The sequence below is a fragment of the Muscardinus avellanarius genome, assembly GCF_963383645.1.
Source record: "Muscardinus avellanarius genome assembly, chromosome: 4".
In the NCBI taxonomy this organism is placed as follows: Eukaryota; Metazoa; Chordata; class Mammalia; order Rodentia; family Gliridae; genus Muscardinus; species Muscardinus avellanarius.
In genome coordinates, this window is record NC_137789.1 from 161418125 (window position 1) to 161488539 (window position 70415).

Below are 70415 nucleotides of genomic sequence, written 5' to 3' on the forward strand. Positions count from 1 at the left end.
GGCTGTCCGCGAACTGCGATCCTCCAGGTCTCAGCCTCCCGAATGCTGGGATTACAAGCGTGCGCCACCACGCCCGGCTCCAGCCCTGTTTTTTATTCTTTACTTTGAAACAGGATCCCACTAAGTTGCAAAGGGCCTCACCAGCTGCCTGCAAACCACAATCCTCCTGTCTCGGCCTCCCAAATGCTGGGATTACAAGTGTGTGCTACCACGCCCGGCTTTTGTTTTGTATTTTGAAATAGGGAGGGTCTCCATAAATTGCAGACCTGCTGGCTGCAGACCTGCAATCCTCCCATCTCAGCCTCCCAAGTGCTAGGGGTACAAGCGTGTGCCGCTCCCGGCTGATTATCATTTAACCATCCGTAGGTGCGTAGCAGTGGTATTAGATGCACTCACAGCATTGTGTAGCCATCACCTCTACCTCTACGGACTTGCTTTCATCCTCACAGAAGCCTCGGGCCCACGGACAAGGACGTCCCTTCTGCTCCCCCTAGCCCTGGCAACTACCGCTCTGCTTTCTGTTCCTAGGAATTGCATTCCTAGGAGTCTCTTATAAATGGGCTCACATAATGGAATCATATAGTATTTGTGCCTCTTTGTTTCCCGTTTTACTGCAATGTTTCTAAGGTTCGTCCGTGTTAGAGTATTTCAAAATTTTATTCCAAAGCCGGGCATGGTGGCGCACATTTGTAATCCCAGCATTCGGGAGGCTGAGACCAGAGGATCGCAGTTTGCGGACAGCCTCAGCTACTTAGTGAGGCCCTCCGCAACCTAGTGAGACCCTGTTTCAAATTAAAAAGAATTAAAAAGTAGGGCAGGGGGTATATCTCGGAGGTTAAAACCCCCTGGGTTCCATCCCCAGACCCACAAAAAAAAAGTAGTTTGCTACATTTTGAGGGTTGGTTGGTTGGTTGGTTTTTTGGGTTTTTTGTTTGTTTTTGCGCTACTGGAGATGGAACCCAGGGGCATCTACCTCCAGACTACACTCCCATCCCTATTTCTTATTCTTTACTTTGAAACAGGATCATGCTGAGTTTCAAAGGGCCTCACTAAGTAGCTGAGGCTGGCTTAGAACCCGTGCGATCCTCTTGTCTCAGCCTCTCAAGCGCGGGTATTGGAAGTATGCACCACCTCACCTGGCTTGTTACAGCTTTTTTTTTTTTCTTTTTTTGGTGGTACTGGGGTTCCTGGAAACCCTTCTACCTCCGGGCTACACTCCCAGACCCATTTTTATATTTTTTTATTTGGAAACAGTGTGGCTGGCTTCTAACCTGCACGATCCTCCTGTTTCCGCCTCCCAAGCCCGGGGATTACAAGCATGCGCCACCACGCCCAGCTTGTTACAGCTTTTTAAAGTAAATAATAATAAACTGAAATTGTTTCTTAAAATTAATTGTTTTAATTAATTATTGCTTAAAATTTGATAAAACTTACTTGTTTTATCATTTGCCTGATAAATGTATCATTCACTTGATAAACTTAACAACTGTAGAGTTTTGGTATTTTGAAGATAACTTTAGGTTCCTCTTTTTTTATTTTTTTATTTTTGGGGATTGAACCCAGAGTCCCTCTACCACTAAGTTATATCTCTGTCTCTTTGTATTTTGAGATAAGGTCCCTCTAAATTGTCCAGGCTGCCTTCAATTTGTGATCCTCCTACCTCTGCCTCTGTGTGTGTGTGTGTGTGTGTGTGTGTGTGTGTGTGTGTGTGTGTTACTGGGGGTGGAACCCAGAGGCTTTCTACCTACCTCCGGGCTATACTCCCAGACCTTTTTTATATTTTATTTGGAAACAGTCTCACTAAGTTGCTGAAAGCCTCACTAAGTAGCTGAGGCTGGCTTAGAACCCGTGCGATCCTCTTGTCTCAGCCTCCCAAGCGCGGGATTACAAGCGTGCGTCACCATGCCCGGCTTCTTTTTTATTTTTTTATCTTATTTATTTGTAGTACTGGGGATTGAACCCAGGGGCATTCTGCCTCTGAGCTACACTCCCAGCCCTATTTCTTATTCTTTATTTTGAAACAATAAAGAATAGGTCTCACTAAGTTGCAGAGTGCCTCACTAAGTATCCAAGGCTGGCTGTGAACCAGAGATCCTCTTGTCTCAGCCTCCCAAGTACTGAGATTACAAGCGTGCACCACCACACCTGGCTCTACCTCAGCCTTCTTGGTTGCTGGAATTATAGGTGTACACCACCACATATTACAACTTTAAGTTCTTGTGCATGCATTTAAAAATATTTAAGTAATTAGTATAAGAAGGATCTCAGGGTTATGTGTGTACCTAGTAGTAAGTGCTAATAAAAGGTAAAGTTTAAGGAACAAGTTGTTGGAAGAGAAATGTTAGCCTTGCTTTGCTTAAAGGATGGGCTAAGTTTAAAGGTTACTCCTGAAGTTTTAAGAGTTATTCTTCCCTTTCTGGTGCCAGTTCTCAAAGCAATGGGGTTTTTTTTTTTTTTTTATGTAGAAAGAAAGACCTTGATGCTGTCTTGGCGCAAGCCTGCCTGGGTCTGAGAACGGGGAGCGTGGTTGAACGTACTGAGTGTCTCCTGTGTAGCTGGGACCACAGGTGTGCGCCAGCACCTGCTTGAGAGCCTCCTCGGTGTGTACCGTCTCAGTGTTAACACTTGGAGCTCTCAGAATGCACGGATGAGACAGGAGGATTGCAGGTCCAAGACCAGCCTGGCTCTCAACAGCCTAGCAAGACCCTGTTTCAAGATAAAAAGGGCTGGATTGTAGCTCAGAGGTAGTATGCCCCTGGGTTTTAGAAAGACATGAGTGTCCCTGGCTCCTCAGTAGCCTCTGTCCTGGACAGCAGCTGGCACGCCTGTTTGTGTGTGGAGTGAGTCTTACAGGTTTTTGTGTGTGAGGAGGAGTGCCAGTCGCTGGTGGAGTCCTGCAGGATACTCCGTGGACTCTGGTGCCTGCTGTGCAGCTCAAGTCACCTGGCCTTGCCCTCGCCTCCTAGGGCTGTGGGGCGGGCAGGAAGAGAGAAGGTGGGCTTGGTAATGGGTGCCAGGCTTGGGGGTGAACAGGTGCGCTGGCCGAATGGCGGGAGCAGCGCTGACTGCAGTGGGTCCTTAAGGCTGGAGGACTGGCTGGCTGTCATTTACAACGGGTGATCACAGTGCTTCTGTCCAGCCACAGGGATGATCTGTGAGGGGCAGAAGGGGAGGTGCCACGGAGGAGGCCTCTGGACCAGAGTGCTCGGGGTGCAGGATTGACCCCCGGTGCCCATCAGGTCAGAGGTGCTCCAGGGCTGCGTCTAATGGTGGAGGACAGCGCTGCTCTCTGCTGTGTACCTCTTTCTTCCCCCGCCCCCAGTGAAATAAGCAGAATCATGAAGAGGAAATGAGGTGGGCGGCTGGGTGTGGGGACAGTGGTCCAGCAGCACCCAGGGCGTGTGGAGGGCTGGGGAGCTCCCAGGGCTCACTGGGTTTGAGAGCAGAGTGCAGGTTGTGCTAGAGGAGGGAGGCTGACACGAGGCTGGAGGGCGTGAGCTGGCACCCAGCTGGGGGCAGGACGAAGGCAGGGCCGCTAACACCCGGGCAAGCGCAGGCGTGTGGTCGTGTCTTCACAAAGTGAAAGCTCTAGGTAGTGCCCCCACTTGGGAGGGAAGTGGCACCCCAGGACCTCAGGACTCCTCTCCTCCAGAGTCACTGTCGCCCAGCTCTGGCTCAGTGGTTCTGTTTTCCTGGTTTTGAACTTGATAAAAATGGAGAGCTGGGCAGGGCGTGGTGGTGCACGCTTGTATTCCAGCATTCGGAGGCTGAGACAGGAGAATCATGGTTCGTGGACAGCCTCAGCTACTTAGTGAGACCCTTCGCAACTCAGCGAGACCCTGTTTCAAAAATAAAAAATAAAAATAGGGCTGGAGTGTACCTCAGAGGTGGAATGCCCCTGGGTTCCATCCCCAGTACGACCAAAAAAAAAAAAGAGAGAGCCATATGTGGTGGCACACACTTGTAATCACAGTATTTGAGAGGCTGAGACAAGAGGATCAGGGTTCACAGCTAGCCTCAGCTACCTAGTAAGGCCTTTCGCAACTCAGTGAGAGGGCGTGGTAGCCCACGCTTGTAATCCCAGCATTCGGGAGGCTGAGACTGGAGGATCGCGATTTGCAGACAGCCTCAGCTACTTAGTGAGGCCCTTTGCAACTTAGTGAGACCCTGTTTCAAAAATAAAGAATACAGACCGGGCGTGGTGGTGCATGCTTGTAATCCCCGCGCTTGGGAGGTGGAGACAGGAGGATTGCGCTGTTTCAGAGCCAGCCTCGCTGGCTTAAGAGACCCTGTTTCTAAATTAAAAAAAAAAAAAATTAGCCAGGCATGGTGGCGCACACTTGTAATCCCCGTTCTTGGGAGGCGAAACAGGTGGATCACACAGGTTCGAAGCCAGCTGCACTGACTTAAGAGACCCTGTTTCCAAAAATAAAGTATAAAATAGGTCTGGGAGTGTAGCCTGGAAGTAGAAGGGTTTCCAGGAACCCCAGTACCATGAAAAAAATTTAAAAAATAAAATAAAGAATACAAAATAGGGCAGGGGGTGTAGCTCGAAGGTCAAATGCCTCTGGGTTCCATTTCCAGACCCGCAAAAAAATAAAAGAATAAAAAATAGTGGTGGGGGGGTAACTTGGAGGTAGAATGCCCTTGGGTTTCATCTCCAGCACCGCCAAAAAGGGGGGAAAAAATGGAGTTTTGTTCAGTATTTGCCTTCCTGCTTAGAAGCAGTGGTGCTTGGTTCGCTTTCTTTGCTGTGTGGGGACCCGCCATGTGACTGCCACAGTCCCTGCATCTTTCTGATGGGCACTTGAGTTGTTGCTGCATTGACATTCTTGCCTGGGCCACGTGATGCACAGGCAGTTTTGGGGCGGTGGGTCTGGAGTGGAAGTCCTGGGTCCTGCCATGTGTGTGTTTAACTCCCATGCCTGTTGCCAGAGAGCTTTCCAGTGACTGTGCTGGTGTTCACTGCCAGGAGCAGGGCAGGAGAGCTGCTGTGGATATGTGCTGTGATGGGTCTTTGGGTTCCAGCCACGCTGGTGGCTTCGTGATGGGCCCTGTGTGGCTTTTACTGGCTACGGTTGGTTTTGACAGTACCTCAGGGGGAAGTGAGTGTTTGGTCTTCATTGTGACCCTGTCCAGGCCTGGCTTCTAACTCTTCTAAGTAGTGAGTGGCTGGTGCTAGGAATGGGGCGGTGTTCTCTAGAGCATGGAGGGCGTGAAGCTCTCAACCCACACATCCTGCTCAGGCTGCTTCGCACTCGGTTATGTGTTGTCTCAGGAGCCTGCTTGGACACGTGCCAAGATGTGTTATAGCCACTCATGAGCCTTCTGGAGCCTTGCCTTCCTTGTGTCTGTCACAGATTTATTGTTTTGGCAGTGACTTTTAGGTGATCAGTCCTAAGTACTGTATCTTTTTTTGAGGGGGGGGTACTGGAGATGGAACCCAGGGACAGTCTACCTCCAAGCTACACCCCAGCCCTAGTTTTGATTCTTTATTTTGGGACAGGGTCTCACTGAGTTACAGTGGGCCTCACTAAGTAGCTGAGGCTGTCTGCAAACTGCGATCCTCCTGCCTCAGCCTCCCAAGTACTCGGATTACTAACGTGCGCCACCACACCTAGCTCTTAGACACCTATTTTTATTTTTATGTTTTTATTTGGAAACAGGATTTCTTAAATCAGTGAGGCTGGCTTTGAACCTGCGCGATCCTCCTGTCTCCGACTCCCAAGCGCGGGGATTACAAGTGTGCACCACCAAGCCCGGCTACTGTATCTTTCTTGACAGTAGATCATGGTGGTCGGGTACTAGTGGTCTGTAAGCAGAAGTGATGGGGTCGTCTTTTTGCCTCAACTAGTCCTCTACCCACTCTGGAGATTGGACTTGAGGGGCAAGAGAGGAGTGGGGGGCTCCTAGGAGGCTGCCACCGTAATCCAGCCAGATGGGAAGGTGCTGTGGACATGGGGGTGGTGGCAGCAAAGGCCGAGGGGAGCAGAGAAAACTAAATACTCACATTTGTATTTTGTTTTGGAAAACTTAATAGTTTGGAAAAGTACAAGACTAATACACCAATCACCTGTATACTCGCCCCAGAATTTACCACTAGTGCCACCTGTCTTCCTTCACCTCTGTGGCTTCAGGATCTGGTGAGTGACCCTCCCGCGGCCTCCTCGAGGCTGGAGCACCTGGACGGCCTCATCACGGCCCTGGGCTTTCCACCTCCGTGTTCCACTTTGGGCACGCCCTGCCCGGTGTCCTCAGTGCCTCCCGTCCCGCCATCGCCACACCTGAGTCCTGGGACCCAAAGCCCACGTGGGGCCTTGGTCAGGGCTCCCTGCCCATGTGTGGACAGGACCGCTGCCTGTACACAAGGACTCCAGGGCCCAGTCTCTCTCCGCTTCTCTGCCTTCCCTTCTGCCATGCAAGGACGCAGCCAAAGGCCTTGCCAGACACCAGAGCCGCCACGATCTTGGACGTCCTGGCCTCCAGAACTGTGAGCGGTGAACCCCTCTCCCGTAGTTACCTTACCAACCTGGGCTACTCTGTGAGCGGTGAACCCCTCTCCCGTAGTTACCTTACCAACCTGAGCTACTCTGTGAGCGGTGAACCCCTCTCCCGTAGTTAACCTTACCAACCTGGGCTACTCTGTGAGCGGTGAACCCCTCTCCCGTAGTTACCTTACCAACCTGGGCTACTCTGTGAGCGGTGAACCCCTCTCCCGTAGTTACCAACCTGGGCTACTCTGTGAGCAATGAACCCCTCTCCCGTAGTTAACCTTACCAACCTGGGCTACTATGTGAGCGATGAACCCCTCTCCTGTAGTTACCTTACCAACCTGGGCTGCTCTGTGAGCGGTGAACCCCTCTCCCGTAGTTAACCTTACCAACCTGGGCTACTATGTGAGCGATGAACCCCTCTCCCGTAGTTACCAACCTGGGCTGCTCTGTGAGCAATGAACCCCTCTCCTGTAGTTACCTTACCAACCTGGGCTGCTCTGTGAGCGGTGAACCCCTCTCCCGTAGTTACCAGCCTGAGATGTTTAGTGAATGATGAACCCCTCTCCCGTAGTTACCAACCTGGGCTACTCTGTGAGCGATGAACCCCTCTCCCGTAGTTAACCTTACCAACCTGGGCTGCTCTGTGAGCGGTAAACCCCTCTCCCGTAGTTACCAGCCTGAGATGTTTAGTGAATGATGAACCCCTCTCCCGTAGTTACCAACCTGGGCTACTCTGTGAGCGATGAACCCCTCTTCTGTAGTTACCTTACCAACCTGGGCTGCTCTGTGAGCGGTAAACCCCTCTCCCGTAGTTACCAGCCTGAGATGTTTAGTGAATGATGAACCCCTCTCCCGTAGTTAGCAACCTGGGCTCTGTGTTAGCAGTGCAGACAGATGGGGCCAGGCACTTACTCCTGCCCTACGTCCCCTGTCCTGCTCCTTGGCCTTCCCCGGGCCCTGCGCTTCTGAAGGGCTCTCCCCACTGTGCTTCCTTGCCTTCCTAAATCCCACAGAAGCAGGGACCTGCTTTACCAGCTCTTTCCCCAGAGCAGTGCTCACCTTTGGGCAGCCGCTGGAGTGTGTACCGAATCAGATGGAAGCCCGCGGCCCGGTCCTGGGTGGCGCTGAGCACGAGAGGATCTGCTTCTCTCAGAGCAGCTACTCTTCCCTCCTGTGGGACAGCTTCCTTCATATCTTCCCTGGGTCCCTCCCAGTACCACCTCCTTTTGCTCTGAGCAGACTGTCTTCTCTCCGGCACCCCGCCTCCACCTGGGAGGCAGCCTGCTGCCCTGGCCTGCCCCACCATGCATCTCCTTTCCTGTGCTTGCTCCCAGACTAGACAGGGTTTCGGCAAGTTGCCCAGGCTGGCATTGAACTTGCCATCCTCCGGCCTTAGCCGTTGCCTCCCCAGTAGAGTAGCTGAGGTTACAGACATGTGCCATAACACCTAGCTCCCATCCTTTTTTTTTTCCTAGGGATGGAACTCAGGGGTATTCTACCTCCAAGCTACACCCCAGCCCTGTTTTTTATTCTTTATTTTGAAACCGGGTCTCACTGAGTTGCAAAGGGCCTCACTAAGTAGCTGCGGCTGACCTTGAACTGTGATCCTCCTGTCTCAACCTCCCATATGCTGGGATTACAAGCATGCGCCACCATGGCAAGCCGGCTCCCATCTTTTAAAAATCCTTCCAAGCCAGGCATGGTGATACACACCTGTAATCCCAGTTGTTGGGTGGCTGCGACAGGAAGATGGCAGCCACAGCATCAGAAATGTAGCAAAACCCTCAGCAATCTGATGAGACTCTGTTTCCAAACAAAAATAAAAATGAAAATGGTGCTGGGGTTGTAGCTCAGAGGTCGAAGGCCCCTGGGTACAGCCTCCAGTACCACACACTCAGAATGCCCGGGCTTCATCCCTCACCGAGCCCACCCTCTCCCTGTCTGCTTTCTTACTCCTGCCTACTCACCACTCATGCCCTACCCTGAGCACCCCAGCAGCCCGTCACCAAGTAACCTACTGTGATTTCAAACAGTAAGCACTAGCTTCCTGTTCGGCCCATAGGTGCCCCAAGACGAGCTGAGAAATTCTGTCACTCTGCTTGGTGCTGGTACTGGACCGGTTTGCTTTTATTTTTTCCCCCTGGTACTGGGGATGGAAGCCAAAGCATTCTACCTTCAAGCTACACCCCAGTCCTATTTTTTATTCTTCATTTTGAAACTGAGTTGCAAAGGGCCTCACTACTGGCTGAGGCTAGTCACAAATCCCGTCTTCCTGTCTCCGCCTCTCAAATGCTGGGAGTACAAGCGTGGCCACCACGCCCGGCTCGCGTGTCTCCCTTTTCACGCAGGCTCGCTTCTCTGGAGCCAACGATCACCCAGTTTGCCCTAGGCCAGTCCTCTGTGTCTCTAGTGGCCTTCCTGTGACGAGCAGTCTGCCAGGCTGGCGGTGTCCCCCAGCCCGGCCGCCATTCCCTGCCCGAGCCGCACAGCTCCTGCCGGAGCTGAGGACGTTATTCACCACTTTGAACTCAGCCCATCTTCCTTACTCAACTCTGTTCTCACTTTGCCAAAGAGTAGCTGCCAACAGTGTCCCGTGAAAGAGCTTATCTGTCTGAAAACAGGTCTCCTCCTCCATCGACCTTGAGAATTCGAATGAGGATAGCATCCTACATGGAAAGTGTTTGTTCTTGGATTTTGAGAGGGACTGATGCTTCATTTGCCATCCTGCTGCAGCCTGCCGCCAGCGGGCCCTCCTCGGAGTGTGACGTGCGCTTGTCCTCTGGGCATCGTAGGCCTCTCCTGGGTCCTTAGTGCCAGTGTTCTGTGGTCTGCGTCCGGTGCTCAGCCCTTGAGCTGGGCCCAGGAGGCCCAGGTTTCAGCCTTTTGCACTTTTCCTTCCTTTTCTCTGTTGTCTGTCCACTGGATGAGGGTCCACCCAGGCTCATCCTCTGGCTGTCTCCTTCCAGCTGTCGCCACCCTGCCTCTCACGATTTCTGATACTGCTGCTCCTGCTGGCCTTCAGAGAGCGCTCCCTCCCTGTTCTTCCTGTAGCTGCCCTGCTGCAGGAGCCCATTGACTGCTGAGAGAGGCTGGGCCCCTGGTGCCTGCCTCACAGGCCTGCTCGGGCTCCCCAGAGGCACTCAGCAGGCCCTGGCGACACAGGCCAGGCAGCTCCCTTTGACCCTCTGCTGGAGCACTCTCTCCTCCGAACCCCTTCTTTGCATCAGTGGCTTCTCTCACAGGCCTGCGGCACAGAGCCGCTTCCCAGCACCCGAACGTTAGGCCTCAGTGTCTGCCCCTTGCGTTCGGAGAAGCATCCTGGGTGCTGGGAATGTTGGCTCCCGGCCAGCTCCTGAGCAGTGAGAAGTGGTCATAGCAATGTGTCCTCCCTCGCAGAGTGCACCCTGCAGGTGTGTAAGCAGGCTCCCTGCGTCCTCGCAGCAAGCCAATGGTGCCCACGCCCTTGTCGAAGGGTTCACGCCCCTGGCCTGCCGTCCTCACTGAAGCAGCCTCACTCAGATGCCCTTCAGTGGGAGGGCGGGAAGGTCGTGAGTGGCCACATAGCCACCTTGGGCTGCTGGAGTGCCCAGGTGGGATGTGGTGATTCTCCCGGAAGCTGGGTGCTCAGGAGGACCAGCCCCTTTCAGCACAGTGCCTCCACACTCAGTGCTCCCACAGTGCGGCACTCTCTGGCTGGCAGAGAGCCCGTGCCAGCACAGATGGCCAGGGGGGCCTGGCCGTGCGGGAGGTGAGCGGGCGGGCAGGTCCACAGGAAAATGGAGGCTGAGCTGGGTCACCTTCAAGGATGCAGTGGTTCTGAAGTAGCTGCCTCAGTCTGGTTTTGTACAACAAATCCTATTGAATTGATATTGATATTTTAAATTGTACTGGTTTTGTAATTTTGTTGGCATTTAGTTTGTATTTTTAATTTGGTTTTAGACTTAAGCTCTGCAGAGAGTATTTCCAACTCTAGGCCGATACATATTTACGTAGCTTAATGAAAATTATTTCTCAGCACCAGCAGTCTTGGGAGTTTCTCTTAAAAGATTCAGTCCATTTTAATTAAGTTTGAAATCACTGACAGCTAGAACATCATTAATTATATAATATTGTATATCCTCTGGGTATAAATGACATAGATTTAATCTTTTAATCCACTACAAGAAATTTTAGTTTCATTTAAGCAAATTAGGTTATTTTGAGTAAGTTGGGGGGCTGGGATGTGGCTGGTAAATGACTTGTCTAGCATGTGCAGGGCCCTGGGCTCAAACCCTAGCACTGAAACCCAAAACAGAGGGAGCGGACACTTCTAATCAGAAGTAGCCTAATGCTCCTCCCGACTCTCTGAAGATTTCCTTAAAGAAAGCAGTCCAGCGTGTGTTCAGACAAGGAGGCAGCTCGCAGTGCTAACGCGGCACGCAGTAGCGCTGGCTCTGGGTGTTGGCAGGAAACTGTATTGCAGCTGTTTGACCTAAGTGCTTTGCATTCTAGTCGGGGACAGTAGTGCACACATGTAATCCCAGCACTTGAGAAGCTGAAACAAGAGGATCACAGGTTCGAGGCCAGCTTCGCAACTTAGCAAGACCCTCTTTCAAAATAAAAAGTAAATCTGGGGGTATATCTTAGAGTTAAAAGCCCCTGGATTCAGTCAACAGTACCATAAATCAGTAAGTACTAAAAAAAACTTTAAACAGGGCTGGAGGTGTAGCTCAGAGGTTGACCATCCCCAGGCTCAGTTCCAGTAGTGTGCATACACACAAAAGAATTACATTCTTATATGGCCATTTTGAGGGGGGTTCTTAAAATGATCTCAGCTTTGGGGATCACATCTTATTAGCAGACAAATTGCTTATGACCACTGTGTAGTAGTTTTTGTCCTAAAATCTTGAATATTTTTGCCAGGCGTGGTGCCACATGCTTGTAATTCCGGTACTTGAGAAGGTAAGACAGGACTACAGGTTTGAAGCCAGACTTGGCAACTTAGTGAGGCTTTCAGAAACCTAGTAAAAACCTAATTCCAAATAAGAAATTTAAAAATTGGTTTAGCTCAAAGGTAGAATGCCTCTGGGTTCAATCCACGGTACCACACACACAAAAAAAAAACTTAAAATTTTATCAATGCCATGGGCCTTGGTGTGCACAGTGGCCACTGATGACGTGTGTGTTGGTGCACGTAGCGGGATGAGTGTGTGATGACCTAGCCATTCCTGAGCCTGGTGCTACCCCGAGGTCAGATCCAGCTGTGGCCGACAGGACATGCCAGGCTAGACTTCAGGAGGCTGCTCCCAGGCCTGGTCCCCCTTCAGGCAGCACAGGACCCAGGGCTGCAGGGAGACCTGCTTGCCCCACGGGCCGTCCTGGAGCCCTTGCTGTTCCCAAGGCACAGACCGGGACACTGCTCTCGACTTCTAGGCAGTCCTACCTGCGAAGAGGGCCCGTCGGGCACCAGAGCCTTGCCCTGCGCTTCCTTTGGTTCCTTGGGCCCGTGGTCTGCCTGTTGGTGAGTGCACAGCCAAGGTCTCTGTTGTGTGGTCAGGGTCACAGATGTCTTCGGTCTCACTTTGCAGTGCTAATGTTGCCAATGGGACATCGGCTTTATTCAGTCATGAGATGGACCTGGACTGTTTGGTATAGAAGCCAACAAAAAACATTTCTATTACTATTATGTAAGAATCAGATTTATATTAAAAGTAACATTAGGCATGCATCATAAAATTAGGCAACATTCTAGAACCAACCAGCTTTTTTCTCCATTTTGTTTTCCCTTTGAAAACTAAATTTCTAAATTTCTACCCTATCTCCTTAAATCAAGAGAGCCCAGACTAGATAAATCCTGGTGTGCCAGGAGACCAGGCATCGGATCAGTGGAGTCAGATTTACAAATCCATATGTTTGTGGTGGTGGCTCTCTGTCCCAGAGCCAAGAAGCAGCATTTGGTAATTATAAGTTTGCCATGAAATTTTTGCTTTATTCTGGGAGAATGTTTTATACATGTTCATCTTTCTTTTGATTTTTGATACTCCTTATGACTTTTCCTGAGAACACAGTCTGTAATTGCTCCTGTATTTTATTGACAGCTGACATCATTTCAACAGTTGAATTTAATTACTCTGGAGATCTTCTTGCAACGGGAGACAAGGGCGGCAGAGTTGTTATTTTTCAGCGGGAACAAGAGGTCAGTAATTTACAATCCAAAAAACTAATGAAATAATTCGACTCACTCCATGTCATGTACAGGAAAAGCAAAATTACTTCCTCAATGTCGAATTTCCTTTACATTCAGTTTCATATTGCTGTGGGGGTCTTTTTTCAGACTTCGCCTAAGGGGTGAGTCGGAGGTCCTTGTCGCACTGCCAAGCCCGAGTCCCAGTGCCTTTAGCTTGAGTTGGGGAGGATCTCTGAAGAGCCCCCCTGTTACCAAGGCCCAAAGAAGAAGGGGCAGACGGCAGTGGCATTTGGAATGTGTAGCTTCCGGGGTAACTCACTGAAGTGGCTTTCTGTGAAAGTCAGTTTGGTGCAGAGCAGTGGGGTGGATAGATTCTTTCCATAGGCAGCAGCAGTACACCTCCATCCCTGCCCCCAAAGCTTCCCTGTCCTTAGGGGAAGAGCCCACAGGGGAACTCACTTGTAAGTGCTGACTTTAGCTGGACGTGGTGGCACATGCCTATTATCTTAATGCTTGGGAAGCTGAGACAGGAGAATTACAGGTTGGAAGCCATTCTCAGCAATTTAGCATGACCCTGTGTTCAAATAAAATAAAAACCAGGGCTGCAGGTGTAGCCCAGAGGTAAAAGGCCCCTGAGTTCCATCCCTAGTACCACACACAAAAAGAAGTGCTAATTCTTAGGTCATTTCTCTTGGGAGGAAGGGGAACACTTCTTCCCACATTTGCGAGCAGGAAAGAGGACAGGCCCTGCCAGATGCCCCGCGCCCCTCATTACCCTCGCACCTCCGCAGCGTCAGTGCTGAGGATGGGTGTCTGCCAAGCAAGGGGTGCTGGGAGCTGCCGTGCCTGAGCCTGGGCTCGTGCACACTGGCCCTGTCTTCCCTACCAGATCTCAGACACTCCCCACCCCACCCCACCCCCGGTCATCTCCAGATTCTAGCCTTGGAGGTTTGTGTGGTAAAGCAGTTCAGAGGCCAGTGGGCCTGTTCCTCCTGTGTGGATTATTTGTGCAGGGGCATAAATGATTCTCTGCCAGTCTCTGCTGCCAGGCAGAGGAGCTTCTTTTGAGAAACTCTAGGAAGAGCCCAGGCCACCAGCGGGCTGGAGGATTGCTTGGTGAAATGGGAAAGTGGCTGGGGTAGTAGCTAGTCTCGTCAAAATATATGTGCCTGCTGTCGCCCTCATTTTAATTATGTCTGCGTAAGGTTTTTCTTGTTTTATTTCTGCAGTGCTGGGGATTGAACCCAGGGGCATTATACCTCTGAGCTATACCCCCAGCCTTATTTTTTATTCTTTATTTTGAGATAGGGTCTCACTAAGTTACATATGGCCTAAGTAACTGAGGCTGGCCAGGAACCTGGCAGTTCTCTCCCAGCCTCCCAAGCACTGGGATTACAAGCATGAGCCACCACCTATCTACGTTTTTTTGTTGTTGTTTTGATTTTTCCGGTACTAGGGTAGGGATAGAACCCAGGGGCAGTCCACCTCCCAGCTATAGCTATACCCCCAACCCTTTTTTATTCTTTTTTCTTTTTGTGGTACTGGGGATGGAACCCATGGGCATTCTACCTCTGAGCTATGCCCCCAGCCCTATTTTTTTTTTTTTTCAGTCTCTTTATTTTTGAAACATAACTCACTGAGTTGCGAAGGGCCTCGCCAAGTAGCTGAGACTGTCCGCGAACCGTTATCCTCTGGTCTCTGCCTCCAGAATTCTGGGATTACAAGCATATACCACCATGTTCAGCTTATTTTTTTATTCTTTATTGTGATGCAGGGTCTCACTGAGTTGCAAAGGGCTTCACTAAGTAGCTTAAGCTGTCCACAAACCACGATCCTTCTGTCTCAGCCTCCCAAATGCTGGGATTATAAGCATGCTTCACCATGCCCGGCTTGTAAGAGTTTTTAAAGTCCTGTTTTCTCTGATTATGGATGGTGTGAAATTGTTTTGTGAATAATATGTTATCTTTAATTTTTACATTGTCAAAATTTGGTCCATTTATAATTTTGCACTCTTAACCCAAAGGTAAAATACGCAATGCTCCTTATGAACCATATGCTTAGCCTTTTTAGCAACAGTGTTATTATATTGAACACGTCCTGGGTCTTAACTTGTAAATTTAGAGCTTCGCCTTGAGCTCCTTAAGAGTGTCTTGATGGTGGTATCCCTACAGACATTTCCCCATTCATGCCCCTTCCAGGCTGTAGGTGGGAAAAGAAATTTTACTGATTATAAGAGTCAAACATGTTGTTCTGAAATATACTGGCATTGCAGAATTTGATAGGTGGTTACATGAAGTTATGGTGTGACAGACAGACTCCTGTCTGGTGAGTGGACGTGATGGACCGCTCGCTGCAGCTGCATCGAGGCCGCTCATTTCCGTCTCCTCTGTCTACTGTGTGAACACTTCTGGCTGCCCCGTGAGAGGCGCTGTGTTGTGGAAGGTGTGGGCTGGGCTTCATCCGCCAAGCTGCCGTCACGACGTCACAGCACACTAAGACGATGCAGCTGCTGCCAGTTAAGCCGCCGTAGCCCTCAGCTTTGGGCGTCAGAATGTGCGTCTCAGAATCGAGGAGCGTGCCCAGCGGTGTGGAAGGGGAGCAGGGCCGGGTGGTAGGGATCAGTCGGAACGTCTGGCTGCGGAAGACGGAGGTGGGAAGCAGGCTCACGGTGTGGAGAGCCTGTTAGTAAGAGGAAAGTGGAGAGCCAGGTGTGGTGTTGCATACTCGCTATCCCAGGAGGAGCACAGTGAATGGGTGGGTGGGTGGATGGATGGGTGGATGGATGGAAGGAAGGAAGGAAGGAAAGCAGAGGGCTTTGTGGGTGGAGCCCCACCCTGCAGGATCAGATCTGATTCATCAGCACAAACCGAGCCTCCCCGCCGCCCCTTTGTCTTTGTCGCCCTGCCCCAGCAGCTCAGGCTGGCTGCACCTCCTGCCCCAGACCCGTGACTGGGTAGGGTGGGGTGGGCTGGCTTTGGGGTCTTGGGCTGATGGGTCACCTTGGGACCGGGACCGTGGCAGAAGCCAGGGCAGCTGGGGCTTAGGAGTAGAGTGGAGTCAGGCGTGGTGGTACATGCTTGTGATTCCAGCATTTGGGAGAGGAGGATCGCAGTTTGCAGATAGCCTCAGCTACTTAGTGAGACCCTGTTTCAAAATAAAAGAATATAGCCAGATGTGGTGGCGTGCGCTTGTAATCTCTGTGCTTGGGAAGTGGAGACAGGAGGATCGGGCTAGTTCGAAGCCAGCCTCACTGGTTTAAGAAACCCTGTTTTCAAATAAAAATATAAAAATAAAGAATACAAAATAGGGCAGGGGGTGTAGCTCGTAGGTCAAATGCCCCTGGATTCCATCCCCAGACCGGAAAACAAAGAGGTGTGAGTGGCTGAGGGAGGCTGCTGTTCTGTTCCTGCCCGTGGCCAGCAGGCAGCACTGATGTGTTTGAAGTCTGCTGGTTGTTGTTGGTAGATGAATGTCTTGGGCAGAACACTAAAATGAGTCTGAAGGTTTTCTTTTGGAATAATTCAAGTTTACTTTTCTCCTTTGCAAGTGAGGGCTGTTTGTTGGGCCAGGCCTGGTGGTGTGTGCCTGTAATCCCAGCACTTGAGGTACTGAGACGGGGATCACAGGGTCAAGGCCAGCCTCGGCAACTTAGTGAGACTCTCAGAAACTTAGACCCTTTTAAAAATAAAAACATAAAAAGAGCTTAGAGGTACAATTCCTACTACCACTTAAGAAGGGAGGGAGGCCGACTTTTGGTGGACTCTACCTTTTTCGTATAGGAGTTGGGGCATGGTGCGGGGGAGAGCTGGGTGGCATCGATCCCTGGTACCACGCACGCTCACATCCGCGTGCGACGGGCCCATTGAGGGCCCTGCTTTGTGGAGGGTGACTGGGGCATGGTGCGGGGAGAGCTGGGTGGCAGTAGCCCCCACAGCACACTGAGGAGACCCATCTCCTGTGGCAAGAGCTGGCTTTAAGCGGCCCACGGGACTTAGAAACCAGGGCAGTGGAGAGGTCCTGTGGTGTTGGGTGTCCTCCCAGATCTGGCTAAAATTTGGAAATACAAAGAAGCACCCATCTTGACATAAAGATGTGTTAATATCAAAGAAAAGAAAGTACTTAGGCCATTTTCACTCCCTAACCCTGCTGCAGTCCAAGTACTTGGAAGGTGGCGTGTCTTCCCATGTGCTGCTTGTTCGGTGGCGTATAGAACTGCTTGCAGAGCATTACCAGAGCGCGATGTCTTTGTGCAGCCTCTTTGGTCCTGGACCTCGTGGGGCCGGTCTGTGGGTGCTGCCTTCCCTGCAGTGACTCGCATGCGTGGCCCTCCATTGCCTGCTTGTCCCCCTGGCTGGTGGCGTGTGTGGCTCTGAGTTGGCAACCAGAGGCTGTGCGGCCATCACTGTGACTGGCCCCTCTCCAGCTGGCTCAGCAGGCCTTTGCTGCCCAGACCCCACGGGTGGCTCTACATGCCTGTACCCATGCTTCTGCTGGGCAGGAGATAGGCAGCCAGAGACAGCTGCCGACCTTCCCTCAAAGCTGCTCTGCAGAGCAGGGGTGGTAGCACATGCTGGCAATCCCAGCATTTGGGAGGCTGAGACAGGAAGATCACAATTTGCAGCCAGCCGCAGCTACTTAGTGAGGCCCTTTGCAACTCAGTGAGATACTGTTTCAAAATAAAGAATAAAGGCCAGGCCTGGTGACACACACTTGTAATCCTAGTGCTTGGAAGGTGGAGACAGGAGGATTGCACAGGTTGGAAGCCAGCCTCACTGCTTAAGAGACCCTGTTTCCAAATAAAAATATAAAATAGGTCTGAGAGTGTAGTCCGGAGGTAGAAGGGTCTCCAGAAATGCCAGTACCACCAAAAATAAAAAAAGGAAAGAACGAAAGAATTACAAAATAGGGCTGGGGGTGAAGCCTGGAGGTAGAATGCCCCTGGGTTCCATCCCCAGTGCTGGGGGAAAAAAATGTGTGTGGTCATTGATTTTAAATTGCAGCACTAAAGTTTTCTCTGCACTGTGCTTTCATTCATTAAAATGGTTGTCATCTTGTCTTGCAGAATAAAAGCCGCCCTCATTCCAGGGGAGAATATAATGTTTACAGTACATTTCAGAGTCATGAACCAGAGTTTGACTATTTGAAAAGTCTAGAAATTGAGGAAAAAATTAATAAAATTAGGTGGTTACCACAACAGAATGCTGCTCATTTTCTACTCTCTACAAATGGTAATAATTTCCAAGTGACTCTTTGTATTTTGTCTTTAACCTTCTGTACATATGTGTCTTTTTTACTAAGTCATTCTAGATTGTTTCTGCTCCGACCACTAGTGAGAGTAAATTACCAGCTAGGCGTTGGGCGTGGTGACACACACTTGTAATTCCAATACCTGGGAGGCTGAGACGAGAGGCTCATAGGTTCAAAGCCAGCCTCAGCAACTCATTGAGGCTCTGAGCAACTTACTTAGACCTTGTTTCCAAATGAAATAGGTCTGGGGGTGTGGCCCAAATGTAGACATTCCATCTGCATTGTCATTTTAAAAAATCAGCTGTGGTGGCAAGTAATACATTGAAAAATTCGAAAAGCCCCTAAAAAATCAGTACTGCAAGCCGGGCGAAGTGGCGCACGCTTGTAATCCCAGTACTTGGGAGGCTGAGACAGAAGGATTGCACAGGTTCAAAGCCAAGCCTCAGCTACTTAGGCTCTCGGTAACTTAGACCCTGTTTCAAAATAAAATATAAAATAGGTTGGGGGTGTAGCCCAGAGGTAGAGGCCCCTGGGTTCCATCCCCAGGGCCACACACAAAAAAAGTCAGTACTACATTTTGTACTCTGCATGCATACCTGTGTCTTTATTTCTACAAAATAGAGACCCCGCTCAGGTTAGACCCCAGCATAGAGCCACTTTGTTTTCTCATTATGATACTCAAGCAAGAGTGATGCCTGTTGTGGTTTTTCTTCTGACATGAAGAATGAGATTTTTATTTTCAGATAAAACTATTAAATTATGGAAAATCAGTGAACGTGATAAAAGAGCAGAAGGTTACAACTTGAAAGACGAAGATGGACGTCTTCGAGACCCATTTAGAATCACAGCACTACGGGTGAGTACGCACTGTTCTCGCTACACCTGCCAGGCCTCCCAGGGACGGACGAAGAGCAGCGGTTCACGGGCTGTGAAGGGAAGGCTGCCGGTGAGACACCCACGCTCTGCCGCGGCTCCTGACGGTCACGGCGGAATAGTCGTCTTTCTGTCCAGGCAGAAGTCACACCGTGGCCTCAGAAATCACGGCTAGGCTGCTGAGGTGAAAGCTTGCATCTCCTCCCAGCAGAGCTCTTCCTGAGCAGCTGGAATTCAGAGCGCGTCCCTGGTGAGGCGGCTCGGTCGCACATTGAAAGGTGGCTGCGGACCAGCAGAGTGCATGCCTGCGGCTGCGAGCCTCAGGAAAAGCCAGGTGCATCCTGGTGTGTGGGAACTCTCGGCCTGGCAGCCATGAGCAGCATAACTTCCCACTACTAATTCTTCTCTCCCGTTTTAGTACCAGTTATAGTATGAACTAACCACATTTCTTCCCTTATAATACTAGATATTTTCACATTTTAACATCTGTGCAGCCAGGCTCGGTGGCACACGTTTGTAATTCCAGCATTTGGGAGGCTAAGACAGGAGAATCATGGTTTGTAGCCAGCCTTAGCTACTTAGTGAGGCCCTTTGGAATTCAGTGAGACCCTGTTTCAAAATAAAGAGAAAAAAATAGGGCTGGGGGGTAGAATGCCCCTGGGTTCCATCCCCGGTACCGCCAAAAAATAATATATATATATATGTATGTATGTAATGTGTTAAAGTTAAGAAATCTCAGCGTCTTAGAGCATGGTGGCACACGCTTGTAATCCAGCAATATATATATATATATATATATCTTAGCGCTTTTCAATTGTTCTGATGGTGAATATCACCATTAGTGTCTTAACTTAGATAAAACATAAGCCGGGCGTGGTGGCGCACACTTGTCATCCCAGCATTCGGGAGGCTGAGACGGGAGGATCTCAGTTCACGGCCAGCCTCAGCTACTTAGTGAGGCCCTCTGCAACTCAGTGAGACCCTGTTTCAAAATAAAGAATAAAAAATAGGGCAGGGGGTGTAGCTCCGAAGTAGAAACCCCCTGGGTTCCGTCCCCAGACCTGCAAAAAAAAAAAAAATTAGATGAAACATGATACAGGGCTTAAACTTGACTTGTCCAGATAAATCTGGCGAGACACAGGAAGTGCTCAGGGACGGGCACCGCAGACCCCCAGTACCACCACAGCACAGCCTGAGTGCAGCCAGTGTGTGGAGGGGAGGGCGGCCGGTTCTCAGGAGGAGTTAAGCCTTAGCATCTATTCAGACGAGCGGTCTGGGAGGATCCACGAATAGATGCCTTACCCAGCCCAGCCTACAGCGGCCTGTTCTGATGCCATTTCTCACAGGTTGCTGCTGGGTGGCAATAACAGCCCGTCCAGGGCTTCAACCCACAGTTGGAGCTGGGGTGCACATCCCAAGGGCATTCCTCCGCCTCCCTGACTGACCAACCTGTTCTTTTAGCTCAAAACATCAGCAGGTGGGCATGTTGGCACATGTCTATAATCCCAATACTTGGGAAATCTGGGACAGGAGGATTGCAGGTTCAAGAACAGCCTCAGCAAGTAGTAAGACCCTGTTCCAAAATAAAAATAGGGCTGGGGAGTGTAGGTCAGAGGTAGAATGCCCCTAGGTTCAGTCTTCAGTACCACTAAATAAATAGATGATTTCCAATACACCACACTCCTGTTTAGCATCCACGAAGGAGTGAAAACCACATTACTTGCCGTTCTCCTGAGCTGACAAGTTCCCCGTGTGTAGATTGCCGGTGTTGAACTATTAGTCTCATGGAGTGGAGGAGGCCCCGGCCATAGGACTGCCTCAGCTCTGGTCCAGTGTGCAGCCCTCTCAGGAACCCAGGCTCCTTCCAGCCACAGCCCTGCACCACCATGAGCTACCAGTGCCATTACACCAGTGGCGCATTTGCTCCCGGCTCTCCCCAAGGGTCTGATGTGTGGCTAGTGTGACATGACGCGTCTGCTGCAGTGCAGAGGCACAGGGCCACGGCCCTGGTCATTGCAGGTGAGCGTAGGTATGTTGACTTCTTGCCTGAGTTCAAAGTGGACTGTTGCTTTGTCTGAACTTAGCTGAGCAAGAGTCAAAATTGCTGGTTTTAAATTTTATTTCTCAACCAGGTGCCCTAGGCCCTTGGGAGGCTGAGACTGGATGATCACAGGTTCATGGCCAGCCTCAGCTACTTAGGCCTTCCACAACTAAATGAGCCCGTTTCAAAATGAGGAATTAAAGTGCCGGGTGTGGTGGCGCACGTTTGTAATTCCCGAGCTTGGGAGGCTAAGACAGGAGGATTGCACAGGTTTGAAGCCAGCCGTGGCTACTGAGTGAGGCTCTCAGCAACTTAGTGAGACCCAGTTTCCAAATAAAGTATAAAGTAGGTCTGGGAGTAAGCCAGGAGACAGAAAGCCCCTGGGTTCCACCCCCAGTACCACCAAAAAAAAAAAAAAAAAAAAAAAGGACTCTAGCCAGGCATGGAGGCTCATGCTTGTAATCAGTACTTGAGAGACTGAGACAAGAGGATCGCAGGATCGTGGGCAACCTCAGCTACTTGGTGAGGTCCTCAGCAACTTAGACCTTGTTTCAAAATAAAAAATTAGGCGGGTGTGGTGGCGCATGCTTGTAATCCCAGCATTTGGGAGGCTGAGACCAGAGGATCACAGTTCGCAGACAGCCTCAGCTACTTAGTGAGGCCCTGTTTCAAAATAAAGAATAAAAAATAGGGCTGGGGGTGTAGCTCGGAGGTAGAATGCCCTGGGTTCCATCCCCAGTACTGCAAAAATAAAGAATAAAAAAAAATATAAGGCTGAGGGTGTAGCTTGGAGGTAGAATGCCCCTGGTTTCAACCTCCAGTTCTACAAAAAAAAAAAAAAAGGACTCTTTATTATAAACATGAACGTTTAGTTGTTACGTGCTTTGATTGGAGAGGTGTTAGGGTCATGAATGACAGGTGTGGAACTGATGCTTCTGTTCTGGGGACTCTGGGGTGTGTTCAGCAGCAGTGGGTTACAGTGAGGGAAGTGTTTCCACACTTGCCCATGGTCACCTTTACAGAACTAGAGCAGCAAGACTCACCTCGAGGCCCGCTGAGTGTCTCAGTAGGAGCATAGGAAGAGCTCCTCGCTCTGCTGTGTCATGAGGCTGGCACTGGTGGGGAGCAGGCTCGTCCTCATGCCGTTTGCCGCTCCTCGGGACTGCACTCTGGCCTCTGTCCCACATGGTCCCGCATGGTCCAGCATGGACGCCCGCTCCCAGGACGCCCCTGGTCACTGCACTTGGCAACAGGCAGTGCAGGGTGGCTTTTGCTTTCTTTTTCACCTCTAGTGAATATAACACACATACCCAGAAATATGGGTACTGTGTGAGTGGCTCCGTGACTTCCTGCCAAACACATAGCCAGCTCACGATTAGGAAGCGGAGCATCCTCAGCCCTGGGCCCTTCGGCGAGCTGGCGGGGGCAACGACAGGGCAGGAGGCAGGAGCTCTGTGCGGCCGGCCAGCGGCTGCCTGGGGAGAGGACACACGGCCCAGGGCGCAGGAGAGCAGGGGCCAGACCCACCTCGTGCTCTTCCTTCAAGCGGTGTCCACCCCTGAGGAGAACGGGCCTGGCTGTGAGCCTGCTGTCAGCCTGGCTGTTTGGGGTGTTCCTGTAGAGTCTACACCTGCTGTTTCTGCTGTCTGCTGGCCGTGCTCTGGGCCTGTGCTGCTGTGACCTTTGTTTTGAATTCCTATTTCCTTCCATTTTTAGGTTCCAATATTGAAGCCTATGGACCTTATGGTAGAAGCAAGTCCACGACGAATTTTTGCAAATGCTCACACGTATCATATAAATTCCATTTCAGTAAATAGTGATCATGAAACATATCTTTCTGCAGATGACCTGAGAATTAACCTATGGCATTTAGAAATCACAGATAGAAGCTTTAGTATCCTTCACCAGACGGCTTTGCAGTTTTCTTAGAATTATTGTTCAGCTATTTCTATGTGCATTTATATTCTTTGCTCTCAGAGTCTGATCTTTTGAATGCCGTTTGCTACCTAGTAGCCTGTCATATCAGCCTTCCTGAGTGTTGTCTCTGGGGTTTAATGTTCCTAAAAATGATGAACTGTTTCCTAGCTTGGAGAAAGTTCTCTGTAGAAGGGCTGACCTGGAACCCATGGCCCATCTCATTGAGCCAGAGGCAGTCACTAGTAGGATGTATTTGAAACATCAACTTTATGTGGCTTTTCTAAATTTACAGGTAACAGAATAGAATATATGACTTAGATCCAGGCATGGTGGTGCACACTTGTAATCCCAGCATTTGGGAGGCTGAGATAGGAGGATCCAGGTTCACGGACAGCCTCAGCTACTTAGGCCCTCTGCAACTTAGTGAGACCCTGTTTCAAAATAAAGAATAAAAAATAGGAGCCGGGCGTGGTGGCTCACACTTGTAATCCCAGCATTCGGGAGGCTAAGACTGGAGGATCACGGTTCGCGGACAGCCTCAGCTACTTAGTGAGGCTCTCTGCAACTTAGTGAGACCCTGTTTCAAAATAAAGAATAAAAAATAGGGCAGGGGGTGTAGCTCGGAGGTCAAATGCCCCTGGGTTCCATCCCCAGACCAGCAAAAAAAAAAAAGAAATAAAAAATAGGACTGGGCATGTAGCTCAGAGGTCAAATGCCCCTGGGTTCCATCTCCAAACCCACAAAAAGGAAAAAAAAAAAAAAAGAAAGAAAATATGACTTAGAATGGTTCCGGCCACGTGTGAGAACTCTGCTTGCTCTGGTGGCTACCCTGGCTGCTCTGGTGGCCATGCCCTGCATGCCTCGTGCTTCTCCCCCTCCTGGGGACTGCTGCAGTGCTCTGCAGGCCTGGCTCAGGAGACGTTGCTGGCTCTCCCGGCCCTGTGAACTCCACGGCCTCAGCCTTCCTGTCCCACAGCTCCACCTGGCCCTCCCCTGCCATGGCCTGTGCTCTCCAGCCCTCCAGGACACTGTCCCTTGCTGTCTGGCGTCCAGTGGCCAGAGCTGAGTTCTGCCCTATCTTGTTATTTGGTTGACATCTGTATTTGACTACTATGTGGGCATTGTTCTGACAATTCACAATAAGCTCTTAATGTCAGGTTATTAGAAAAGCAAAGAGTTCAGGAGTTATTTGGATAATCCTTGTGTTAATTATTTGGTGATGGAGTGTGGGATCCTGCGTCTGGGGTGGCGCTTGCTTGTCTTTCTTGCCCGTGTCAGGTGGGTGTGCCACGCCTCGCGGTGCAGTGGGGACGGATAGGATGGCAGGGGCAGGGTGGACGCGGGTTTGTTTCTGTGGCCCAACCTCAGCCAGGTGCGCCTGTGCTCTGATGGGTGCATCCGTCAGGAGCCGCTGACCAGTTAGCCGAGCACTGCCTTAACGCTGCACTCCAGACATCGTGGACATCAAGCCTGCCAACATGGAAGAGCTGACGGAAGTCATCACTGCTGCCGAGTTTCACCCACACCAGTGCAACGTGCTCGTCTACAGCAGCAGCAAGGGGACCATCCGGCTGTGCGACATGCGCTCCTCCGCCCTATGCGACAGACACTCTAAGTGTAAGTACCTGGCGTCCTATGACCACCTGGCTGGAATCCTTTCCAGACCTTGACCCCTCTGCACAGACTCCTGGTGAGGGCATGGAGCCCTGGCTCTGTTTTAAAAGTCCAAGGGGCTCTGTCCTGTTGGCCCTTCTGGGCTGCCCACTGTGAAGTAAGTGTGCTTGGTGCCAGTAGCTCGCCTCTGCCCGATCCACAGTGCCGAGCTCAGCTTCCCAAACTAGGCTGAAGGGAGAACCTTGAGCTAATTTCCCATGCAGAGCCACCCCACAGGTATTGAGGAGACGTTCTCTCACACACACACACACACACACACACACACACACACACACACACACACAGGTCTCTGCGTGGAGAGGAGGGGGGAAAGCCAATCGCATGGTCACGTGGTCGGCGTGCTTACCTCTGGGGCTGTCAGCTCGGCGGCGGCGGCGGCGGCGGCGGCTTGGAGAGCTCTTTCTCTTGAGTCACAGTAGAACGGTGCTGTTCAGTCTGGAAGTCCAAATTCCTCGGGCTAACTGGCTTTGGCCAGTGGGTTCATCTGGACCACCATGTTGCAGGTTGAGGAGACGTTCAACCCAGTAGACCAGCGAGCTGTTGCCCTCCAGAGAGCCGGAGCTTGCTTTTTGTTGGTGTGTGTGTGTGTGTGTGTGTGTGTGTGTGTGTGTGTGTGTGTGTGTGTGTGTGTGTGGTTGCTGGAGATTGAACTCAGAACCCTATGCATGCTAAGCAGGCACTGTACTTGAGCTTTACCCCAGCCTTGGGCACGGGCACTTTCTGGAAGGCCCTAGAGTGTCAGATCTGCTTGGTCATCTCTTTTCTTCTCCTTTACACGAACAGTACAGGGCATCACCTGTTCTAGCTCTGTGCCACAGTACCGCAGGCATCCCCATAGAGACCATCCTGGACTGGGCACATGTCAAGATGACCCAAGGGCCTTACCCACGAGGTGCTGGTTCAGAATCTAGGCGAGATTTGGGGGTCTCTTGTCCATTCTGGTCAAAAAATGTTTTATCTGTAGCTTTAGCTAGGGAAATGAAAAGAGGTGAGATTTCAGGGCCAGGTGAGAGCGGCCTTGAGGCCGAGTCCTCTGGAGCCTCGGTGAAGGGGCCAGAACCCATTTGCGCCACAGTGACTTGGCCTCGGATTTCAAACAAGCTGGAAATGTTGTGTTTTGTTTTTCAGTTTTTGAAGAGCCTGAAGATCCCAGCAGTAGGTCCTTCTTCTCAGAAATAATTTCATCCATATCCGATGTCAAATTCAGTCATAGTGGCCGGTACATGATGACCAGAGATTACCTGTCAGTGAAGGTGTGGGACCTCAACATGGAGAGCAGGCCCGTGGAGACCCACCAGGTGCACGAGTACCTGCGCAGCAAGCTCTGCTCCCTGTATGAGAACGACTGCATCTTTGACAAGTTTGAGTGCTGCTGGAACGGGCCCGACAGGTGAGCCTTGTCCTGTTGGAGTGGCCCCGAGCCTCAGCAGAGTGTCAGTGAGTGCGACTAGCCAGAGGCTTCTGTAGCGAGGAGAGGAGAGGCCTCTGAGCACATCTCCCCTCGCTTCCAGGCAGTCTGTGTTTAGAGACAGCGTGACGTGCTTTTAGACAGCTCCACACTGTTTCCACGCTCCAGTAATGTGCAGACAGAGGGAGCCCCTGGGGAAGCCACTGGGGTCTGCTTGCCACATGCGAGTGTGCCTCTGCGTCTGAAAGATGCAGGAGGAAGGCCCTTGGCATGTGTTGCCTGCTGCTGCCCTCAAGTGCCCACTCACTGTGTGACAGGGGAGTCGGGGCCTCCACCACTTGCTCTGGGCACATGTATCAAAGATGAGGCTATTCTGGGCCAGGCGCAGTAGCACATAGCTGCAGTCCAGTAGTTGGGAGGATTGCAGGTTTGCACCTACCTCAGCAACCTAGCGCGACCCTGCTTCTTTACTGTTACACCAGAAAACCCCACAGAGGACTTACTCCTCTGGTCACAATAAGCAATGTGAGCTCTGCACGTGTGGACTCCTGGGTGGTGAGGGCCCAAGTGGAGGCTGTGCAGGCAGCACATGTGTTGCATAGCAGCCAGTGCGCAGTGAGCTTGGTGGACACTCTGCTTCTAAGCAGCAAGCCAGCCTGCGCTTTGACCTCCCCTCGAGGCAGGTCGCCCTCCCAGCACTCTCCAGGGCTCAGAACTCCCCAGGTTAGAGTCCCCCAAACAGCTCCCAGCAAACAGTTACAGGCAGATGCAGGGAAAAGCCACCATGAGTTAGAGCTTCCAAGAATAAGTTACAGAATATAAAAATAAGAGTGCCTGGAATAGTACAGACCCAGGGAAGGAGCCAAAATCCTGAAGAGGCGTCATAAAGACTACTGAGAGATGCCTAGGGAGCCGGGCGTGGTGGTGCACACTCGCAAACCCAGTGCTGGGAGGGCCTAGGGAGCCGGGCGTGGTGGTGCACACTCGCAATCCCAGTGCTGGGAGGGCCTAGGGAGCTGCGCGTGGTGGTGCACACTCGCAATCCCAGTGCTGGGAGGGCCTAGGGAGCTGCGCGTGGTGGTGCACACTCGCAATCCCAGTGCTGGGAGGGCCTAGGGAGCTGCGCGTGGTGGTGCACACTCGCAAACCCAGTGCTGGGCGGCTGAGACTGAAGGATCACAGGTTCTCCGCCAGCTGCACCTGGGTAGGCCCTCCACAACTTAGTGTTTCAAAATAAAGAATAAAAAGATAGGTCTAGAGGTGTAGCTCAGAGGTAGAATGCCCCCGGGTTCCATCCCCAGTACCGCAAAAAGAAAAGAACAGAAGGCCACGGTCGTGGAGCGTGGTAGTTCGTACCTCTGATCCCATACTGGGAGGCTGCACAGGAGAATGGCAGGTTTGAAGCCAGCTCTGGCAATTTAGTGGGACTCTCAGCACCTAGAGAGACCCTGACTCCGAAGAAAGAATAAAATAGGGCTGAGGGTATACCTAGGAGGTTGAATGCCCTGGATTTAATATCTGATACCACGAAAAACAAAAAAAAGAATGCTCAGAGCCAGGCATGGTGGTGCACATTACACCTCAACTCCTAGTTTTTATTCTTTATTTGGAAACACGGTCTCACTAAATTCTGGCAGGCCTCCGTAAGTAGCTGGGGCTAACTCCAAACCTGTGATCCTCCAGTCTCAATTTTCCAAGTACTGAGATTACAAGCATGTGCCACCAGCCCCAGATAACCAATCTTTTCCCCTTTTTTTTTTTGGGGGGGGGGGTGAGGGATTGAACCAGGGGCATCTACCTCCGAGCTACACCCCTAGCCCTATTTTTTGTTCTTTATTTGGAAAAAGGGTCTCAGTAAGTAGCTGCAGCTGGCTGCAAACCTGTGATCCTCCAGTCTCAGCCTCCCAAGTACTAGGATTACAGCCCCCACGCCCGGCTAAGCAGTCTTATTTCTGAAAGCTGCAGGGGGCTGGTGCTGCAGGGGGCTGGTGGAGCAGCGCCTTCTGCGCTGAGCAGAGAACAGAGCCAGGCTCCTCCCACATGCCTTTCACTCACAGTGTCTCTCTTCCTGTCTCACAGTGCCATCATGACAGGCTCCTACAACAACTTCTTTAGGATGTTTGATAGAAACAGCCGGAGGGACGTCACACTGGAAGCCTCCCGAGAAAACAGCAAGCCCCGGGCCAGCCTGAAGCCTCGGAAGGTGTGCGCGGGCGGCAAGAGAAAGAAGGACGAGATCAGTGTGGACAGTCTGGACTTCAACAAGAAGATCCTACACGCTGCCTGGCACCCCGTGGACAACATCATAGCTGTCGCTGCCACCAATAACTTGTACATATTCCAGGACAAGATCAACTAGGGAGCTGGCGGGAGACCAGTCTTGTCTCGCATAGTTGAGCTAGTCGTTTTTCTGTCAGAGGAAAGGCCCGCTGCGCTCCCAACAGTGACACTTCTACTTCCCTCGGTGACAGCAGAGAGGTGGCCTCGGCAGGGCCCTGGCACCGCTCTGCCCTCAGCCCGGAGAGGGTGCTGCCGCGCCAGGGAACGCCAGTCGAGGCAAAGTTGGTGGACATTGCTCAATAAAGGCCATTACTCCAAATAAATGTATTTATTTAAGTCAGAGCCTTCCTTTCCAGTTTATAGACCAAAAACTAACATCCAAGAGAAAAGGTGTCCGATTTCTCCTCCCTCTGCCCTCCAGCTCCCCCTCTGCCACCCATGGCCTTCACGTGGCCCCGTGGGGCACATCCACGCTCCTCAGAGCCCAGGCGGGGTCCTCAGCCACAGACGTGTGACGTGGCCCAGCAGGCCAGGCGGGCTCCCACACCGCGGCACCCAGCGCCTCAGCTGTAAACAGCACACCACGGATGCTGGCGAGCAGACCCGACGGCCGCCTGTATTGGCTCCAGTTGCAGTGTAATGAGATCATGCCGAATTACTCTCTAGAACAGTTTGAGAAATGTCTGACCTCCTTTGGCTGAGTGATCCAATATTTGCGGTACTTCAGATCTAAACGCAGCCCCAAGCTGGCATGACTTTTGTTGGTAGGAGCGGCCCGGGCGTCTGCCACACAGGTAAGGTGGGGAGCGCTGCCGCCAAGCCCACCTCAGCCGCTCAAGGGAGATAGCAGGGCCGCACCGTGGAGCTGGCCTGGCCCGTGCTGAGCGCCCGACACCAGGGCCCACTGCCTGCCTGCGGGCTTTTTAAAACCTTTTAAAAAGTACTTAGGGGGAAATACTCTTTTAAATATTGCTAAAATTGTATGCATGCTAACTTTCAAATTGCATTCCAAGCCAGTAAGTCAATTTTAATCATCATGAGATGCCACCAGCACCTTGGTGGTTTATTTGAAAAATCTTTGGTGTCAGAAATCAAGGTTTCCCAACACCCAATCCAGAGGGGCCCCAGGGCTGAGCGACAGAACTAGCTTGATTTAACCCAAGTTCCTCACGGTGTCCCCCGGGGGTTGGAGACTGGGTGTCACAGGCCATTGCTGGAATTAAGGTGTCTTGATTGCTAATGTGCAAGGCAGAACGTCGCTGCCCTGGGTTAATGTTACAGAATGCCACTTTAGTTTATATTAAGTTAGAACAAACCTCAAAATAACATTTGAAAATAATTCTCATACTGTATCTTGGTCGTGACACGATTTGCAAGGTTCGAGATGTGGGACGGAGTTGTTCAGGCCTTGGTCGACCCTGGTCCTCAGAACAGTTCTAGTAAAATGGAATTGTATATATTTGTTCCAACTATTTTGACCAAAAAGTTTAATAAATTTTAAATGTTTAACTGGATTTGCACTGTGTATTTGGACAGCTTTTTCCATTTTTTAATGATACTGGGGGTGGAACCTAGGGACATCCTTCAAGCGACACCCCCAGACCTATTTCACTCTTTTTATTTTGAAACAGTCTAAGTTGCAGACGGCCTCACAAATTGAGGCTGGACATGAAACTGAGCCTCCTGTGTAATCCTCAGCATGGATTACAAGCATGCGCCACCGCACCCGGCTCTCCAGCTTTTCTTTAAAACATCTCCCACTAAATGGAAGGCTGGCTTTGGACGCCTCAGAGGGGACAGAGAGGTAAGTTCAGGTTGCTGTGTAGGGTGGCTCCTCATGGCTGCACGCTGCTTCAAAGGTCTGGGTAGGCCCTGGGAAAAGCTGGTTGCCTAGGAGACCTGTCCCCTTCCTGTGGTACCCTGCAGTGCTGGACTGACGTGTGCAGGGGGGTTCTTGATGGCAATTTTACTAGTTGGCAAAGGGAGTTCACTTAGAATGCATGCTTTGAGGAACTGTGTAGCCGGTGTAGTGGCGTTGGCCTGGAGTCCCAGCACTTGGGAGGCTGAGACAGGATCACAGATTGCAGGCCAGTGTCGGCAACTCAGCAAGACCCTGTCTCAGGGCTGAGGGTGTGCTTCTGAGATTTAATCTCCAGTACCAAAAAGAAGTGCTTGTCTTCTTCCCCTTTTATACATCTGGTTCCATTTAAACCTTTTTCCAACCCATTGAAGTAAGAATTCTAAATTTACATTGATGTTTTGCTTCTATTTGGGCTTATGGAATGTCCTTTTTCCTGTTCTCAAGCTTTCTTTTAAAGTTAAGGTCTAGCTAGGCATGGTGATGTGTGCTTGTAATCCCACATTCAGGAGGCTGATACAGGGGGATCAGGGTTCAAGGACAGCCTCAGCTACTTAGTGAGGCCCTCCGCAACTTAATGAGACCCTGTTTCAAAATAAAAAATAGAAAATAGGGCTGGGGTTATAGCTTGGAGGTAGATGGCCTTGGGATATATATATATATATATATATATATATATATATATATATATATATATATATATATATATATATATATCTGCTCCTGAAAGTGAATTGTGTATCATCCTGAGTTCTAATGCTTGCTGTGAGAATCCTGGTTACATGCATAAGTTATTCACATGTGGATTTGTGTGTGTGTGTGTGTGACACTGGGGATTGAGCCCAGGGGCATTCTATCTCCCAAGCTACACCCCTAGCCTTATTTATAGTTTAAATTTAGAAACAGGGTTTCAGTAAGAGTCTCAATACTTCTTCAAAGTGTCCGTGAACCTGCTATCCTGTCTCAGCCTCCTAGTACTGGAATTACAAGTATGTGACTCCAGGTCACAAGGCCCAGTTTACGTGTGGATTTAAGCACATGTTTTGCTGGTATTAAAATTTTGTTTGTTTTCTTTCAGTGTGGAGGGATCAAACCCAGGACCTGTGCATGCTATAGTAAGCATACTACCACTAGGCTCCATCCTACCCCTAAACAAGCATGCATGCATTTATGTATTTATGGTAAGCATACTATCACTAGGCTCCATCCTACCCCTAAACAAGCATGTGTGTGCATGCATTTATATATTTATGGTAAGCATACTACCACTAGGCTCCATCCTACCCCTAAACAAGGATTTTTTTTTTCTTTTCCAGTACTGGGGATGGAACCAAGGGTATCCTACCTCTAATCTACACCCACGGCCCTATTTTTTATTCTTTATTTCGAAACAGTCTAAGTTGCAAAGGGCCTCACTAAGTAACTGAGGCTGCCCTCGAACTATGATCCTTCTGTCTCAGCCTCCCGGGTGCTGGGATTACAAGCGTGTGCCACTACACCTGGCTCTTATTTATTTTTTTTAATGATAATCATACTACCACTAGGCTTACCTTACCCCTAAACAAGCACTTACTTACTTACTTACTTACTTACTTACTTGTACTGAGGATTGAACCCAGAGGCATCTTACCTCTGAACTAAACCCCCAGCCCGATTGCCTTATTTGGAAATGAAAACTGGACTCACTAAATTGCGGAGGGCCTTCCTAAATTGTCAGGGCTGGCTTCGAACCTGTGATGCTCCTGTCTTTGCTTCCCAAGTACTGGGATTACAAGCATGCACCACCACGCCTGGCCTAAAATGGTTTCTAAAAGGAAAGCTGAGGAACCGGGATGGTGGCGCACGCTTGTAATCCCAGCATTCAGGAGGCTGAGACAGGAGGATCACGGTTCGCGGACAGCCTCAGCTACCCAAGCCCTTCGCAACTCAGTGAGACCCCATTTCAAAATAAAGAATAAAAAAAACTAGGGCTGGGGTGTAGCTCAGAGGTAGAATGCTCCTGGGTTCCATCCCTGGTATCGCAAAAAAAAAAAAAAAAAAAAGATTTAAAAAATAAATAATAAAAAGGAAAGCCGAGCCAGCTGCAAGGCAAGAATGCCTCCATCCTCGGCCTGTGAGAGCCGAGCAGCACAGCCACACCAAGTGGGGCCGTCCCGCAGCCGTCTTCACGCCGAGCCCCCAGCCTGGTGTCTGAGGCCCAGTTCTGGCCCAGCTGGTGCCGGCTCCCGAGGGCCCGGCGGAGCTCTGTGGTGGTTTTGTGGGGAGGGCAGGGGGACAAAGAAAGATTGTGTGTGTCATACTGGGGAAGGGACACAGGCATTCTACCTCTGAGCTACCCTCCAGCCATATTTCATTTTTCATTTGGAAACAAGGTCTCACTAAGTTGCTGAGGCTGGCCACAAACCTGCAATCCTCCTGTCTCAGCCCCCAAGTACTGGGATTACAAGTGAACACCTCCAAGCTTGGCTTGTCACTTTCTTAGGAGAATTAAAGCAGCTAAGACAGGCACCAGGATTGGCACTAAAGACTTCTCGTCATGCTCGTTCTCCGTGGACCAGCAGCTTTGGCATCCCAGGGGCAACAGGAATGATGTCAGAACGAGTGGGAGGCCAGATGTCAAGGCGCAGGTGCAGGGACCGCAGGTGCTCAGCTCTGACAAGGTGTTGCCTGGGCCTAGACCCGGGTCTCTCCATTATGGCCCATCCCAGAGCCTGGGGAGGCGTAGTCCTCGGGTGGGTGGGTGTGCCGCCCACCGTCCTGGGCAGCCGCTGCTGAGCCGGCCCTGAGCTCAGCCTCCTCGCTCAGCAGAGCAGTATGTCCTCTAGGGCTTCTCTGCACGTGGCGTGGGGGGATGGACCCTGCACTCCCCAGGGCCTTCGCGGTCGGCCTGGGCGGGCATCCCCATCCCTGCGCTTCCGCGCACCGGCGTCCCCTCGCCCAGGCTCACTGGTGCCAGCCCCAGGTTTCAGCTGAGTCGCTGTGCATTGAAGTGATGGCCGCGAGGGGCTGCAGACAGTGGAGGGCTCGAGCAGGCCTGGAGCTGGGCCTCGACTCCGGAACCCTGATTCCAGGAGGAGAGAGGCCCGCCTGGCAGCGCCAGCAGTGGCTGCAGTCCCTGGGCCTGTGCCCCGGGTTCTGAGTGAGTGTGCCTTCACATCCAGCAGAGGCACCGCCATCATGACCTGGTCCAAGACAGGTGCTGGCGCCCTCAGGCCAGGCAGGGCACCTGGCACAGGAACCTGTGGCAATGGTCCTAGGTCAGACGTGACTCCAATCCAGTCTCCTGGCTGGCTAGTTTCACCCCCCCCCCCCAGTATTGGGAATGGAACCCAGGGGCTTTCTACTTCTGAGCCACACCCCCTGCCCTGTTTTTTATTCTTTGTTTTGAAACAGGGTCTCACTGAGTTGTGAAGATCCTCACTAAGTAGCTGAGGCTGGCCACAAGCTCCAATCCTCCTGTCTCAGCCTCCGAATGCTGGGAGGACAAGCGTGCGCCTCCACATCCAGCTTCTAATCTTATTCTTGTTCCGCGTCAAACTCCACAGGCATTTCTTTGAAACATTCCCCTCTCTGAGGACCAGCAGGAGGATTTTACAAGAAACAGGGCACAAAGATGTGGCCGGCCAGCCAGGTGTGGTGGGCATGCTTGTCATCCCAGCATTCGGGAGGCTGAGACAGGAGGATCCAGGTTCAGGACAGCCTCAGCTACTTAGTGAGAATCTTTGCAACTCAGTGAGATCCTGTTTCAAAACAAAGAATAAATATAAAAACTAGGGCTGAGAGTGTAGCTCAAATGTTGAATGCCCCTGGGTTTCATCTGCAGTACTGAAGAAAAATAAAGCCAAAAAGGGGTGCGGTGTATCAAGGAGGCCGAACATCCCTGCGTCGTCCACTGTACCAAATAAAGAAAATCGGGCTGAGGGTAACTCTCAGAGGCAAAAGCCTCCTGGGTTCCATCCGCAGCACCCCAATAAATGAAAAGGAATACTTTTTTTGTGGGTCTGGGGATGGAACCCAGAAGCATTTAACCTCCAAGCTACACCCCCTGCCCTTTTATTTATTTTTAAACTGGGTCTCACTGAGTTGTGGAGGGCCTCACTAAGTAGGTGAGGCTGTCAGAAGAGAACCATGATCCTCCTGTCTCGGCCTCCCAATGCAGGGATTACAAGCGTGCCCACCACGCCCGGCTCAGAATGTAGTTTTGATTTGTGACCTCATGGTCAGGCTGCATGGTGCTCTGACACTCGTCAGATGTCTGCAGCAGACTGGGTCCCTTGCACACCTGCAGGGGTTGAGTGTGGGGGTGATGGTGGGCATCTGTCAGGAGTGACACCTTGGCAAGACAGCGCCGCTCCCGGCACTTGTGGCTGGAGGCCCACACAGCTGGCTGGGTGCCGGCTGCAGCTCCAGCCAAGCCCTGGCACCGCTAATGCCAAGAGGTGGCAGTGTTTGCACACCTCTGACGCTCCAGCAGGCTTCCGCTTACTCTGGCTGATTACGGGAGGTCAGATTCCATCATCGAAGAGGTGCTTATCTTTGTTACAGCTTGTGTGTGTGTGGCACTCAGGCTTGAACACAGTGGCATTCGACCTCCAAGCTACGCCCCCAGCCCTAATTTTATTTGTGGGTCTGGGATGGAACCCAGAGGCATTCGACCTCCAAGCTACACACCCTGCTCTGTTATTGAGACAGGGTCTCACTGAGTTGCAGAGGGCCTAAGTAGCTGAGGCTGTCTGCGAACCATGATCCTCCGGTCTCAGCCTCCCGAATGCTGGGATTACAAGCGTGCACCACAACACCCAGCTCCTATTTTATTTTTAATATGAAACAGGGTCTCACTAGGTTGGTAAGAATCTCACTACTTGCTGAGGCTGTCCTGGAACCTGCCACTCTCCTGTCTCAACCTTCCAAGTACTGGGATTACAACCATGTACCACCCGGCCCAATGATTACTATAACAACTATTTATTTTACTTTTTGGTACGGGGAATGGAACCCCGGGGCATTCTACCTCCAAGCTACATCCCCAGCCTATTTCTTATTTTGAAACAGCAAAGAGCCTCACTAAATAGCTGAGGCTGTCTGTGAACCTAGATCCTCCCGTCTCAGCTGCCCAAATGCTGGGATTACAAGTATGCGCCACCACACCCGGCTCCTGGCTGTTAGTTTTTTTTTGTTGTTGTTGTTTTGTGGTGCTGGGGATGGAACCCAGAGGCTTTCTACCTTCAGGATACACTCCCAGACCTACCCAATTTTTACTCTTTATTTTGAAACAGGGTCTCACTGAGTTGTGGAGGGCCTGAGGCTGTCCGTGAATTGTGATCCTCCAGTCTCAGCCTCCCCAGCTTGTTATAGTTTTTAATATGCCTGATGACTGTGAACAATTCACTTGTTTGCCTCAGCTGATGGTTAGAAAATTATTTGGAGGTCTGGGGTATAGCTAAGGTGCAGTGTTGGCTCAGCAGCACAGGACTGCCAAAATTTATTTACTTACTTACTTACTTATTTTGTGGTACTGAGGATGGAACCCAAAGGCATTCTACCATTCTACCTCAGAGCAACACTTTCAGCCCTATTTTTCATTCTTTATTTTGAAACGGTCTCACTGAGTTGCAGAGGGCCTCACTCAGTAGCTGAGGCTGTCCGTGAACCGCGACCCTCCTGTCTCAGTTTCCCAGATGCTGGGATTACAAGTGTGAGCCATCATGCCCGGCTGCCAAAAATAATTTAAAAAAAAACTATCCTAGAGCCAGATGTGATGGCGCACACTTGTAACACTTTACAGACAGCCTCAGCTACTTAGTGAGGTTCTTTGCAACTTAGACCCGGTTTCAAAATAAAGAATAAAAAATAGGGCAGGGGGTGTAGCTCGGAAGTAGAATGCCCCTGGGTTCTACCCCCAGACCCACACACACACCAAAAAAAAGCTATCTGAGCCGGGTATGGTGGCACATGCTTGTAATTCCAGTACTTTGGAGACCGAGACAGGAAGCGGCCTCAGCAAGCAGTGCTACATACAGTCATCCCCAGCCCCCTTTCTGAGGTATTGGGGGTCGAACCTAGGGGGCCTTCTACCTCCAAGCTACACCCTGAGCCCTATGTTTTCTTTATTTTGAAATAGGGTCTCACTAAGTTGCAATTGGCCTCACAAAGTAGCTGAGGCTGTCTGCAAACCACGATCCTCCAGTGTCCGGCCTCAGCTTCCCAAGTGCTGGGATTACAAACGTGCACCACCACACCCGGCTTATTTTTTATTTTGAACCAGGGTCTCCTTAAGTTAATGCTTGCTGGCCTCAACCCTGAGATTCCCCGTCTCAGCCTCCCTGTGTCTAGCTCTCCCCAATTTTACTTCATTTTACTTATTGTGGTACTGGGGTTGAATTCAGGGCATTCTACCTTTAAGCCACACCCCCCAGCCCTATTTTGTTTTTTGGGGAAAGAGGAGTCTGCAGTACTGGTGATGGAGCCCAGGGGCACTCTACCTCTGAGCTACACCCCCAGCCCTACTTTCTATTCTTTAGAGACAGGGTCTCACTGAATTGCAAAGGGCCTCACTAAGGAGCTGAGGCTGTCTGTGAACCTGGATCCTCTGGTCTCAACCTCCCAAATGCTGGGATTACATCGTGTACCACCATGCCCAGCTCCTATTTTGAAACAGTCTCACTTAGTTGCTAAGGCCGGCCTTGAACCTGTGATCCTCCTGTCTCAGCCTTTCAAGGAGCACTGGGATTGCAGGCATGTGCCTATCACCGTGCTCAGATTGTCTCCCCATTTTAAAAAAAAGCCCTGGGGATGGGATACCAATACTTAAGAGACTAAGAGAAGGCCCTCAGGTTTCAGGCCAGCCTCAGCAACTCAGTGGAGTCGGGCATGATGGGCACACTTGTAGTCCCAGCATTTGTGGGAGGCTGAGACAGGAGGATTGCGGTTCAAGGACAACCTCAGCTACTTAGGCTCTTTGCAACTCAGTGAGACCCTGTTTCGAAATAAAAAATAGGCCTGGGGTGTAGCTTGGAGGTAGAATGCCCCTGGGCTCCATCCTCAGTACTGAAAAAGAACACAGTAAAATAAAAAATAAAGCCAGGCGTGGTGGCGCACGCTTGTAATCCCAGCATTCGGGAGGCTGAGACCTGGAGGATCGCAGTTCGCAAACAGCCTCAGCTACTTAGTGAGGCCCAGTTTCAAAAATAAAGAATAAAAATTAGGGCAGGGGGTGTAGCTCGGAGGTCAAATGCCCTTGGGTTCCATCCCCAGACCCGAAAAAATAAAAATAAAATCAGCCAGGTGTGCTGGCACACGCCTGAAATCCCCACGCTTGGGAGGCAGAGACAGGAGGATAGTGCAGATTCGAAGCCAGACGTGCTGGCTTAAGAGACCCGGTTCCCAAATAAAAATATAAAAATATAGGTCTGGGTGTGTAGCCCAGAAGAAGGGTTTCCAGGAACCCCAGTAACACACACACACAAAAAAAATAATAAATCAGGTTGGGGGTGTCACTTGCTCGGTGGTAGAACGCCCCAGCATTCAATCCCCAGTACAAAAAAAAGCTGTTTAACCTTTTTGTAAACCAATCTGCAGCATTGGCAGGACCAAGCTTAGCCCATTTCTGCTCCAGATGGCATATATCTCCAGATGCCAAAGGCTCCCCAGGGAGGGGGCTCAATGGGCAGAGCTGACTCCGCCGGCATTGAGGCTGGGAACCAAGGCACAGTGGTAAGCAGCTACCGGCTCGAGGCTAGATGGGCCCAGGAGGTAGTCCTCTATCACTTCTTCCCTCTTCTACTGACCAGAACCCAAGGAGGGACAGACCCACTTCCCCTCAGGAGAACAGTCAAAGATCTGGGGGCTTAGAGCTGCCAGACGGGCGCACTGTCGCCTAATGTTGCTTCTTGTGTGTCTACTTTTGCCTCGTTTCCCTAAATCCTCAAAGTTACTCAGTTCCTTGAAAAACCTTTGCATACTCTCATGTTGACTACACAACAGCTTCCTGAGCCAGTCCCTCCTACGTAGCTACTCTGGCTGCTTCAAATATCTTAATATATTATTAGTACAGTTATATCCTTGGTGTATGTCTATCTTGAAACTTTTAAGGTTTGCCTTCAGCTGGGTGTGCTTGTAATTCCAGTATTTAGGAGGCTAAGACAGGAGGATCATGGTTCGTGGACAGCCTCAGCTACTTAGGCCCTTTTGTTTCAAAAATAAAGAATAAAAATAGGGCTGTGGGTATATCTTGGCAGGAGAATGCCCCTAGGTTCCATTCCCAGTACTACCAAAAAAAAAAAAAAAAAAGGTTTTGCCTTCAGGATATATATATATATTTTTTGGTAGTACTGGCGTAGAACCCAGGGGCTTTCTACCTCCAGGCTATACTCCCAGACTAGGTTGCTGAGAGCCTCACTAAGTAGCTGAGACTGGCTTCGAACGTGTGGGATCCTCCTGTCTCAGCCTCCCAAGCGCTGGGATTACAAGCGTGCACCACCACGCCCGGCTGCCTTCAGGATAAACTCTAAAGGCCGTTTGTAGACAAGAGCAAAGTGCTGATGTCTTGAGAGGGGAGTCTCACCATGGTGTCCAGCCGGGCCTCAATCCTCCCGTCTAGGCCCTCCATGTGGCTGGGACCGCCCGTGAGCGTAGCCCGTCACCCTCCATGTGGCTGGGACCGCCCGTGAGCGTAGCCCGTCACCCTCCAAGGTACTGTCCAGTCTGCAGAGCTGTGCCTCTGCACTCCTGGGGCAACTCTAGTTCCAAGTTCAGATCTTAGGGTCTGTACAAATGTCTGCATCAAGAAACAGTAGTGACCAAAGGTAATTTTTCTTAAAAGTATTTGGGTTAAACATTTTTTGTGTGTGATACTACAGATCAAACCCAGGGAAATATGCTGAGCTATACCCCCAGCCCTATTTACTTTTATTCTGAGACAGGGTCTCACTAGGATGTGAAGGCCTAAGTTAATGATGAGGCTGTCCTAGAACCTGCGATCCTCCTGTCTCGGCCTCCTAAGCACCAGGATCACGGGTGTGCAACACCACACCTGCCTCACCGGGATCACGGGTGTGCAACACCACACCTGCCTCAACATTTTACAGACTTGTTGCTCAATGAGTAAAATGAGCAATGGTGAGGCAGCTGTCTGTACTCACAGAAACCATGACTACTGTCAAAGCTCCTCAGAAAGGCCCAGTTAGTACTGCCAACATTCTGCCTAGAAGGTGAAAGCCCTTTAAAGGGCGTGGCTGCAACTGGATCAGAAACCCTGTGCAAGGCAGGTGTAGTAAGTAGCACACACCAGTAATCTCAGGACTTGGGAGGCCGGAACAGGAGCACTGCTGGATAGAGATCGCATTAGTAACTTAGAACCTCAGCAACCTAGCAAGACTTTATTTCAAAATAAAAAAGGGCTAGCCAGGCATGGTGATACATGCTTGTAATCCTAGTACTTGGGAGGCTGACAAGGGGATCACAAGTTCAGGCCAGCCCCAGCTACTTAAGTGAGACCATCTCAACACATGACGGAGCTGGGGCCATCATCCTGGAGGCAGAACTCCCCTGGGTTCAACTCCCGCACAAGGAAACTGCACCTACACTGAGCTTGACACATCTGGTCACCCTGAGCCACTCAGGTGACTGCTCCCACAGCATTCACAGTGCCCCGGGCATTACTAGGAAACCAAGTGCACAGGACGCGCACGGCTCCTCTAAGGGCCGAGTTCACGCAGGCGTAAGCATCCCTAGGAGTGCGGGCGTAGACGTCCTGATGTGCATCTATAGCACACCCGTGCACACACACCTCGTTCTATCCTCACCCCCACCACGCGTACTGTTTGACGGTGGTGCTTCCTTTCATTACAAAGTCAGTCTACTGTAATGGCAGCCAGCTGACAAGCTCTGGCCAGGCGCCTAGCCTCCCAGCTGAGTCTTCACACTCGGCAGTCCTGCCCGAGGCCACTGATAGGAGGCTGGAGGCTGCCCACCTGCCCGGGTGGGCAGCCTCGGGGAGCCCTGGGTCCCCAGCAACTCGTGTGCCCGCCGTCTCCCAAACGAGTGCGCGGACGCGGCTGGTGCACGGCGCTCGGCCAACCTGTGAGGGCAGCGGGTCCCACCCTCAGCACGGCCACACAGGTAGGAAATAAAGGAGGGAGCTCACGTGCCAGCGAGTCCCGGCTGCACACGATCTGAGATAATAAAACCGCGTAGAGGATTCTGGTGCCACCCCACTCGCCTCCCCCAAAGAAAGGCTGTGAGCTGAGGCTACCACGGCCACGGCCCAGACACGCCCGGCTAGGCAGAAAAAGGCAACCGCAGTCGGATATACACGGGGCACGAGAGAAGACTCACGCTGGAGGAAAGACTGAACGGAGTGGCCTGGCTCAATCGGGCTCTGAAGCTTGGTGTCCAGCCTCATGTAAATACAATCAGCTCCGGCGGATTTGGCAAAGATTTTTTTCTATTTCCAGTATTTTAAAGTAGACAGATTTGCTTACAATAAAGCCATTTTAAGAGCACACAAAAGCTGAACACAAAGAGTAAGATTAAATCCAGCAATCCAAAGTGACAAGAGTAAAAGATACCAAGTAGGTGCCCGCGGCGGGCGGTCAGCGCTGGAGCCCCGGCGCTGCAGAAGCGGGGCGGTACGGTCGACTTTGCAGCCGTACCTTGCTTTCCACATAGTTAAGTGGTCTTTATAAATGACCTGCATCCATTTAAATTAAATACATTTTCTATAATGGTGTGATTATAAGGCCACAATATTTCTTCTGGACAAACTCCTTATGTAGTGATTTTACTATCAGTGTTACTGTCTTTTGAAATACAAAGTATTTTAAATGAATTAAGGTTCAAGATAATTTTAAACACTACATACATCATGGCAATTAAAATTATTTATACTATTTATACTAACTACCCAGAGGAAATTCTCTACCAAATTCTTAGAGTAGATACTGATCGGTGTGACATGCTTATTGACTGACCCCATAGGTATGAGAGGTCAGCATGATATAGCGTCTCTTCTCTCCTGACACTAAGTTAGGATCGCAGCATTCACAGGTGGATGCGTGCTGCGGCTGACCCGGGATCACACCGGTGCTCGTGCGCTCGCAGCCTCAGGCTGGATCGGGAGCCGATTCCTCATCAGAAGGTACTGGTGGAGGTCGTCAGGCGCCTTCCGATGTAGATCCTGAACAGAAAAGGAGCTGGCTGTTAGCAGGGCCATGATGCCCGAAACAGGGTGTGCGCGATGGCTACAGTTTAAAGGAGGGACTGGCTATTAATGACTAACACTTGATCAAATGTGCTATTCATTAATATGTATTTTATATTAGTCTAATTTTATTTTTTTGTTGTTGTTGCAGTACTGGAGATGGAACCCAGGGGCTGAGCTACACCCTCAGCCCTTTATTCTTTACTTTGAAACAGGGTCTGAGTTGCAAAGGGGCTCCCTAAGTAGCTGAGGCTGCCTTGAACCGCTATCCTCCGGATCCTCCCCTCTCAGCCTCGGGAAAGGTGGATGACAAGCATGTGCCACGCCTGGCTCTGTTAGTCTAATTTATAAACGGGAGCAGACTCCTGGGGGGAAGCACACGCCCTGCTCCATTCCTGGTCCCCACAGGACGAGATGACGGGGTGCTGATGGAGCAGGAACGCTGTTGCCAAGCATGGTCACATCCATCAACACCAGCCTCAAGGACAAGCGCGGCTCGCAGCCAGGCAGCCCTGTGAGGCTCACTCACCCATGGTGCAGGGTGTGGAGCCATCAAGGAGACAGCCTGCAGCACTCGGGGAAAGGGTACGGGAGGGACAGGGACGTGTGGGTTGAGCCTGTGTGTCAAGGCGCCTCTGAAGAGCCTGGCAGGTAGCTAGCGCTGTGCGTCTGAGGCTCAGAAGGAAGGTGGAAGAAGGGGGCTGGATGTGCCTGCAAGCCTCACAAGCTAACGAACCCGCAACAGGCCAGGTCTCACTTGCCACGTGACGGGATTGTGGGGAAAGGCGGCCCATGCTGAGGGCCTCTCCGTCCTGTTCTCTCCTGCCCAGACACAAGCACCCACAGGCCAGCCTGAGCCAGAAGCCCACCGTGAGTCTCAGCCTGCCCACCAACCAGAGCGCGGTCTGCAGCGCCCTCAGCACTGCCAGCTCAAGCCCTTCCCTGCCTGCCACCCTGCGTCCTGCGGCTGGCAAGCCAGAAGCCAGAGAACCGCGGGCGGTTCAGTCCTGCTGCAGTCACAGAACGAGCCCGCCCTGTGTGCAGAGGGCCAGTCCGGGGCACGCCAGGGCGTCGAGGGCACTCCACAGAAGGCAGACCGAGCCCTGTGCAGGCGGGCGGTCGAGGGCCTCCCAGGACCACTGCTGCTTCTCGGGAAATGCCCACGCTGCCACCCGTGCCGTCCTCGTGACCGCCCGCGCCCCACGCTGCCGCCTACCCCAGCCCGATGGCCAGCAGGTGGGACAGCAGCAGCGACGGGAGGAACACCTTCAGGAACTCTGCGGAGAAGATGCCGCCCTTCTTCATGACGCTGGTGTTCCTCATGCTGAGGGTGGCGGCACGCTTCGGGTGTTTGAAGAGGAACTCCCTGCGGGAGGGGAGCCGTGAGTCGGTGCGCGCTGGCGGAGACCCCGGGCGCCCGGCAGACTTACTTGGGGGGGATGTTTTCCGGCCGACTGGACCAGTCCCATATCCAGTCTGAGTTTTTCTTTAGGATGCTCTCGACCTCTTTCCTCCTCTCGATGTAATCTTCTTCAGACTAAGAGAGAGAACACACCTGGCAGATGAGCCTGTCCCTCCCGCCAAGCGCCTGAGCCAGCGGCTGCTCGCAGGGCTCCAGGGCAGGCCCGGGCCTCCGTGAACGAGAGGCGCACGCGCTGGCAGGCGCCAAGAAGACCCCTTCCTCTGCTCACGCCACGCGCTGCAGAGCGGCCTGAGGGAGCACGGGGCGTGAAGACGGCGCGCGGCGGGCACAGGAGGCTGGCGAGAAGGAAGTTCAGAGGTGCTCTCAAGGGAGCAGAGGGCAAAGCAGGCTTCTGTACGTTCACTGCAAGTGCAGTGACGCTGCATTACGTGACGGGACAAAACACTAACTGAAAGTGATTGTAAAGTCCAGGATCACAGCCAGGCGTGGTGGCACACCCTGTAATCCCAGTACTTGGAAGACTAAGACAGGAGGATCCAGGTTTTTGGACAGCCTCAGCTACTTAGTGAGGCCCTGTTTCAAAATAAATAAGCTGAGCATGGTGCCACACACTTGTAATACCAGTACTTAGGAGGCTGAGACAGGAGGATCGCAGGTTTGAAGCCAGCCTCAGCCACTTAGTGATGCCCTCCAAACTTAGGGATGCCTGTTTCAAAACAAAGAATAGAGCCAGGCATGGTTGCACATGCCAAATGCTGGCATTACAAGCGTGTGCAACCACGCCCGGCTACTTAGTGAGGCTCTTTGCAACTCAGTGAGATCCTGTTTCAAAATAAAGAACAAAAAATAGGGTTGAGGGTATAGCTTGGAGGTAGAATGCCCCTGGGTTCCATCCCCAATACCAAGAAAGAAAAGGAAAAAAAAAGAAAGAAAACTAAAGAATAAAAAAATCGGGCTGGGTATGTAGCTCAGAGGTAGAAAGCCCCTGGGTTCCATCCCCAGTACTGAAAAATAAATAAATAAATAAGCCAGGCTGGGTGTGCGGGCTGGAGGTAGAATTCCCCTGGCACACCAAAGCTGGATAGAAGCCCCAGTGTCTAGAAGCAGGCCACACACCCTCAGTACAGCCACAGCCGGTGTTCTCACTGGCTATCCCCGCAGAGCCCCGGAAGCCTCGGGAATCTCGGCTGGAGCCAGGAGACAGCCCAGAGAAAGCCTAGGGAAGCAAGACCTCGTCTCTGTGAGGAGGTCTTGAGAGCACGCTGAAGGGAGGAAGCTCTGACACCCCGCGTCCCCAGGCAGCCGAGACCACGCGCAGGGAGGAGAGGGACCGCTTTATCTTCGACTACTAAGCATCCACGAGACACGGAGACACGAGACACAGCGCGGTAGATGTAACTCCGCGAGGTCACCCCGCCACCGCCTCAGCCCCAGGCAGGAGCAGAAGCCGGTGCACTAACAAAGCCAGCTGTGCCTTCTCGCAGATCAGCCCTTCGAAGCGTGTAACCACCGTGCCAACCCTGACGTGCAGGACTCGCTGTCTGCGGAGCTGTTAGGAGAGCGGCGCATCCACGTCACCAGCTAATGAGTTGCTGGCACTCAGCTGCCCGAGACCAGCTGGTATCACACAAGAGGAAAGGCCGCGCGTGTATCTGTGGCAGTTACATCCCTGATGAGGAAGACGCCAGCACTGCAGTGATGGGGAGGGCCGCGACCCCGCCGGCTCCCGCTCACCCACCCGCCGCTCCGCCCAGGAGCCCCAGAGGTGGGCGCGATTCCCAAGGCAGTCCCCTCCATCCAGCGCCCTGCACACTGACGTCTGCGCCTCTCCACGCTCCTCCAGCTTACCTGGGAGCTGTTCTTCTCTCCGATGCTATGCGTATCGGCTTCAGAAGCTCTGGTACTGTCCTGCGGCGTCTGTGAGCGAGGGGGGCTGGGTAACAACATGAACAGAACGGGAAGAGCAGAACGCCGCGTTAGCCTCCCGAGGAGCAAGACCCCGCCCGCGCCACCCAGCGTAAGCCCTAGCCAGCCGGAGCCCAAGGCCAACCTAGCAAGGCCCCATCTCAAGAAAACACAAAAGGCTGGGGCAGAACCTCAGTGGGAGAATGCCCGCCTAGCGCACACAAGGCCCGAGGCCATCCCCGGGGGAAGGGAGAGGGGCAGCAAGGAGCCGCCTGCTGACTAGCAACCTGCAGCTGAGGACAGCCCGGGGCGCCAGTGCTCCTGTGCGGGCGCGGGGCGGAGGCCTGCCGGGCTGGTGGTGCCCGGCGGGCCCAGTCCCTTCCGCCCGCCAGTTGGCAAGGCTGCCCGGCCGCTCGGCACCGGCCCGCCGACGCCTACCTGTCGCAGTGGGAGCTCTTGGAGCTGCTCCGCCCGGACTCGTGCTGCGCGTCCAGCAGTATCTTTTCCATGTCCCCGTTGTAAAGGGAAACCGAGGCTGGGGCGCTGCTCCCGTTCCCGTTATTACTGAAATGCAGCTCTACCCAGGAGCCTGGAAGGGACAGGACAACGGCATGGCGGGGTCTCCCCGCTACGGGGCCACCTGGACACCCTGCTGCCACGCGCCTCCTGCCCGCCACGCCGCAGCAGCGGCCCTCGTCCTCCCCACTCAGGAGGCCCGCTGACACTTCTTTCGTGGTGCCGGGGACTGAACCCCTGGGCATTCTACCCCCCCATACACCTCTGGCCCTATTTTTTAAATTTTGAAACACTCTCGATAAATTGCTGAGGCTGGCCTTGAACCTGCAATCCTCCACTCTCAGCCTCCATGCCCAGCTCTGCCACTTCTTTATACCAACCAGATATTGGATAACTCTCTAGCATCAGAATCCTTTCTTTTTTCTTGCAGTACTGGACAAAAAGCCTCCCACCTCCCAGACGCATACCACCTCCCAGCTACACCCCCAGCCCTGTTTTGTCTTGTCTTTTTTTCTTTCTTTTTTTTGCAGGGCTGGGGTGGAACCCGGGTATCCTACCTCCCAGCTACACCCCCAGACCTATTCTTTATTCTTTGTTTTTGAAACAGGGTCTCACTAAGTTGCAGAGGGCTTCACTAAGTAGCTGAGGCTGTCCTGAACCGTGATCCTCCTGTCTCAGCCTCCCGAATGCTGGGATGACAAGCGTGCCCACCACACCCGGCTCCATTACTTTCTTCCATTTTGTACGTGGTCCTGGGGAAAGAACCCGGGCATCCTACCTCCAAGCGACACCCCAGCCCTATTTTGTCCCTTGGCCTTGAAACATGGTATCACGGAGTTGCAGAGGGTCTCACTAAACAGCTGAGGCTGGCTGCTGACCTGTCTCTGACAGCCATCCTTCTGTCTCAGCCTCCCGAATGCTGGGATTACAAACTTGTGCCACCACACCGGGCTTGCATTCAACTTCTAGAAGAAAAAACTGCTAACAAAAGGCTTAAGGAATTTAACCGTTTCTTTAGCAAGGCATGGTGGTGCAGACTTGTAATCTCAGTACTTGGGAGGCTGAGACAGGAGGATCAGAGTTCAAAGTCAGCCTCAACAACTTGGTGACAGTTTCCTAGTAACAAATAAAATGGGCTGGGGGTGTAGGTCAGAGTAGAATGCCCCTGGATTGAAGGCTCAAATTCAAGCCAGGCACGGTGGCAAATATCCTAGTCCTGGGAGGCTCAGACAGGAAGATCACAAGGTCAAGGCCAGAGTCAGCTAACTGGGCCCTCCACAACTATGTACTGAGACCCCGTTCCACTCTGGGAGTGGAGCTCAGAGGTAGAATGCCCCTGCGGGCAATTTTTAGTACCACACACACAAAAAACTTTCATGTAGGAAGCGCAAAACTATTGGGGTCTTTGTTTCACTTTGTGGTGTCGGGAACCAAGCCATTGGCTTCCTGAAACCACGCCAGCCCTTTTCATTTGGAAACAGCCTTACCAGGTTGCCTTAAGTCTAGCTACATGCTGAGGCTGACCTCGAACCCGCGATCCTCCTGTCCCAGCCTCCCAAGTGCGGGCATTATAGGCACGCACCACCCTACCCAGCCACATAGGCTTAAAATGGAGCCCTCAGCCGAGCGTGGTGGGCATGCTTGTAATCCCCGAGCCTGGGAGGCTGAGACAGGAGGATAGCACAGGATAGAGGCCAGCCTCAGCTACTTAGTGAGGCTCTCAGCAACTTAGTGAGACCCTCTTTCTAATAAAATATAAAATCAGGTCTGGGAGTGTAGCCCGGATATAGAAAGCCTCTGGGTTCCACCCCCAGTACCATCAAAAAAAAGTAAATAAAGCCGGGAGTGGTGGCACACACTTGTAATCCCAGCATTTGGGAGACTAAGACTGGAGGATCATGGTTCGCTGACAGCCTCAGCTACTTAGTGAGGCCCTCTGCAGCAACTCAGTGAGACCCGGTTTCAAAATAAAGAATAAAAAATAGGGCAGGGGATGTAGCTCGGAGGTGGAATGCCCCTGGGTTCCACCCCCAGACCCACACACACAAAAAAAGTAAATAAATAAATAAAATGTAGTCCTCAGGCAGCGATTTCAGCTACGCCGAGCAGGCGAATCAATAATGGAGTGGGCCTGTCTAGACAACTTGGGAAGATCCTGTCAACAAAACAATAAACAGAACAGGCTGGGACACAGCTCAGTAGCAGAGCACTTAGTGTATGCGTGAGGCCCTGGGTTCTATCTAGCATGCACAAAGCCCAGGACTCCGCCAGCATTATATAAATGAATTCATTTTTATTAAGATACTATATAATGTCTCGCCGGGCATGGTGGCACATGCTTATAATCCCAGTACTCGGCTGAAACAGGAGGACCCAGATTCATGGCCAGCCTCACCACTTAGTGAGATCCTGTTCAAAATAAAGAATTAAAAATAGGTCCAGGAGTGTAGCTGGAAGTTAGAGCGGGATCACTAGGTTGGAAGGTCTATGTATTTGTTCAGTGTTACTAGAAAACAGTGCTGGTTTCTGACACATCTGTAACAGTAAACAATCTCCCCACACCAACAAGCGCATGTCGCTTCACAGCTGCCCCGCATGTGGGCACCATGGTGGCACGTGGGCACCGTGGTGGGCAAGGCCGTGCTGGCCAGCTGTTTCCACTTCTCCACGGCTGTCCAGTGAGGCGGAACACCTCCCTGCGGACTGGCATCTCAATAGCACGCTGGGCCATGGCAGTCCAGGCCGTTTCTGAGCGGTCCTCCATTCGTGAGACTCCCACATCCCGGATGAGCGCCACTCTGCACCCAGCGCCAAGCACGCGGCTTGCTGTGCCGCTCTGCCTCTCTCCAGCCCGCCGGGCGTGACTTGGGCCGGACCTGAAGGAGCGCGGCCTGCTTCTCCTCTGCCCCGCGGCGCTTCCCTTGCCAGAAGCCCAGTGTCCATCGACGCTGAGGTCTGTCTCTGGGCCCAGAATGACTTCTCTATTTTGTTTCATAGGTTTAACCTACCTACAGAAAATTCCTCATACACGAAAAGAGCTTAGGGTATAACCGAGAGGTAGAACACCTCTGGGTTCAATCTCCAGTACCAACCCCCCCTCCCCAAAAAAACCCTGTTAGTATATGGAGGAGGGAGAAAGTGAAAGCAGGCCACAAGAGAAATCTTAGGTACTAGAAAAACTGAACGAATCTTGTAGTCACTGTAATTCTACTAAGTACAACAGTAACTACTCTGAACTGTTCATCTGTCCCCAAACCAGCCCAGTGCTACACAGCAGCATATAATTAGGGGAAATGGAACGGCCTGTTAATCTGTGTGGGCTGGAAGCAAGGGCCGGCTGAGCAGCCTTCCAACACTCGGGCATCTCCTAGAGAGGGCTGCAGAGTGCTGGGCACGCTTGTAGTCCTCGTGCTTGGGAGGCCGAGACAGGAGGATCACACAGGTTTGAAGCCAGCCTCAGCTACTTAGTGAGACCCTGTTTCCAAATAAAGTATAAAAAGAGGTCTGGGAGTATAGTCTGGACGCAGAAAAGCCCCTGGGTTCCACCCCCAGTAGCCCCCCACCCCCACCCCCACACGAGGGCTGCAGAGTTCATGTCACACCTGTCAGAACAAAGCAGACCCGGGCCCAGGCACTCCAGGTGGACTCACCTCCAGCAGCCTCTCAGGCGCTAGCCAGGGCTGACAAAGGACATGTGTCTCCAGCCCTCAACGCTGCCGTGACGGCCGACACCCACCCTCTGACCAGCTCAAGCACCCTCGGGACGCTCCCTGGCTCAACCCATCAGCCCTGCCTCTGCTGCGCCTCAGTGGATTTCACTCAGACAGCCAGTGTGAGAGCGCCAGAGACACACACCCCATTCTGGAGACCCTGCAGCAAAATCCTGGATCCAAAAGCTGTACGGCAAGCAATGTTTACTAAGGCAAAGCTGCATTCGCCTGCAACAACCGTACAGGAAAGTATTTACTAGAAAATGAACGCTGTTAATCTATTTGTATCTTGCAGGTTTTCAATAGAATTATTCAATTTTGGGGGCGGTACTGGGTCTTCTACTCTGAGCTATACGGTACCCCAGCTAACCCTGTTCTTAATTTGGAAACAGTCTCACTAAGCAGAGGCCTAAGTGGCTGAGGCTGGCCATGAACCTGTGATCCTCCTGCCTCCGCCTCCCAAGTACTGGGATTACAAGTGTGTCCCACCACACCCAGAGATCATTCACTTTTTTAAGCAAAATAATGGGAATTCAGGTTTTTTAACAACCTCAGAAAACTTCCTCAGAATTCCCAGAGTTCATTACAAATACCTCTGGCACACTGAAAAAGAAGGCCTCGGCTAGTTGTGAGGCTCTCTGCAACCTAGTGAGACCCTGTTTCAAAGTAAAGAACAAAAATAGAACTGGGGTGTAGCTCAGAGGCAGAATGCCCCTGGGTTCCACTCCCAGTTCTGCAAAAAAAAAATAAATAATAATAATTAAGGCTGGAAGCAGGGCATGGCGGCCGTGTTTGTAATCCCAGTACTTGGGAGGCTGAGACAGGAGGATCGAGTAGGTTCGAAGCCAGCCTCAGCTACTTAGTGAGGCTTACAGCAACTTAAGGGAGACCCTGCTTCCAAATAAAATATAAAAAATGGGTCTGGGGGTGTAGCTCAGAGGTAGAAGTCCCCTAGGTTCCATCCCCAGTTCCACACACACAAAAAAAGATAAGGCTGGGGTGTAACTCAAAAGTAGTACACTCTGGGCTCAAACCCGCAGTACCAATAACTAGCTAACAAACTTAAATAGCATCCAACAGTTTTTCTTTTTAAGTTTTGTGGTACTGAGAACTGAGCCTGGGGGTGCCCTGACACTGAACCAGTCCAGCCCAGCCCTGAACTTTCTGAGACAGGGTTTCCCTGAGCGGCCCAGGCTGGCCTTGCAATCCTCCTGCCCGACTCTGCAGTTGCCAGGAATACAGGCCATGTCCCCACCAGTAAACAACACCGAATTCTTACTTCACATGGCCTCTTACACTTTGTCCCTGAGAGCCACCATCGCCCTCCAGTTCTAAAAGCAGCCCTGCTTTGACAGTGATCGGCTCTGGAAATTCCAGGGCAAAGCTGCGGGCCTCCCCAGCAGGACTCAGCCCGCAGCCCCCAGGCTAAGGCTCAGCCCGGGCCTGCCGCACCTGGCTGGAGCAGAGCCGCCTGCCCACGGTGCAGTTTCACTGTTTGCCAGAAGCCCAGCCCCCACCCTGAAAATGCTGATGGGGAATGCTGGGGCACACCTCCGGAAACACTCCACTGGTGCTGGTGTACAGGACCAGGCTTGGAAGGGCCGCCCAGAGGAGGGCTTGGAGGGTCACCAGGACCCGGAGGCGCGCAGCGCCCCAGGGGAAAGGGAGCAGGGGTTGCTGAGCCTCCAGGGAATCCGTAGCCAAAGGGCTTCCTCCCCAGAAGTCAGCACCGAAGCTGCTCAGGGAGTCTGCTCAGGGAGTCAAAGCAGACAGTGAGGGTCACCTCCGCCCCTCGCGCTGGGCCTGAGAGTGCTGTTACTCAGTACCTCCCAAGGGACCCCAGCGTCTGCCTTCCGTAACTGTTGTCGCCAGCCTTATTTTTCAGCTAACCTGGAGCTCTCATTGTGACCCCATCTAGTAAAATAGAGGCTGGGCTAGAATCGGACCTCCGACACCCCTTCTCAACTCTGAAACTGAGTGCCACAATCCCCCAAAGAGACAGGCTTCCCTCGTACTCAGCTCCCACCAGGGGTTAACTCTGGGAACAGAACCACCGATCGGTGGCACCGAGGTCAGGAGTGGAGCACGCGCAGGCTCCACACCGTGGGCCTGGGGGTCGCCACGCGCGGCGCCTGCACTTCTCACCGCACCAAGAGGAAAGGGACCCGCACGCGTGCGCCTGCTAGTAGACAGCTTGAGCCAACGGGGTCAGGGTGAAAAGGAGAATTGCCATTCTAACACCTGGGAGCATCAGGCGCGGAGTGGCGGGCCGAAATGTTTACTGTTCAGCCCGTGGGCTTGGCTAGAAGGCTTGCAGTTCTCCGCCCAGAGGTAAGCAAGCAATCAAATCAGAGCAGATGGAGAGGACAAGGGCTGCCTCAGCTCGGAATCCCAGCTCGACTCACATTTCCAGCCCCACATGACTCCCCGGCCCCTCCTACGCTGGCTGCGCGGTGAGCAAGTGCCCGGCTGCACGTACACTGAGAACGGCCCAAATAATCCCTAACAGGAGTCTCCACACGGTGTGTAACCATCTTTTTATAGAGTAAGCAAAACAGAAAAGCAAAAATCTCTCAACTCTTGCGCTGACAACTGGTGTGTCAATGACTCAGCAGCAGAGTGTCTGTCAAAGAACGAAAAGATAACAACAGCCTCTTGGAACCCTCCCAGGAGCCCTGTCTACTGTGGCGTGGTGGCACCGCCTACAACCCCGGCACTTTAGACTCAGCAGCCGAGCAAGATCGTGTTTCTAGAAAAACAATAAAAAAGGAGGAGTCGGGGGTGTAACTCGGAGGTAGAATGCCCAGAGGTGCCATCTCCAGTTTTTTAAAAAAAGCCAACTAGGCGTGGCAGCACATTACATGCTTGTTATCTAGTACCTGGAAGGCTGAAGTTTGCCACAAACCTCAGCTACTTGGTGAAACCCTGTTCAAAATAAATAAAAAATGGGGCTAGGGGTATAGCTTGGAGGCAGAATGCCTTTGGGCTCAATCCTCAGTACTGCAAAAGAAAAAAAAAAGTAGAGTAATAACTAGGAAAGGGGTGATTTTACAGCAAAGAGTTTTATAAACCCCTCAACCTATTTCAAAGCAGTTGTTTTTAAAAGAAAAAATTTTAAAGAAAAAATGGTGAATTGTGGAATTTTTAACGTGGTTCTGGTTTAAAGTCCATATTCTGCTGGGCATAAACCAGTAATGCCAGCTACTGGGAGGCTAAGGCAGGAGGATCTCCACTTAGAGGCCAGCGGGTACAACATAAGGAGACAATGTCTCAAAACTGTCTCAAAATTAAAGTAGCATCTGCTGGTAGTTAATAAGATAACTGGATATAGCTTCTACAGTGTATTAGTGTTGGAGTCCTATCTAATAAAATTCCACTTCTGTAATAAATTGGCAGATCACTACATTTGTATGTATTTTTTTTTTTTTTTGCGGGTCTGGGGATGGAACCCAGGGGCATTCAACCTCTGAGATACACCCCCTGCCCTATTTTTTATTCTTTATTTTGAAACCGGGTCTCACTAAGTTGCAGAGGGCCTCACTAAGTAGCTGAGGCTGTCCGCGAACCGCGAGCCTCCGGTCTCAGCCTCCCGAATGCTGGGATGACAAGCGTGCGCCACCACGCCCGGCTGTATCTAATATTTTAAAAAATCTTTTTTTCTGTAATACTGAGGATGGAACCCTCGGGCAGTCTACACCTAGTGACACCCCAACCCTATTTTTTATTCTTTATTTTGAAACAGGGTCTCAATGAGTTGCAAAGGGCATCACTAAGTAGCTAAGACTGTCCACCAATCACAATCCTCCTGTCCCAGCCTCCTGAATGCTGGGATTTCAAGCTTGTGAAACCACACCTGGTTTAAAATATCTTGATGAGTTGGGTGTGGTGGTGCACGCTTGTAATTCCAGTGTTTGGAAGGCTGAGACAAGAGAATCACACAGGTTCGAGGCCAGCCTCAGCTACTTAGTGAGGCTCTCAGCAACTCAGTGAGAACCTGTTTCCAAATAAAATAGAAAACAGGTCTGGAGTATAGCCCAGAGGCAGAAAAGCCTCTGGGTTCCTCCCCCAGTACCACAAAAATAAATAAAACATTTATTTAAAAAAATCTTAGCCGGGCGTGGTAGGGCATGCTTGTAATCCCAGCATTCGGGAGGCTGAGACCGGAGGATCACACCGGAGGATCGCGGTTTGCGGACAGCCTCAGCTACTTAGTGAGGCTGCCCGCAACTTAGTGAGACCCTATTTCAAAATAAAGAATAAAAAATAGGGCAGGGGGTGTAGCTCAGAGGTCGAATGCCCCTGGGTTCCATCCCCAGACTGGCAAACAAAACAAAAAAAAAACTTAATCAGCAGTTGTGGTGGCGCAAGCTTGTAATCTCAGCATTTAGGATTCTTAGCTACTTAGTGAGGCCCTTTGCAACTCAGGAGACCCTGTTACAAAATAAATAAAAATAGGGGTGGGGTGTAACTCAGAAGTAGAATGTCCCTGGATTCCAAACCCAGTACTGCAAAAATAAAATAAAAATAACCTGGAGGTAGAATGCCTCTGGGTTCAATCCCCACTGCCACATAAAAATCTTAAAGATTAAAAATTTACCCTCCAAGACTTAGAGAGCCTGCTCCAAGTTCTTTTCCAGTACTGGGGATGGAAAGCAGAGGCATTCGACCTCCGAGCTACACCCCCTGCCCTATTTTTTATTCTTTATTTTGAAACAGGTTCTCACAGAGTTGCGGAGGGCCTCACTAAGTAGCTGAGGCTGTCCGCGAACCGCGGTCCTCTGGTCTCACGGGAATCACAAGCTGCGCCACCAGGCATTTATCAGCATGCTCACTTGGCTTAGTGAACTCTTGCTTCAGAGAATACAAAGGTCAAAAGCCACCCAGCTCCTCTTCCCACTCCTGAGCTCTGGGATTAAGGTTGGGCCAGGCCTCTGGAGTCCAGGGCGCTCTGGGCTTTGCACTCTGCCCTGGAGGTGGATCTCAGGGCTCCGACTGGGCAGCTGCATGGAGCAAGTCATGAGCACTGCACCTGTCTGGATTTTCTGAGGTAACGGCTGTCTTGCAGATCCAGACCCAGCACCTGCTGGTAGAAGGCAAGTGTCTGCTCAGGGGCATCATGTAGTTGTAACGGCTGGATGCTGAGAGGTGGTGGGGTCCTTAACTTAAAACTTTGTTTTGTAATTGATCTCTTAACAGAACTGGAACATAAACAGCTAAACACTTTCCTTTTTCTTTCTTTCCCTTGCATGGGGAATTGAATCAGGGGACATCCTACCTCCAGGTTAAACTTCCACCTATTTTTTAAATTTATTTTGAAACAGGGTCTCACTGAGTCGCACAGGGCCTAAGTAGTAGCTGAGGCTGTCCGGGAACCCTGATCCTCCTGTCTCAGCTTCCCAAATGCTGGGATTACAAGCATGTGCCACCACGCCCAGTCCTGGCCCTATTGTTATTGTTATTTGGAAGCAGACTCAATAAACTGCTGAAGCTGGCTTGGAATCTGCAATTCTCCTGTCTCAGCTTCCCAAGTACAGGGATTACAGGCTTGCGCTACAACACCAGGCCCAAATTCTATTTTTAAGGTACTCATCTCTTATGCTTAAAAAGAGCAGTGAAGCAGGGCGTGGTGGGCATCTTGTAATCCCAGCATCCGGAGGCTGAGACAAGAGAACCGCGGTTCGGTCAGCCACAGCCACTTAGTGAGGCCCTCCGCATCTCTGAGACCCTGTTTCAAAATAATAAAGAATAGGGCTGGGGGTGTAGGTTGGAGGTAGAATGCCCCTGGGTTCCATCCCCAGAACCACACACACAAAAAAGTGAGTGGAATTGTGCCCTGGATCAGGTAACTCCTCTCTCTCTTCTGGCTACTTCAGGAAGTCCTGAGAGTCCGACAAGCATAAGTAATGAGAAATCAAAGCACAGACAGGCATGGCTACTCAGGAGGCTAAGGCAGGTGGATCACAGGTCGTTAACCAGATTGGGCTTATGGAGACCCTGTCTCAAGAGTTTAAAAAAAAAAAAAGGCCGGGTGGTGAGGGTGGTGGCTTGTAATCCCAGCATTCGGGAGGCTAGGACAGGAAGATCGCGGTTCGCTGGCAGCCTCAGCTACTACTTAGTGAGGCCCTTTGCAACTCAGTGAGACACTGTTTCAAAATATAGAACAAAAAATTGGGCTGGGGTCTATCTCGGAAGTACAAAGCCCCAGAGTTTCATCCCCAGTACCGCAAAAAAAAAGGTTAAAAGCAGGGAAGGAAGAATGGCAAGAAGCCAAAACACATACTTGCCACGCTTTGGGGTTTAGCTCCCTAAGACTAACTGCGAACCCCAGTACTCCCGGCTGCTTAGGAGCGGACAGGACGATCACGGCCAGCCTGGGCAACTTGGAGACTTGTCTCGAAAATAGTGAACCAGATTGGGCAGGAGAAATAGCAACGTGGTGCCGTCCGAGTTCAATCTCCAGGACAAAAATAAAGGGTAAATAATACGGCCTACGAAGGAAAATTCCGACCCAACCGGCAAGTAGAGCTGTGACTTTCAGGGTGCACCGAGCCAGGGCGCGCGTACTCGTCTGCTCCAACCCCGTCCGGGTCTAGGCCGCACCCAACACCGCCGGGGGCCAGCCCGGACGCCCCGCGCCCCCGCCTCCCCCGACCCGGCCTCACCCTGCAGGCTCTCCTCCTGCAGCCCCGAGGCCCCGCTCTGAGACATGGCGCCGGAGGGCGGCTCGGGGAGGGCTCGGCGCCCGCCTGCGGCTCCGTCAGCGGCGATCGGGGGCAGCGCGCCGCGACGCCGCTCTGTGCTGAGCCGAGGCCCGCGGAGCCCAGAGACACCGGGCTGGGCGGGGCCGACGGCCGAGCGGCGTCGCCCATTGGTCGCGGGGCGGGGCCTGCGCTGCACGGGACGCGGAGCGCGTGCGGCACGTGCGGCGCGTGCGCAGGGAGGGCTCCGCGGCGCGTGCGTGCGTGCGTGCGTGCGTGCGTGCAGTAGGGTGGACGGCGAGGGCGGGGCCTGAAAGTTGGGCGTGCGTCTGAGGCGCCGGGCGTGGCAGCCCGGTGCCAGAGGGGCGGGGCCTGCGGCGCGTGCGCCCGTGGGAGGGCGTTCTAGCCAGGGGTGAGACCTGCGTTACGTGCAGCCCAAGGACCTCTGTGCGAGGGGCGGAGCCTGAGGGCCTGCAGCGCATGCGAGCTACGGGGCATACTGCGAAGGGCGGAGTCTGGAGCCTGCGGGATGGGGCGGGGCCTACAGCGCTTACGAGCTACGAGGCGTACGTGCGAGGGGCGGAGCCTGAGGACCTGCGGGATGGGGCGGGGCCTAGAACGCGGGCGAGCTGAGGAGAATAAGAGCTAGGGGCGGAGCCGGGGCCTGCAGGGCGCGGCGCGGCGCGGCGAGGGCGGAGCTCGGAGTGGTCGGGGCCTCCGCGGCCGCTGGGTGCCGTCGGAGTGGTCGGTTTCGGGCGGCGGCCGGCCGCGGTCGCGCTCCGCCGCGTCGCTCTGGCCCTGCCCTGCCCTGCCTGCCCACGGCAGCGAGCAGCCGCCGGGCCGGGCCCTCGCGGGAGGAGCGCGGGGCTGCAGGTGGCCGTCGGCCGGCGCCCGGGCGGCCGCAGCGTCCAGGGCCCGGGGCCACGCACCGAGCACCGCGCCTCCCGAGCGGTCTCCGCGAAGCGGGCCTCTCCGTCCCTAGTTTAGAATGTCCTGGTCCGTTCGCCGCGGGTGCCATCTCGCGTGCTAGGGTTTGGGGTTTGATTTTTAAGGTTTCCAAGCATTTTTGGCAGCCACAGAATAGGGTAGCGAGGCAGGGCGACCCCGGTGGGCCCAGCATGTGGGAGGACTCGGCTTTATCTCTGGAGCCTGCCGAATTTGCTGGATTTTAGACTAGATTTGGCAGCATGGAGTCCTTGGAGGTGCCAGCCTTCTTGGAGGTTGGGACAGCTGTGGGACGGGGAAATGGGGTGTGGGAACCCCAAGAGGAACTACTTTGAAAACTACAGAGAAAGGCTACAGCCACAAAGCAACTTCCAGTGGGGCCTTTTTTTTGTGGGGGGGCAATGTTATCCAACTCGGGCCTTCACGCCAAGCAAGCACTGCCTCGGCTACATCCCCAGCCCTGCTTTAAGTTCCGACTTGGCCGAAGCGATGCTCGCTGCTGAAACAGGGTTTAAATGGTGGGAGGGCCCTTTTCTTATTCAACTTGTTTGTTGAACAAAAAGAATTACAACTAATAGCTTGGTGCAGTTTTAACAAATCTTTATTACAAGATCAGTCAGAAATAAGAAAAAGCAACATGCTGGCATGCGCACTGGAGAGCTGGAAAGTGGCCTTTAAGTAGGCTTTGTATCCCTATCCTCTTATCAGTGTCACCAAGACAATGGGCTAGTAACATTCCTTAGCCAGGTGGTGGCTCTTTGCCTCCAGACAGTGCACTCACTAAGTACAGGGGTCAAGAATCTACCTGGCCTTTACTTCTATTGTATTGGGCAGTATTGGTCACCAGCTATGGGCTTCCAAACAGCACACAGAGCTTACCTTTCCTACACTCAGGCCAGATCACAGAGGAGAGGCTGTAAACAGAGGCACTGATTGCCTCTATATACTTATTTTTAGGGCTAAAGACTTCAATAGACTCTAAGGCTTTTACTATACAAACTAGCAGAAGAATGCCTACTCCCTGTCTTACACAGAAAGCATTGAATAGAATAAAATATATTTCCCTTGCTGGGCACAGTGTCCCACATCTGTAATCTCAGCAACTGGGGAGGCTGAGGCAGGAGGATTGGAAGTTCCAGGCCAATTGGTGAGACTGTATTTCAAAAACTAGAACCAGAGCCAGGCGTGGTGGCACATGCTTGTAATCCCAGCATTCGGGAGTCTGAGACCTGGAGGATTGCGGTTCGTGGACAGCCTCAGCTACTTAGGCCCTCTGCAACTCAGTAAGACCCGGTTTCAAAATAAAGAATAAAAAATAGGACAGGGGTGTAGCTTGGAGGTCTAATGCCCCAGGGGTTCCATCCCCAGACCTGCAAAAAAAAAAAAAAAAAAAAAAAAACCTAGAGCCAGGCATGATGGCACAAATATGTAATCTCAGCAACCTACTGAGATTCTGTTTTGTTTTTGTTTTTGGTGGTACTAGGGTGGAACCCAGAAGCTTTCTGAAAGGTTCGAGTCGCCCCTGCCCCACAGGGGGCGGGCCGGAAACTAGGAGGTGGAGCTCTGTGATTCCGGGAGGGGACCACGCCTCCCAGTCAGGAAGAAGAGAGTTCGGAGAGGAGCCCGAGAGAGAGAGGCACACACTCTCCCCACCCAGGCTGGAGGCCGATCTCCCACGAATAAAGGCATCCATAATACCGATTATGGATCTCTGTGTGTATCTATGCACCAAGGGGACTCGCCAAACCTTTCACTTTCTACCTCCGGGCTATACTCCCAGACCTATTTTTTATACTTTATTTGGAAACAGGGTCTAAGTTGCTGAGAGCCTCGCTAAGTAGCTGAGGCTGGCTTGGAACCGCGATCCTCCTGTCTCAGCCTCCCAAGTGCGGGGATTGCAAGCGTGTGCCACCACACCCGGCTAAGAGACTCTTTTTTTTTTTTTTTTTTTAAGATTTAAAGAAGTTTATTAGAAAGATAGAAATACAGAAGATAGGTACAGCTCCATACCAGACTGGCATGGAGGGGTGACGCGAATGAGTACACCCGAGACTCTGTTTTTAAGTAAGTAAAATCAGCTGGTTGTGGTGGTTCATACTTGTAATCCCAGTATTTAGGAGACCGAGATGAGGATCACAGGTTTGAGGCTGCCTCAGCTACTTAGGCCCTCTGCAAGTTATTGAGACCCTGTTTCAAGGTAAAGGATAAAAAACAGGGCTGATGGTGTAGCTCAGAGGTTAGAATGCCCATGGGTTCAATCCTCAGTACCAAAAAAAAACACAAAAAACAAAAAACAAAACAAAAAAACGGCCTAGTGGTGCACACTTGTAATTCCAGTACTTGAGAGGCTGAGAGAGAGTTGCAGGTTTGCAGCCAGCCACAGCTACTTAAGCCTTCTACAATTTAGTAAGACCCTCTTTTAAAATAAAGAATAAAAAAATGGGGATGGGGGTGTAAATTGGAGGTAGAATGTCCCTGGGCTCCATCCCAGTACTGAAGGGGGATAAAAACCAGAAATAGCTGGGACACAGCTCAGTAGCCTCTGGGTTTGATCCCAGGCACTGCAAGAACAATAACAAAAGCACCCACAAGAACAGGTGAAGTTATCTGGTGTCATGGTGCGTAAGACTCGAAGGCTGAGGCAGGAGATCCGAGGTTCTCTGCCAGTCTCTGCAAAACTTAGACCTGTTTCAAAATAAAGAATAAAAAATAGGTAGGGCTGGGGGTGTAGCTTGAAAGTAGAATGCCCCTGGGTTCCATCCCTAGTAACACACATGCACACACACGTGCCAGTATTGGGAAATGGCTTCACACACACACACACACACACACACACACACACACACACACACACAGATTTGTTTCCTGATTTGACAAAAAGTTTTATTCAGAAGCCGAGCGTGGTCTCACATGCCTGTAATCCCAGCATTTGGGAGGCTGAGACAGGACTGAGTTCTCTCTGGGACAGCTTCAGCTACTTAGGCCCTTTGCAACTGAGTGAGAGCCTGCTTCAAATAAAGTATAAAAAATAGGGCTGGGGAGTGTAGCTCGGAGGTAGAATGCCTTTGGGTTCCATCGCCAGTACGGAAAAGAGGAGGAGGAGGAGGAGGAGGAGGAGGAGGGGGAGGAGGAGGGAAATGAGCCAGGCATAGTGGCCCATGCTTGTAATCCCAGCATCCAGGAGGCTGAGACCAGAGGATTGGGGTTCTCTTCTGGGACAGCCTCAGTTACTTAGTGAGGCCCTTTCAAACTCAGTGAGACCGTGTTTCAAAATAAAGAATAAAAATAGGGTAGGGTATAGCTTAGAGGTAGAATGCCCCGGGTTCCGTTCCCAGTACTACAAATAAATAAATAAATTAATTAATTAATTTTAAAAATAAGTAAAAATTAGGGCTAGGGCTGTGGCCCAGTGGTAGAGTGCCTGGGTTCTGTTGGCATTAGTGGGTGGGAGTGGGGCTTAGTAACTTGAAAGGGGCTGGCAGAGGTTCTCAGGTTGTTCCCAGTATGATTTTCTCTTTCTCTGCTCATGCAGAGCCTCCCTTCCCCGGCCTGAATTCCTGCCTTTTCAGTGTTTGCAAGGGGCAGGCCGGGCCTCAGGCAGCCTCCTTCCAGCAGAGGAGCTCTGAGCAGAGGAGCTCCCAGCCGCACGCAGCTTCCTGCAGCTGAGTAGCGGGGAGCCTGGGGCGGCGGGTGGGGACCGTCTGGCACGGCTGAGCGTCTGCTCTTACCGCTCCTCTTCAGCTCAGCCGCCTTCACCCAGACCTGACAGCGAAATTGGAATTAGATAAACACCAACTTTTCCAAAGGGGCCAGTTTCTATAGAAGTTCCCTCTGCTTTAATCTTTACACAAAAGAGGTAAACTAAGTGGGCGTGGCAGTGCACCCGTAATCTCAGCACTTCCCCAGGCTGAGACTGGAAGATCAAAGGTTCACAGCCAGCCTCGCATATTTGAAGACCCTCGGCAATTTCCTGAGACCCAATTTCAAAATTTAAATAATGCTGGGTGTGGCCATGCTCACTGTAATCATAGTACTAGCGATGTTGGGAGGGGATCTTGGCCAGCCTCAGCGACTTGGGACGCCTCAGCACCATACACGGTTCAAATAAAGAACAAAATAGCCCTGGCGGTGTAGCTCAGGGGTAGAATCATGGTGCACACTTATAATCCCAATACTTGGGAGGCTGAGACAGGAGGGTCACAGGTTCGTGGCCAGTGTTAGCAACTTCGTAAGGCTCTCTGCAACTGAGACCATGTTTTAAAATAAATAAAATCAGGGTGGGAGCGTAGCTCAGAAGTAGAAAGCTCTTGGGTTCCACCCCAGTGCCACTAAGTAACGTGTGTGTGTGTGTGTGTGTGTGTGTGTGTGTGTGTGTGAGAGAGAGAGAGAGAGAGTGTGTGTGTGTGTGTGTGTGTGTGTGTGTCTGTGTGTCTGGGGATGGAACCCAGAGGCATTCTACCTCAGAGCTACATCCCCTGCCCTTTTTTTGGGGGGAGGCTTTCTACCTCCGCACTATACTCCCAGACCCATTTTTTATATTTAATTTGGAAACAGGGTCTCACTAAGTTGCTGAGAGCCTCACTAAGTAGATGAGGCTGGCTTCAGACCTGTGCGATCCTCCTGTCTCAGCCTCCCAAGTGTGGGGATTACAAGCGTGCGCCACCACGCCTGGCTTCTGCCCTATTTTTTTTTTTTATTCTTTATTTTGAGACAGTGTCTCACTAAGTTGCGGATGAGTAGTTGAAAATAGAGGTAGGGGGATTAGGAGGGAGGTAAAAACACCAACTGGGTTATCAGAGACCGCTGTTTTGGACCCGGCACCTGGGTCTGCAGAAGTTGTCTGCAAGTGGGGGCTGGGAGAGACAGAGCTGGTTCTGAGGAAGGCGGAGCCCTAGATCTTGGGATGGTCCTGCTCTGAAGCGACAGGCTGGGCTCCTAGGTGGGGAAGACAGAGGGCCGCTGATACCACACCATCTTCCTGACACTTACAACAGCATCACTGCATCTAGGCACCTCCCCTTAGCCCTGTAAGGTACCTCCCCCAGCAAGGTGTGGCAAGGTGTCTCCTTTCATGAAGGTCGACCCCTCCTACCATCTTAGCTAGCTTATCTAATCATGTAGATCTGTCTTTAGATAGAGAAGGCCTAGTTCTCCTCTCCTATTGACTTACTGATTACTTTTAGCTATGTTAATTTACATTGGAATAGTTGCCTGCTTTTAGGCAGAAACCAAGTCCTTGCACAGATTTGCCTCTCACCCAATTTTTGAAATATATCAATAATCATAGCTTTCTCAAATCTTCCTAGGCCATTCCCAATACTGGTACAAAAAACACCGCAGGATTGTCATGTTTTCCCGTGACAGTGAGACTTCCATCAAGCTAGTGAGACCCTGTTTCCAGACAAAAATAAAACAGTGTTGGTACGTAGCCCAAAGGTGGAATGCCTCTGGGTTCCAGGTTCCATTCCCAGTAACACACACACACACACCAATCTAAGAAGGGGATAGCGCCTCAGCAAGGACGAATGAAGTGGCCAAGGAACAGGAGCCGAGATGCCCGCCTCGGAAGCCGTGGCCTGAACGCCACGTGGACGCTGCGGGCTGCGCTTCCCCAGCGCTCGCTCACAGCCCTCTCCCTCTGGTCCCTGTGCCCAGGACCCTCGCTGCCACCAGCCCACTGCTCTTCAGGTTCCTCACCTGGTCGTCCCTGGCGGAGCCCTCAGCCCCCTGCCCTTGACAAGCCCCAGCCAGGGGCCGCCAGGCCCTCAGCAACCGGGCCCGGAAGGAGAGAGGGCACGGCGGTGCCGCTGTCATTTCAGGTGGTGCCTGGGTGCCGTCCTCTCTGGTTGGCACACGGAGAAGGAAGAGATTGGCTGCACCTCTGCCAGCCGAGAGGGCTGGGGTGAGCGGCCAGTGCCAGCCCACGAGGAGCAGGCCCTGGGCATGCTCCTGGCCCCGGCTGGCCGGGGAGAGGGAGTGGGCCTGAGTGTGGACACTGTGAGGTCTGGCGGTGAGGCCTGGCCAGAGGGCTGAGAACAGAAGACCCCAGGAAGGCATGAAGAGGCCCTAATCCCCCACCCCGCCAGCCCCTTAGATTTACCTGCCCTGGCCCGCAGGGGCCTCCCTGGCTGCCTTGCTCTCCCTCCCTCCTGCCCCATAAAAAGCCCCTGGTCTGTAAGGAAGGGGCTCTGGCCAGTCCCCCTCCTGGGCTTCTCTCCAGGTAAAACCTGTTCTGGTCTACAGAGCTGTGTTCTCTTTATCCCTACATTATCTAACCTAACTCTGGGGGTCTAGACCCTGCAACAAGGTGACCTGGGATGGGGAGCCCAGCCAAGGCCCCACAAGTGGCCCGAGAGGATAGGCCAGCTCCGGTCACCTCCTACCCCGAGGTGTGCGCAGGAGCTGAGGCCCCTGCTCAAGCCTGGGGCTCCGCACTGAGGCGGGGACGTGGCGAAGGGTGGCAGAGGGCGAGGGCGAGGCTGCCCTCCCCCAGCTATGCCAGTTTTCCTGGGCACACAGCCGCAGTCGGAGAGACATTTCACCCCAGAATAGGTTGGGAGTTTCAAGGATCAGCTAGCCAAGGCACAGTAATTACTACACTGAGTCCCCAAAGTGAACCGAGGACATTCTGTGTGAGCCAAAAGTGGCAGAAGTCGGAGACGTGATTCCTGCCTCGGAGCAGGGCAAAGGCAGGAGCGCTGGGACGAGGGAGGAGGAAGGACCGCTTCCCCGCGGGAGAGCTGCAGGTGGACTGGGCCTTCTGATTGGCTGTCCCCAAAGGCGGGCAGGCGGTGGGCGGGGCCTGCCCTGCCTTCCCGGAGACTGAGCCTCCTCTTCCCCGCCCTGCTGGGCCTCTGGCTGAGCTCACCAGCGCCCGAGGGAAACAGCTCACGGTGCTGTACCGATCGACCTGTTCTGCCTCACTCCCTCCTCCAGGAAAACGTTCCCTTTTCTAGGAATTCGCAAGGTGTCTGTAGGAGGCCAGGCTATTTTTAGGAGTAAGTGTGTTGAAATATTCAGAATTGTAAACAAGGTGCACACACTTCAGGTCCCGAGTGTGCGCCCGTTCCGTGTCCCTGTTGGCTGCAGAATAGGAGCCCAAAGGGTGTTCTTCGACAGGAGCCCGGGCTGTGCTGGCAAAGAACGTTCAAAACAGGAAGCAGCTCCCGGAATCCAGGCACATTCTGGCAGGTCTGGAAGGCGTGGGGGAGGGTGCGGGGAGGCTGGTGTTGTGAATTTGCCCTTGGGTGCATGGAGCAACAGATCCCAGCTCCTTTGGGAGGCGATTGCGGGAAGCTCTGTGTGGAATAGTCAGGAGACGTAGGACCAAAGTGCCCGGGCAGGAGTGTTGTCTCTCAAAGCACAGGACCACAGTCACACTTGGCCAGGGGAAGGCGGCAGGGAGGAGAAAGACCACAGCCCCGCCCTTGGGGCAGGACTGCAGAAGTGAGGAGGCAGCTGCCCCTTCCACACCGCAGGCCCGCCTCTCAGGGGAGGGTGCCAGCGCAGCACCCCTTCCAGCTGCCGTGAGGGGTCTGGGAGTTGGAGGGTTGCAGATTCAAGGCCAGCCTTGGCAATTTAGCGAGACCTTTCTCCAAATAAAATATAAGCCAGTAAGGCACGTCTATAATCCCAGTACTTGGGAGGTTGAGATAGGAGGATTACTCTGAGGACAATCTCAGCAAGTAGTAAGACTCTCACCAACCTAGAGAGACTGTGTTTCAAAATAAAAAATAAAATAAAAAATTAGGGCTGGGTAGCCAGGCGTGGTGTCGCACACTTGTAATTCCAGCATTTGGGAGGCTGAGACCAGAGGATTGTGGTTCAAGGACAGACTCAGCTACTTAGTGAGGCCCTTTGCAACTCAATGAGACCTAGTTCAAAATAAAGACTAAAAAATAGGGCTGGGGGTGTAGCTCAGAGGTAGAATGTCCTAAATTCCATTAAAAAAAAAAAAAAAAAGCCCGGTGTGGTGGCGCACGCTTGTAATCCCAGCATTCAGGAGGCTGAGACTGGAGGATCATGGTTTGCGGGCAGCCTCAGCTACTTAGTGAGGCCCTCTGCAACTTGGTGAGACCTGGTTTCAAAATAAAGAATAAAAAATAGGGCAGGGGGTGTAGCTCGGAGGTCAAATGCCTCTGGGTTCCATCCCCAGACCTGCAAAAAAACAAAAAAAAGACAGACATATCTCACTGAGATATTATCTTGGGCCAAGAAGGCAATATCCTCTTACCCTGCAGCAGAAAAAGCAGATAACAGAAGCAGATAATAGCACTTAAAATTCCTTTACAAGCTGCGCGTGGTGGCCCACGCTTGGAGGCGGAGACAGGAGGAGTGCTGGTTCAAAGCTAGCCTCTCTGGCTTAAGAGACCCTGTTTCCAAATAAAAAAAAATATATAAAAATAGGTATGGGAGTGTAAGCTGGAGGCAGAGGAGTTTCCAGGAACCCCAGTACCACCACCAAAAAAAAATTCCTTTACATATCCAGGTTTAGTTACTGGATGGGATACACTTGCCTAAGGCTTCTGCCTAAAAGGAGCACCCTGCTTCCCACCCAGGAAGGGGAGGCACCTGGGAGGAAGTCCAGAGGCTCAGAGAGCAAGAGCAGACAGGACTGTGTGTGTGCGTGTGCACGTGTCTCCGTGTGCATGTGTACATGTATGTATACGTGTGCACGTGTGCGTGGGGGGACTTGGCCCAGGCCCTCTACCACCGCAGTTACGCTCTTCCTCCCTGTTTACTTTCCACTTTGAGACAGGGTCTCACTAAGCTGCTCAGGCTGGCCTTGACCTTGTGAGCCTCCTGCCTCAGCCTCCTGAGCCTCTGGGATCTCAGGCGTGTGCCACCACACCCGGCCTTCCTGGTGTCAAGCATGACCTCACCTGGGTCTCATCACCAAGAAGAGGCAGGGCCCAGCGATGGACATGAGGGGCAGGGCAGAGGGACAGCCAGGGAGCCTCACGGTGGCAGCAGGGAAGGCCGGGGTCCCTGGAGGGAAGCAGAGGCTGTATCAGCTCCCCCAGGGGACTGATGGGTGTCAGGAAGCTGTGCCCAGGGGGCTTGCCCTCGCCTCACCAGGCCTTCCCGGGTCAGAGAACACTGCAGCTCTTGGGGTACCCTGGAGAGGGCCCAGGTAGTCTGGGAGAACACACCATCCAGTGCCTCAGCCCTGGTGCTGGGGACGAGGCTGGTGCAGGGACGGAGGGGAGGCCCTGCTCCCCAGGCTGTGGAGGAGGGAGATGTTAAGTGGGCACGCTTGCTCGGGTGCGGATGCCCCGCCGAGCTACACCCCAACCCTATTTTTTAATTCTTTATTTTGAAACAGGGACTCACTAAATTGCAGAGGGCCTCACTAGGTAGCTGAGGCTGTCTGCGAACCCTGATCATCCTGTTTCAGCCTCCCAAGTACTGGGATTACAAGCATGTGCCACCATGCCCCGCTTGCATTTAGATTTTTTAAAAAAAGTTATTAGTGGATTGGTGCAATGTTCAAAACATGTATGCATTGCATGATATAGACCTCTGAATTCCTTCCTTCTTTTCTTCCTTTCTTTCTTGTACTGGAGATTGAACCCAGAGTCATTCTACCTCCAAGCTACAACCCCAGATGAATTGTGGAGGACCTCCCTAAGCTGCTGAGGCCGGCCTGGGACTGTGTGCTCCTCCTGTCTCGCCTCCCTGTACACAGGCACGCACCACTACACCCAGTATATCATTTCTTTTTTCTTTTTTTAACCCAGGGGCATACTGCCTCTTAGCTACACCCCTAGCCTTATTTTATTTTTTATTTTGAAACCGGATCTCACTAATTGCAGAAGTCCTCACTAAGTTGCTGAGGTTGGCTCTGAACCTGCGACCCTCCTGTCTCAGTCTCCCCAGGACTGGGATGACCAGTGTGCCAGCCTGTGGGAAGACAATGCTGGAGGGAGTCAAGCTACGAGGCCGCCTGCAGGCGGCGCAGTGGGCTCAGGGTGTGGGCCCCGCCCCGCCCTCCCGTAGGGCCTCCTGCCTGACGACGGACCAGGACACACTGTTTGGTAACTGGCTTGCTAGTAACCAAGGCTTGCCACATCCGCTCCGGTTCCTTCCTAGAGCTGTGATGGCTTCCCCCTAGGATCTCTTATTGCAGCAGGTGGTTTTGAAAGGTACCAGGCACCCCCTCCTTCCCGGGAACATCTGGTGCCCTGGCCCTGCAGGAGGCCATTCCTTAGCTCGATGGCGCCCTCTGCTGTCCGGGATGCAGAAACCTGAAGGTAGCAACCTGTCCAGACGGGACTCAGTCACGAGAGCATTTATGGCCCTCTTATTCCTAAAAGACTCAAAGTAGAACACACCTCACGTGTCCCTCATCAGGAGGAAAAACAAACATGGTAAATCCATCCCGCGGAATAACAGCCAGCAATAAATAAAACAAGCCCGCATACTCTGGTTCCCTGGATGGTCGCGCTCTAGATCAGCTGGTTCCACATTCATAGAGTCAACCGAACTGTGGACTGAGAAGAGAAAACACAAACTCTAGCTGGGCGTGGTGGCGCACACCTGTAATCCAGTAATGGAGTTCAGGACAGCTTCGGCAGCTTAGGGAGGCCTTGCTTCAGAGTAAAGTATTAGGAGGCTGAAGTGTGGGCTGAAGGTGGAAAGTGCCTGGGTTCAGTCCCCAACACCAGGTGCCCACCGGTGCGCACGCACACACACACGCACACACACAACATGCGCGCGCGCGCACACACCTTGCTTCTGGACTCAACGTGCACAGATGTTTTCCCGTCATTCCCTAAACAATACGCACAACACTTGCTTCCTAGCATTTATATTGCATTAGGTATTGTTAGTAATCTAAAGATTATTTATTTATTATTTTTTTGGTGGTACTGGGGTTCCTGGAAGCCCTTCTACCTCCAGGCTACACTCCCAGACCTATTTTTACATTTTTATTTGGAAACAGGGTCGCCTAAACCAGCGCGCGTGGCTGGCTTCGAACCTGCGCGATCCTCCAGTCTCAGCCTCCCAAATGCTGGAATTACAAGCGTGCGCCACCACGCCCAGCTCTAAAGATTATTTAAAGCATATGAGAGATAGAGCCGGGCGTGGTGGGGCACGCTTGTAATTCCAGCATTTGGGAGGCTGAGACTGGAAGATCACGGTTCAAGGACAGCCTCCACTGCTTAGTGAGGCCCTTTGCAACTCAGGGAAACCCTGTTTCAAAATAAAGACTAAGCCGGGCGTGGTGGCGCACGCTTGTAATCCCCTCGCTGAAACAGGGGGATCTCACAAGTTCAAAGGCAGCCTCAGCTACTTAGTGAGACCCTGTTTCCAAATAAAGTATAAAATAGGTCTGGGAGTGTAGCCCGGAGGTAGAAAGCCTCTGGGTTCCACCGTCAGTACCACACACACACAAAAAAAATAAAGACTAAAAACTAGGGCAGGGGTGTAGCTCAGAGGTAGAATGCCCCTGGGTTCCATCCCTAGTACCAAAAATAATAATAATAATAATAATAATAATAATAATAAAGCACATGAGAGGATTGTGGCCGTCATATGCACACACCGCGTTTTATTTAGGGCATCTGAGTATCCTGAAACTGACCCCGTCCATTCATGTACCCAGGGACAGACGTCTAGAAAGTTTCAGGCTGATGTGTGGTAGAAAATCTGAGACCACACGAGCGCCTCTGGCAGGCGGGGCGGGCTGGGCGGGCTCCGGGCGCCCTCCGAGCGAGGCTTGCTCTGCATCCTGGCCGGCGCAGGTGGAGACGCCCTGGATGGTGCTCTGAGGCCCTGCTGTTCGCTGGCTGATCCCTTTGTCTCTTCCTCTCAAGGAGAGTAGAAACAAAACTGGACTCCAGTGAAGGCCACGCCAGCTGCGAGGTGACTTGTGCAGAGGCTGCACCTTACTTTGGTTTTGAGGGATTTTTGGTACTAATTGAACCCAGTGGTATTCTATCTCCGAGTGACACCCTCAGGCCTCATGTGTGTGTGTGTGTGTGTGTGTGTGTGTGTGTGTGTGTGTGTGTGTGTGTGTTGGTGTTGCTGTGGATTGAACCCAGGGGCATTCTGCCTCCAAGCACCCCAGGCCTATTTTAACTTTTTATTTTGAAACAGGCTCTCACTAAGTTGCCTAGACTGGCTTCGAACAGTCCATCCTCCTGTCTCAGCCTCTCCTGTACTGGGATTACAGGGGTGTGCCACCCCACCTAGCCCCAGCCTTTGTATTAAAATAGGGTCTTTCAGAGTCTCCTTGTGTTGCTGAGGCTGGCCTTGAACCTGTGATCTTCCTACCCAGCTTACAGGTGTGTGCCATAATGCCCAGCCCAGCATTTAGGTCCATTTTACATTATTATTATTATTATTATTATTATTATGAGGATTTAATCCAGGGGCATCCTACTTCCTAGCTACACCCTTGCCCTATTTTTATTTTTATTTTACTTTTTTTGCAGGACTGGGGATGGAACCCAAGGGTATTTTACTTTCAAGCTACACCTCCAGCCCTATTTTTTTATTCTTTATTTTGAAACAGGGTCTCACCGAGTTGCAAAGGGCCTCATTAAGTAGCTGAGGCTGGCAGTGAGCCGCGATCCTCCTGTCTCAGCCTCCCGAGTGCTGAGATTACAAGCGTGTGCCACGCCCGGCTCTTCTCTGTGGTCGCTCAGTGGGGCTGGCTGTGTCCCCGTGGGTTTCTCACCCTGAGTAAGCGGAGATGGATTGAGCATGCTCACCTGAGCCACCTGGGTGGCTCTAATTGTCCGGCCGGCCGTTCGGTTGGGTGAAGCCTGAGCTCACAGGTAACCTAAGTGCAGCGGTGAGAGCCAGCGTTCCCCAGCGGGGCTGGGGAGACAGGCAGCTTGGCGTGGCTCCTCACGGCACCCCCACTCACAGCGTTTCCAGAAACGCTAGGTCTCTGAGCCAGGCAGGTGCGAGAGTCCTCAGGGAGCCTGCGGCACCATCTTCTCCAGCCAGGGACGAGGGGCCCGCAGCAGACAGCCCCAAGTACGTTGAGGTCCAGTCACAGCCGCCCGCGCCTGATGCACCGTGCGTGCCCTGCCTGCGTCTTCGCAGCTGGTGGGATGGAATAGTTTGACCGCGTGGTTTCTTTCTGGCAATAGGTTACCATGTGGTTGCTGGAATTGGAACAGACGGGAAGCCCACGATGGCCCATATCATCCCTTGCTCGGAAACAGGAAACTCCAAATTGAGGGAAGAGGGCATAGAAGTCGCTCCCCTGACCCTGTGCTCAGATCTGAGTCTGTCCACAAACCCAGAGGCCTTCGCAAGGAGGGAAAGTGGGGTGTCCTGGGGAGGGATCCCACACTGTCACTGCAGAATTTTTGTTTTTGTTTTTGTGCTGAGGATCAGATCTGGGGGCATTCTACTTCTGAGCTATACCCCTGGCACCATTTTATTTATGTATTTATGTATTTATTTATTTTGTGGTACTGGGGGTGGAACCCAGGGTCTTTTCTACCTCCGTGCTATACTCCCAGCTCTATTTTATATTTTATTTGGAAACAGGGTCTCGCTAAGTTGCTGAGATCCTCACTAAGTAGCTGAGGCTGGCTTCGAACCTGTGTGATCCTCCTGTCTCAGCCTCCCAAGCGCGGGGATGACAAGTGTGTGCCACCATGCCCGGCTATTTTATTTTTTATTTTGAAACAAGGGAAACAAGGCCTGGCTAAGTTGCTGTGGCTGGCCCTACACCTGTGATCCTCCTGACTCAGCCTCTCAAGTACTGGGATTATAGGTGCGCACCACCACGCCCAGCTTCACTCCAAGTACTTTATATATTATTTATTTTTATTTATCTTTTTTTTTTGCGGGTCTGGGGATGGAACCCAGGGGCATTCAACCTCTGAGCTACACCTCCTACCCTATTTTTTTTATTATTTTGAGACAGGGTCTCACTAAGTTGCGGAGGGCTTCATTAAGTAGCTGAAGCTGTCCCCGAACCGTGATCCTCCAGTCTCAGCCTCTCCAGTGCTGGGATTACAAGCGTGCACCACCATGCCCGGCTTATTTTATTATTATTATTATTTTTAGTGGTACTGGGGATGGACCCCAGG

At 52.0% G+C, this 70415-nt stretch overlaps 2 protein-coding genes across 2 annotated transcripts; one reads left to right on the forward strand and one right to left on the reverse strand.

Moving 5' to 3' along the window:
• Positions 1–22555: 22555 nt before the first annotated feature.
• PPP2R2D (protein phosphatase 2 regulatory subunit Bdelta) lies at positions 22556–28179 on the forward strand (the record flags this gene model as incomplete). Its single annotated transcript, XM_080694109.1, has 4 exons — positions 22556–22715; positions 24191–24355; positions 25541–25802; positions 27900–28179. 4 exons carry the CDS (start codon positions 22556–22558, stop codon positions 28177–28179), a joined length of 867 nt encoding a protein of 288 aa, XP_080550235.1.
• A 12909-nt stretch (positions 28180–41088) lies between these two features.
• On the reverse strand, positions 41089–55420 carry BNIP3 (BCL2 interacting protein 3; the record flags this gene model as incomplete). Its single annotated transcript, XM_080695222.1, has 6 exons — positions 41089–41134; positions 42375–42524; positions 42589–42695; positions 44430–44514; positions 44925–45075; positions 55375–55420. The coding sequence occupies 6 exons, from the start codon at positions 55418–55420 to the stop codon at positions 41089–41091; spliced, it is 585 nt and encodes a 194-aa protein (XP_080551348.1).
• Positions 55421–70415: the final 14995 nt, after the last annotated feature.